Genomic DNA, 72,089 nt, shown 5'->3' with positions numbered 1-72,089 from the left:
ACTTAAGAACACAGGGGAAAGCTTTAGAGCTCTTGGAATGATCAGAGGAGTGAGTTTTGATGTTGTGAATGTTATGAGCACAATGGTGCTATTTATAGCCAAGAACAAGGCCTAAAATCATTACACAACATGCTACTACTGATCATGATGATGGGTAGATGTCCCCTGAGTGATATGGGTCAATTGTAGGGTGCCCATGCCTCTTTGATTAAGGTTTGATCGTTCAAATGGTCCAAAAGCCAAGTAGTTACTACAATTCTGCATCTGGGCACTTTACGCGGCCCGCATGGGAGTTCCCATGCTTTTTAATGCGGGTCGCCTAAAGGTGAAGAAATCAGGCGAATTAGTGAGGAGGCTCGCGGCCCGCCTCAACTAATCCTTAAGCTTCACGCGGGTCGCCTAAGGTTAAGAATTCAGGATTTTTAAATCTTTTTTGTAATGATTACAGAATCTGGCCATTAATAACGAAATCTTTCGTAATAATTTACCTGACCTTTCGGTTTTGAAGGGGTACTTTGCGGTTTGGCCCTCGGTTATTTACCGATAGGGGCCTCGTGTTAATTACCCGCATTATTAAGTCCCCGGTTTATTTATTAATTATATTGGAAAGCCTTAACTTTCACTGTTGACGCTTTTAACCCTTCTTCTACGAATTCGATCGTAACTTTTTCGTTTCATATCGAAACTTCGCGAAATTCATATATATTATTTTAGTGAGGGTATAATACCGTTACAAAGTCTTTGGGACGTTAAAGGGTCACTCAGAGGTATTATTAAACATGTTGACACAGTTAACCCCTGTAGTTTGTAATCTCTCACTTTCTTCCGCGTTTTGTTTTTGTACGATCTATAATTTATTCGTTTGAAGGTTTAAGCATTATTTAGGGATACTATACAGTATATTTACCCTTGTTGACATTTATAACCCTCGAATTTATATACTTTCAAGGTTTGTCAAAATTAGTCCTTTATTTATTATAGATGCCACGTGTAAACAAATGACACGTGTTAACACATCATTGGACACAAAAATTCGAGGTGTTACACCGGTCCATTTGAAATTCTTTTTGTCGAGGCAATCTTTTAGCGTTTTTATGAATGGCAATGATTTTTCAGCGTGCCTTGCTAGGAACCTGTTGATTGCTACCAGTCGTCCATTTAGGGCTTGAGCTTCCTTCAGCGTTCGGGGGGAAGGCATTCGCGATATGGCGGTTATTTTTTCTGGGTTAGCTTTAAAGCCGTCGCGGGTAACTACTACCCCCAGAAACTTCCCCTCTTCCACCCCAAAAGAACACTTCTTTGGGTTTAACTTTATGTTGTACTCTCTGAGCCGCTGGAAAGTTTCCTCTATATCTGCCAACATTTGCTTTTCTTCACTGCTCTTTATTACCAAGTCGTCTACATAGACTTCCAGGTTTCGCCCGATCTGTGTTTCGAACACTTTGTCCATGAGCCTCTGGTAGGTAGCTCCTGCATTCCGTAGCCCAAATGGCATTTTGGTGTAACAAAAGATGCCAACGTCGGTGTGGAAGGCTGTTTTCTCTTCATCTTCTTTGGACATTTTGATCTGGTGGTATCCCTTATACGCGTCCAAAAAACACTTATATCGATACGGCACCAGGGAGTCAACCTTTAAGTCGATTTCGGGCAACGGGTATGCGTCTTTTGGACACGCCTTGTTCAAATCTTTGAAGTCGATGCACATCCGCCATGTGCCGTCTGGTTTCTTAACCATGACCGGGTTAGACACCCAAGTATGGTACTGTGTTTCTCTGAGGATTCCAGCTTCCACTAACTTGCGTACTTCCTTAACGACCGCTGCCCGGCGATCCGGGGCCATGCTGCGTTTACCCTGGGCGACTGGCTTAATGCCTGGGAGCGTGGCGAGTTTATGTTCTGCTTTATCGCGAGGGACTCCCGTCATATCGGCGTGCTCGAAAGCGAAAATGTCTGCGTTTCTTTTTAGCAATTGTTTCAAATCGCTCTTTACTTCTAGGGACAGAGTGTCGCCGATGGTGACCATTTGGTCCGGGTGGCGTGTGCTCAGTACCCACCTTTCTGGTCCTGTGGCCCCCGCGGGCCCTTGGCGACATCGTTTGGTATCCAATATCTCTCCAATTCTATCGCGAAATACGGTAGCGATACCTTGCGGTGTTGGAAACTTCATAAAACCTCTCGCCGTGGAGACTATGGCGTCTAACTTTCCCAAGGTGAACCTTCCGATGATCACATTGTGGTACGATTCGGCGCGGACCACGAGGAAGGTAAGTAGTATCGTTCTTTCTTTGGGTGCTTGCCCGAAAGTTACCGGGAAGGTGATTTGGCCGATAGGATCCACCTTCTCTCCTGTGAAACCCTTAATAGGAGCATGTACTGATTCGAGCAGCTTTTTATCCTCTGGTTGCATTCTATCAAAACAATGCTCGTAGATGATATCCTCCGAGCTTCCGGTGTCGACCAGGATTCGCCTCATACGGTAATCTCCTACCGCCGCCGAAATGATCAGGGCGTCCGTGGTAAGATGTAAATCTTCCATTCGTGGTTCAATCGTCATAGTTGCCAACATCCAAGGTTCGAGTGTGGAGAAACTCCGCTTCGCCCCTTTTCTTGTACCGGCATGAACCATGTTCAACTCGCGCGGCCTTTTTCCTGCCGCCTTATCGCTTTCCTCCTTAACCACGGGCGGGCCCTGCTTTATATCTCGCACTAGGTGTGCCAATTTTCCTGACTTCACGAAATATTCGATCTGTTTCTTAAGCTGGAAACAATCGTTAGTGTCGTGCCCGCTCCCCTTGTGATACTCGCAGTATTTGCTCGTATCTTTGTTCGGGTTGTCTTTTAGCGGTTTTGGTGGATTGAGCATGAGGTTTTCCGAGGCAAGAATTTCTGCCGGGGTCTTGCTCAAATTGGGATATTCGGACCGAGGTTTTGACGTCTCATTCCTTGAGTAGGAGCTCCGGTGTCTATCATACCGCGAGTCTTTGTCGTTTCGCTGGTATCGGTCTCCCTTGTGCTTACTCTTGGACCCTCGACTATCTTTTTCCTCCTGGTTCTTCTGGGCTTCTTTCTTTCTGTTGGCCGCGTGGCTTGCCGATACTGCTTTCTCCTGTATAACGTATACTTTGGCGATCCGCAGTATCTCGTCTATGGTCGGGGGTACCCCATCCCTTCCGTGCAATGTTCTCAGTAACTCATCATCATTGACCCCTTGGAGGAAAGCTCCACATGCCAAATCGTTGGTGACACCTGGTATCGCCAGGCTTTCTTTGTTGAATCTGATGATGAAATTTTCCACCGTCTCATTGTCTCGACGACGGATATGGAGTAGTTCGTTCCTATCTTTTGTATGTCGGCGCTGTTGACTGAACTGTAGGATGAACTTTGATTCCAAATCTTCAAAACTGTCTATCTCACCCGTGGGTAAGCTGTCCCACCATACTCGTGCTGCTCCCACTAAAGTTTGTACGAAGATTTTGCACCATAGGGGCATGGGCCAGCAAGCCACTTCACCCGCGCTCTTAAATAAATTAAGATGATCATCCGGGTCAGTGAGGCCATCGTACTTACCGACGGTTTGGGGCATCTTCGGTTTTTCTTTGATAGGGGCTTCAGCGATCCTACGCGTGAATTTGGATCGGAATGTTGCATCCACTGGCTTGTACGGCTTGGTTAACTCGTCATCTTCTACATTCACTGGCTGTGTAGGTGGGATGTTCACACCCGGGGCGGGACCTGTTCCTGGACCGGAGTTTTCTAAAGGAGTCAATCGGGGTCTGACCGCATTTTCTCTGTTGTGCACAGGCTCCGTTGGCGCTTGGGTATACATTGGCTGTGGCGTCGGAAAGTTCCACCACGGCGGCATGTAAGCCGCGTATGACGATTGAGAGCTCCCTTGCGCTGTTCCCTGAGGCGGATAAACTGCTCCCCCGTACGAGGGTAAATACCCAAAAGGGGGCGTATAGCAATATCCCGGGAAATACATTTGGTTTCCTGGTGTAACAGGGGCATTCATTACTCCGGTTGGCATGATGACAGGCTGATGAGGTGGGGTGGATAACGCCGCCGTAAGCGCGGCTGAATACAACGGTGGCATTGGATTGGAGACCAACGGTTGGTAGTATTGGGGAGTGTTGGTTCCAGATACTAAGATACTGGGGCTCGCCGAGGTGATGACTGGAGTGGAGTAAAGGCGTGAAGTCTGCGAGAAAACGGCAGCTCCTGGAGCAGAGGCGCCACCGCCTGTCCCCTCCATCCTTCCAGGTGGTGTTTGTGAGGGCATATAGAGGAAAGAGTTTGTAACCACGGCCTGGGAGGAGACGGTGGTGATATTATCAAACCCCGGTGGTGGCCCTTCCGCCTCGAACTCTGGATCTAACGATCTGGTAACGGCCGGGGACGATAGTGGGGTGGTCCCGCTTCCCGCCCCCAATGCCAAGTTATTATCTGTCAACCTTTGACCAGCCATGTTCTGATCACTTGCCATGAAGTTCTTTGTTGCTCTTATGGTCCCACGGATGGCGCCAATGAAGAAACACTGACCTTAACAACACCAATAGCTTCAATGATTAGTGACTTGAACGAGTGGCTGCAAAACAGAAACACCGTTAGGACTCGTTACAGGAATGGGGTTATTCCTGTAACCACCCTCCGGCGTGAGAATAAGTATTTGTTCTTGGGAGAAGTATAAGATAGGAAAACGTAGGGGAATTAGATGATCATACCTTACACATTTGTCTCTATTTATAGGTTTTCCATTAGGGTTTCCTTTATTTCAGGATACGTTCCGATAAGTTGGAGATTTATGCGATCTTCCCAAAAAGTGGGAGATTCAGTTGTGCACCTTCCATGTAGATATGGAAGGTTCTAGAATAAATCTTTGTATTTATATTAATATAAAAGGTTGTAACCGGGTCGGGTGACCGATGCGGGTCACACCTCGTCAGGGCTGTTTGGTAGCCTCTGAATGGAACTATTAAGAATTTTACCAATGAGAAGGTAGAAGAATGTGACATGTGATGATTTACTATTCAGAGATTACCTCTTAACCATTCAGACTTGAGGTTATCTCTTATTCATTCAGAGGTTTTAAACCATTAAGAGGTAACATCTGAATGGTCATTAAGAGGCTACCAAGCAGCCTCTAAGAGCATTCACATCCAAGGAATCATATTATATGTGTGGTGTTTTTAAAATATGAAGAGTATAAAAAATGGTTGTGAGTGGAGGAGAGAGAAAATGTTACTGTTCATCTGTATATTTGGGGGGACACTGTTCCGCCCCTATAATTTTTTAATATATTTTGAAAGTGGTTGTGAGTGGAGGAGAGAGAAAATGTAATGATAAAGGTATAAAAATATTATTTAATTGAAAAGGAGAGAGAAAATGTAGTGTTTTTTAATGTAATTTAGGGTGAGAATATAGTGGGATGGATGTGAATGCTCTAATTTTTTAGAACCGCTGCCTTAATAGCAAACAATGGTTCATCCGAGGAAGTCACAAAAGGTTTAGAAAAAGGTAACCTTCTACAAGTTTCAGATTTTAGATTTACACAAAACTCAGTTTGCTCAGTTGATTGGCTACCACATAGACATGGTGCTGAAAGTTGGTTAATTTAAATGGTAATAAAAAATAGATCTTTGTCATCAGATCTTTGACAATTCAATTACCTTATATATTAGTGTGAGTCAATCTACTCTATGTCACCCAACGGGCTACAAGGTTTTGTTATCAACCGAGTAAGTTGTAAAGCAAGAACTCAAAACACACATGAAAATAGTTCAAAGAAACAAACACATCAAATTGTTTATAAAACGTTGTCAATGTCAAAAACAAATCCAACCATAAATAAAACTAAGAAAAGTGTTCAAGCCTACGACCCATTAGAAAGTCACCTAGTCGCTCATGCCTTGAGCCATGCACAGCTGCCTTACCTTCCGTTCGTCCCCTCTGTTGCGTCCTAAACCTCTCAAAAACAGCCGTCTACGAACCCTTTAAATTGTTGTTCTACGTTACTTTTTAAAACCCAAACAATGTTGTCAAAAGTCGGTTCTTTTTGGACCAGCAAAAGCCCACTTGTAAACCATCTTTTTGATCCATCTTTTTGTGTTAATTATTCTTGGCCCAACTGATCATATTTTGTTGTCATACTACAAACCTCAAGCCATTCAATTCTTTCTTTTCCACATTCCTCTCGTGATATGCTATTTTTAATCCTAGCAATAAATTCCAAGTACACATAATTTTCAATAAGCATATCCAACAAAAGCCTTTTATACTTTGAAATTTTAATAATTCTCAAAACCATTTTAATTTTAATAATTTAGCTTATCATTTATAATGCTTAAATATGGTATGAAATTTGACTCGATGATTGTTTTAGCTCGTTTAATCTATAACCCACACGATAATAGCACATCAAACAATCATATTTTATTATAAATATCGATGCATTTTTAGTATGATTAATACAAAGTAAAGTGTACCCAAAATGCTCCGATCATAAATCGGGTTTGACTTGGCTAAATGCATTATACTTGGGTTGCGAATTAGATTTAATGGTTGGTTTATTGTGTTTTACGTTACATCGAGGCATAAACTCACGTTTTTTTGTTTTATGATATTTTTTCGGTTATGTCTATTGCTTGCTTACTACTTAATATGATTTTACAACCCCCGCCCCATAATGTGGGGTTAAACACTAGCTCCCAATGATGCGGATGTATATGTTAATTGGGTTATTTGTCCGGTCCCTAATCATTTAGAATTTTTATTACATGTTCATAGTTTTTTTTTTTTTTTTTTGTCGTCAAAGGAGTGAATTTCACAATATTAGACCATTCATGCATTTGCATGTAACATGAAGTAGTCACTTTACTAGGAATTTGATCTGTATTTTTAACAATGTATAAATTCCTAGTGGAATCGTTATTCTTGGTCGTTTCCATCAAGTTCTTTCTCTATCAAAATAACTAGGAGTTATACTCGCGTTTTGCGGCTAGATAACGCTTTTTTTAGTTGCGTGTTACGGCTGTTTTTTTTATAAAATTTTAAAGTAGAAACGCACTTAACAACTATCTATTGGAAAAGCACGAAAATGTATGTCGTGCTAAAAGTGTATGCACAAAATAATTCAACGGAAGAATGGTAGAGCACGTTGCGGCAGTGTCGAAACGTAAAATGGCTCGAATTTATACCGTCTAATGAATGTGTATTTCATTTGAGATGATTTGTTTCCGTAACATAATTTACGTCAAAACATAAACCAATTGAAAACGTACATAAAACTGTGCACGAAAACGTATTATATTTTACTCGACTCATTTCCAGAAAAAATATATAATTTACGTTAAAACGTAGACCAACAGAAAACATACATAATAATAAGCATAAGAACATATTATATTTGACTAAACTTATTTTCCAGGGAAAACTTACATCGAAATGTAAATTAACCTAAATTTATACTGACACGTACAAGAAAATAAACACGTAAAACTCAATTACAAAGTTTTGAAAAAGTTAAAGAGTTATAAGTGTCAATGCTAAAAGTTAGAGGATAAAAGTATAAAAAATAAATAAAAATAAAAAAGAAAGTCAATAACAATTAGCAAACACTATTCACCTCAAGTTGATAAATGTATTATAGTTAATTAATAATTAATAATAATAATAATTAATTAATTAATGTTGAATATATATGCCAATTTGAAACATATAACGATGTGGCTGTTGATATATGACCTTAGAGGGTCAAACACTAAGCAATTTGATCAAATATGTGTTCAATACAAACTTGGATCTAAAACCCTCTGTACTATTATATGGTGAACTAATTAGAACAAACAACATACATTAATCATATCGCTCATTATTGTCAACGTGTGGCTAGCCCACTTGATAGAGACTTAGGTCATATAGAAGGTAGGTGTTAGGCTCAAACTTGAGTAAGGATCCCGTTTAGTTTTATTGGTCTAATGTAGTAGAAGTAACATTTGGTCTAATGTAGTAGAAGTAACATTTATCATTCAAAAAAAAAAATGGGGCTCGTTATTATTTAATGAGAAAAATAAATTAGTATAAAGCTTAAAAATATATTTATATTTTACTACAGGTATCTTATAAATTAAATATTTTGTACATTAATAAGTTAACTAATCAAGGTTAATTAAATTATTTAATATGGTCTTGACGTAACTAGGTTGAAGTGGTTACTTGGTTTATGACCAAATGTATGTGTAATGATATGTAAAAGACGGCTAGGCGAGTTGGATAATCTTGGTTATCGGGATTTGAAGCAAAAGACCCGGTGTAACTGGGCGATTCATGGAGATGAAAATTCTCGATATTTTCATGGTTTCATTAATAAACGAAAAGCTTCAAATTATTTCCCGGGGTTGGATGTGAATGGTGTGTGGGAAACAAACCCGGTGCTTATAAAGAAGGAGGTGTTAAGTTTCTTTTCTGGTAAGTTTAAAGAATCTATCACATGTCGGCCTCGGTTGGTTGGATATGGATTCTCGGTGTTGTCTTTGGCGGAGGCGGATTCTTTGATTAGTGAATTTTCCACGTGTGAGATCAAGAAAGCGGTTTTCGAATGCGGTAGCGACAAAGCGCCTGGGCCGGATGGATTCAATTTTAGGTTCATTCGGTTTTTCTGGGAGTTGCTTGAGAAGGATTTTGTGGATATTCTTGGTCATTTTCATAGTTTTAAAAGATTTTGCCCGGGGGTTGGGTCTGCTTTTATCACTTTGATTCCTAAGGTAAATAATCCGTCTTCTCTGGGGGAGTTTAGGCCGATTAGTCTCATTGGTTGTATTTTAAAGACTGTGTCGAAGGTGTTAGTGAATCGGTTGAAAACTGTTATGAACAAGATTGTGTCAGAACATCAGTCGGCTTTCTTATCCGGGAGATATATTCTTGATGTCCCTTTGGTGGCTAATGAGGTTATTGCTTGGGCTAAGAAGAGGGAGAGAAGAATTTTCGTGTTTAAGATTGACTTCGACAAAGCCTATGATAACGTGAATTGGGAGTTCTTGTTGTCGGTTCTCATTCAGATGGGGTTTCCTTCGGAATGGTGTGATTGGATTCGTGGTATTTTGTTAGCAACTAGATCATCAGTTCTGGTTAATGGTTCTCCTACTTTCGAGTTTGGGTGTCAAAAGGGCATTTGTCAAGGTGACCCGCTTTCCCCATTTCTTTTTATTATTCTGATGGAGGCATTTTCAGGTATGTTGAAACAAGCTTGTGAAATAGGAGTGTTTCATGGCATCACTCTTCCTAATGAAGGTCCTACGCTATCCCATCTTCTATATGCGGATGATGCTATGATTATGGGAGAGTGGTCTTCTTTTAATTTTGATAACTTGAAACGTATTCTTCGCATATTTTACTTGTGTTCGGGGCTTAAGATTAATCTTCATAAATCAGTGTTATTTGGTGTTGGTGTAGAAGATGGTGAGATCGATATTCAAGCTGGGAGTATGGGTTGTAAGGCGGGTAGAATTCCATTTTCTTTTCTTGGGATTATGGTTGGCGCTAACATGAATAGGGTGGCTAATTGGGAACCGGTTGTGTCCAAGTTCAAGAAGAGACTTTCTAAATGGAAAGCTAATTCATTATCTATTGCCGGCCGGTTAACTCTTATTAAATCGGTGTTGGATAGTCTACCCACATATTATTTTTCGCTTTTTAAGGCTCCAAAGAAGATTATTAATGATTTAGAAGCCTTGATGAGAAGATTTTTATGGGGTGGTTCGGATGAAGTGAGGAAGATGTCATGGGTGGCGTGGGAGATTGTTACAAAACCTATAAAAGAAGGGGGGTTAGGTATCGCCCGTCTAGAGATTAATAATCAAGCGTTGATCACTAAATGGCTTGGGAGATATTTAAACGATCATCAAGCGATGTGGAGGCGTGTAGTGTTATCTATTCACGGGTCTTCGCGCTGTTGGGGCCTTGCTCCGGTTAGTAACGGGGTTCCCGGGGTTTGGAAGAATTGTGTGATGTTTTGGAACAAGTACAAGGTCGACGGTGTGGGCTTCAATAGAGTGATCCGGGCCACAGTTGGGAACGGTCGCCAAATTCGGTTTTGGTTGGATTTGTGGGTAGGTTCGGAGTTGCTGTTGGATAAGTTCTCGTCATTATATGCGTTAGATAAACATAAAAATATCTTGTTAGCGGATCGCTTGGTGGTAACTGGCTCTTTACGTCGCATTGTATGGGATTGGCTTAGAGCTCCTTGTACTCAACAGGAGTTGATCGAGAAGCAAGAGCTGGAAGATCTTCTTGAAGGGGTGGTGATGGTTGACCGTGAAGATTCGTGGTCTTGGGCGGTTGGTAGTAGCAAAGAGTTCGAGGTTTCGTCGATTAAAAGATGGATGCTGCGGTCTGATGTTGGCGCTGGGGATTTTGGTTTTCAATGGAGCGATTGGGTTCCAAAAAAATGTAATATATTTATGTGGAGGGCGGTTTTGGATCGACTTCCAACCAAGGAGGCTTTGGCTAGACGTCATATTCAGTGTGGCGACCATACTTGCGTTTTATGTGAGAGTAACGAAGAAACGCTTGAGCACTTGTTAACCGGGTGCATCATTTCGATGGGCGTTTGGAATGCGATAGCTTATTGGTGCAATATCCCTAGACCTTTTGTTTTCCACGTTAACGATTTGGTGGAAGTGCATAAGGTGAGTGGCGTGACGGGGAACAAAAGATCGATTATTCATGGCATTGTTATCATTACTTGTTGGAGGATTTGGCGTGCTAGGAATGAAAAAATATTTTCTGGAAAGGATACGAAGGTGGTGGAGATGGTTGTGGATATAAAATCTTTGGGTTTTCTTTGGTACAAAAATAGATCTAAGCTAGGGGTAGTGGATTGGAATAGATGGTGTCTGTTTGATGTAACGTGATTGTTGTTTTTTGTTTGGTGTTCGACGTCTGTCTCCGTCTTGGTGATAGTCGTCGGTGGCGTTTTTTGTTTAATGAAAGTCAATTTTCAAAAAAAAAATCCATTTTTGGTATGCATGATAAGGTGGTGAGGTGGATGGGAATCTCAGTTCTTATTTTTTCTTTTGAGATTACATTTGTGACATAGCACCCTATCTCTTGTTTTTATCTCACATTTGGCCAAAAATTAACATGTAATAAGAAGGGGTTCTCATTCGAGTTCGTGGTTTGTAGCTAGAACACATGTCTTAAAAGAACTACACCAAAGTCATTAACATATAGAGTTTATTTGGTATATGCTCTTGGCGTTCTTGAAGTTCACTTGCAATAACGAATTTCATACTAGTTTGTTTAAGAAAGGTTCTTTCTTCTACTAGTTCATGGGTTTTTGGCTAGCACATTTACTTGAGCTCCTTCTTTGGTGTGGATATATTTGGACGAAGCTTTTCATTCAATGGATCCATGGTGAGATGATTTGTTGTTTTCTTTCAATGGATCCATGGTGAGAGTTTTAATAATGTTTTAATATGTTGTATATCATTAAATCTTATGTTGCTAAGTAAATTAAAAAAACATACAAATCTCAACAGAAAACATGTAGTACAACTGAGCTTTGTAAGATGGAATGTTGCATAATATTGTTAACATTAACCGCGAAACTATTAAGGTTTGAACAATGTGTAAATACTCTCAACTTACCATAAGGCAAAAACATATACAACATAATGTTAACAAGGTACATATCGTTAGAAATGTATGTTGGTTGGATTAGAAGCATTTAGGTGATGTCTTATAGTATGTCAAGAACGTGGTAACTAAGGGTATTTGTGAGTCGTCAATGCGGATTGAATCACCTAAGAAAGCACTCAAGTTTGTTTTAAATTTATAAAGTTAAGTTCATGGGTTTGGTCAGTTTTAGATTTACACGGTTCAACTCATGATTTGGTTTCGGTTGTTTGATGACTTATAGGTCCGGTCGACGGTTTGGATATTGGAACTTCTCGGTAAACCAAAATGATTGTTTAAACCTATAACTATTAAACTAGCTAGTTTACTTTATCATTTCAAGCAATCATAGTTAGCAGATCGTTAGATTCACCCAGGGTTTTGTCAACGTCGGCATAGTTAGACCATGGGCTCCTCTAGCTGTAACGAACAAGAAGATGAGGGTCATCTGATACAAGCGTGACGACAATAATAATATATGAGTTAGGAAAACAAGGTAACATGATTGCATGTGAGTGGTTAATGTGGGCCATGATGATTATTCATGGTGATAAATTACAATTTGAGGTAGAGCGTAACTTGGGCATGGGCGGACCTAGCCTTTGGCCAGAGTGGGCGGCCGCACCCCTTGAAAAAAAAATTAGTGTATATTTTAGACAAAAAATCCGACCGCACCCCTTGAAAATATGGCTGAACACCTTATCCGCACCCCCAACAAATAATTTCTGGGTCCGCCACTGAACTTGGGGCCAACACATAAGCCATCGTCTGGTCACACTCTTCATCGTATGATAAGTTAGAAATATGTGGCCAATGCATGATAGTTCTTCTCCTGGCAAACTAACGACGCGCGTTAGGCAATACAACCTTTCTAACAAGTCTTCAACAACACCAATTAGGTGTGTATATTGTTGGTTGTAATTAGGAGTTTGCGCCTAAAATGAACGACGTATCCATCTTTAACCAATTTACTAAAAAATATTACATCATTTGAGGTCACTAGAATATGTAAATTATATCTCAAAACTATAATGTAACAAGTAGAACAACCAAGTTATACCAATCTCACACCAACAATTGATGTTTGGTCATCATTAATAAGTGCAACCCCTCCCTCAACGTGTGATACTCATAACATCTTTCCTATCATCATTCACTAGAGAAGCGAATTAAGACATTAAGTACTAACCACAAACAACGATCAATCTTGTGATCCTAAAAACCTAGGATATTGATTTAGTGTTGAATATTACCCAACTTATAGAAACTAAAACTTGCAGAGATCTTCTTCACAGAAAACACTTGGATTCATCTTGGAATCGTATACAATGTCAGATCAAACGTTTGTTGGTACACGCAAAAGTTTAATTCGATTAGACCAAGAGGCTTGAAGAACGAATTTGTTGTTTGGTTTGAAGTCATTGTCCTGTTTTTGTGTTCCTATTTTTTATTTTTTCAACAGAAAGAAGAGAAAACTATATCATGCGTCGACAAGTTTTGTTTGTATGTGACACATCATTGGCTTTAGTTTTCAACAAAAAGAAGAAAAAAACTAGATCATTCGTCGACAAGTTTTGTTTGTATATGACACATCATCGGGTTTAGGTATTTTGAAAAACTTAGATCAATGTATGATATATTGATCTATAACTAAAACCCAAAGTATTATACTAATTTATTATATATATATATATAAATTCGTAACATTCATATTCATATTCATATTCATAATAAGAATGAATAGTACCTTATTTTGTCTTTTGTGGTTATTATTATTTTTTATTTTCTCATAACAAACTTGAAAGAGTTTAGATTATTTTAATTAAATTTTGTTTTACCTATTTTTTCGAATTTTGTTGTCTTCCTTATATTTCTACTTAGCAAGGTGTTTGCTAATCACATTTGGTCCCTCATTTTTTTTTTACCCTCTCAACTTTCTAATACGTGTCGATATAAATTTGACTTTATTTATGTTTTACGTCATGTGAGTCACTTAGTGCTAAAAATTTGTGCTTTTGTTTTACGTTGTATTCTGGTTTTAGTTGTCGTTCGGTTGTTACTTAGTACAATTTTAATCCCCCGGCCCTGTAACGTTGGTAGCACGGTTTCACGGCCCCCGCCCCACAACGCAAAGGTTAAGACTAGTTTAAATTACGAGAAAAGGAAAAGCCCAATACGTCTTGTGATTTGATTCATAACCAAGGCCCAAATTAGTGTACTAATTAATTTAATCCATTACAAAAGGAAAGCCCAATATGTAAGAATTAACCGGCCCAAATTATAAATACAAAAACGATGAATACGCGATCTTATTAAATTAAAACGAGTCTGCACTACCATATCTCCTAACTTGTTTATTAACAAGATCCACTTAGTCGACAAGTTTATTCAATAACACCAAAACATGTTGATAATACTAAATTCCCATTATTTGGATCACTGCCCTTATAAACTCTTTCAAACATTACATTCCCTCTTTATATATGTGTGCTTACATGAGCATTTTTTTTGTCATACTCATTGTCACAGTTTCATGTCCATAAAAAAGCAAATGTTGCTTTTTGGTGATACACGACTTATGTAGTTATGTTTGGAATTGTCCTTAAATACATATTTACAACTATATTTTGATAGCCCAAGTTTCTTGTTGTCGTTTCCATATTTAATATGTGAAAAAAATGCATGAAATGCGACTTGCTCTCACATAAACATTGTTTTTTGCCAACCAAAATTGACTATTATTTATGTTATGTGAAGGTAAAATTAATATGCAATGTAATGTCCCGTAACATGTGGCTTATGCCAATAATAATTGGAAAACTCTACATTTGTAAAACTAAGGGGCTGTTTGGCAACATCTAAATGGTTAAGTGCTGAACTGGTAAGAGGTCTTAACCATTCAGACTCTGTATAAATCTTAACCATTCAGAGGCAAATGTCTGACCAATTCAGATTAGATGTCTTAACCATTCAGACTCTGTATAAATCTTAACCATTCAGAGGCAAATGTCTGAACCAATCAGACATTTAGTCGTGAAACAAACAGTCTGAACCATTAAGTGCTGAACCAATAAAAGGTCTGAACCATTAAGAGTCTCATTAAGAGGTAAACAAACAGTCCCTAAATACACGACTTATATATAACCTAACATATTTCATACTATGGGAATAATTTGTTTTGGATATAGCAGGCAAATGATTATTTTCGTAATTTTCTCTTTTTATCTACCTTTAAAAAAAAAATAAAGTAAATTACAGGAACATTAATAGTAAATAAACTGTAAATTTGCTAGCTAAGCATTAATCATCCCTTTTTTTTTTTATCATGACTTTTAGTTCTTGTAGTGGTCTAGTGGATCAGTGGATCTTTAAAATGAACAAGTTGAACACTAAAGAGTTAAACTTGAAACCAATAAAATTTAAACAAAATCTTATACATAATATATTCTTCTTGAAGGGTGAGGTTTGTTACAAAGTCTAAATTTCTTAAAAAGTGTAAAATGTCATAAAATACTATCAGTGGCGGACCCAGAAAAATTTTCATGGGGGTGCGGAACATTTTTAAAAATTTTAGGCCCGAGGTATATAAGTAAAAAAATTGATTCGTATCGGGTCGGTTCGAGTCGGGTCGGGTCGGGTCGGGTCGGGTCATGTAAAACAAAAGAACATCAAACTAAATGGTTGATATGGTCCTCTTAGTAGATATGCCCTTCTAATCTCATCTCGTTGATTCACGTTATATGATTCAATCGGCTTGCGATTATAAGCATCCGAAGGAAGAGTATCCACATCAACGAATTCGGAAGATGTATCAACTTTCCTCTTGAGAAATCGCGTCATAACGTCCCTACTCATAGTTCCTATCGGCTATCACAAACAAATTGCTCTATAAGTTCATGGCTCCATAACATGTTACATAATGTATCAAGTATTCAAACTCTAGAAATCATAATGTAAATCACACTAAAAATCATCTAAACATCATATACACCATTAAAAGACAAAATTTCACCATCATCACTAACAAAATATAAATATATAACCCACCACAAAATAAAATATCATCACTAACAAGAAGCACATGTCTCCTGCTATCTAAAAATCACTTCCGGTGGCTACCGGTTCCGTCCCACCCCACCAAAAAATCAACCAAAAATCATCAAAAATAACAAAGAAAATTACCCGTGTTCGATCGGCGGTGGTATGATGGCTGATTACGGTGGTATGCGGCTGCTGTTGTCGTTGATGTTCTGATCGCTGGCGTGCGTGCAGGGATGATAGAGAGCGGGAGAGAATATGTAAGGGTTTTGGACTTGTTTATTTTATTTTAGTATGAAATATTGTTGATTTGTTAGGTTTGTTTATTGGGCTAAGACTTAGTAGTGGGCTAGTTAAAGGTATTGGGTATTTGAGTTTAGTTATTTAGGTTTTAAAAGTTATATAATTTAGGTAGTGTTTTTTAAAAAATATGAGTTTACTAAAAAAATTTTAAAATATAAATGGATAACACTTTTTACCTAAGGGGTGCGGACAAAAAAATTCCAAGGGGTGCGGATGGAAAATTTCAAGGGGTGTGGACGCAAAATTTCAAGGGGTGCGGACGGGATTTTCGACGGAATTTAACACTAATTTTTTTTTTCCCGGGGGTGCGCCCGCCCACCTTGGGCAACACTTCAGTCCGCCCCTGAATACTATAATTTAAGTCATACAACACGCCTAAAACTCACAAATAATAGAGTGAAGACTACTAAAACACCATATTCAAACCATAAATGTCCATAAAAACTTCAAACACACAATCGTAAAGTTATGAATATAAAACACAACATGCTAATCAACATAAAACACACTAATGTTTGTCATTCGATAATCAGAGCCTTATCATCCAAAATACAAAATACAAAACACGAGCCACATATATGACGTTCTACTAATCTTCATTTTGTTATTTGTGGGTTTTAAGTGTATTTTATGATTAACATTTTGATGTTTTATGACTTTTTACACTTTTTAAAAAATTTAGACTTTAAACTCTCATCCTTTCTTGAATAACCATCATGTATTTTTATTTTTTTTTTAGTTTTTCAATCTCTTCATGTAGCATCACCTACCACATGTTTTTTTTTTTTGAAGTTTTTCAATCTCTTCATGTAGCATCACCAACCACTACCACCCAATTATCCAAGCACCACCAAATACAGCACAAAACACTAAACTAAACTCCAGTCCAATCAAGTCAAACTTATTTGACCTCATGTACAAAATATACAAAGAGTCATACTCAAATTTATAAAAACTCAACTTCAATTTTATTATTGTTTTTCAATACTTAAGTATGTACATTTTACTTTGCTTAATTATGACCAATCTATATCAATATACAATATAATAAATAAAAAATCCAAGGAGTATATGTCACAATTTTAGGCCGCCTAAATTTTTGTTTTCCTGTATCTTTCTCCTATTAAATAATAATATTTAAATGTTTTATTTTAGATATTTAATATAAACTTAATTATTGGATACTTATTATCTATATGCCTATATCTAGAGTATTATTCAACTTGTATAATGCACGTGTTTATTCAACCGTGGGGTTTTTTTTTAAATTCTACTTTTTAATAATGTTACATTTACCTGTGTAATACACGAGATTGTAACCTAGTCAATACGAATGTAAAACATGTATGTTTACTCATGTCAAACGTGGCTTATCAAACAAAAAAAATAAACATTATATGTATCATTGAGCGAACTCAAGCTACTTAGCTAAACTTGTTTGGCCCGTTTATTGATCATACAGCAAAAAAAAAAAAAAAAAAAAAGAAACATTATATTGGTGAACTTTTTCAAAACAAGTAACATTACACAACATGCTTCATTTTTCATATACACTATGACATACACTAAAACCGCCCATGAAGGTTAAAGGGTAAGCTCGAAAATGTATTGACGACGAAAAAAGTAGTTTGAAAAACAGTATGCATCTTAACTCGAAACGCTAGGTGTTCACTTATCAGCAATCAGAGTCAAAGTTGTTCTCTCAGACAAAACCTCGGGTGCCATCTGCAACGGTTCCAATGAATCTACTATATCGCGCATAAGTGGTCTAGCTTTTGGGTTACGGTTCAAGCAATGGTAAGCTAGCATGGCTGCCTTTTGGAACCCTTTAACCGGATAGTCACCTAGCCTAGGATCTGCAATGTCTAGTAACTTCTTCTTTTCTTTAAGCAATGGGAGAGCCCAATCCGCAAGGTTTTGTTCTCGGGGTGGTCTTGATTTGTCCAATGATTTTCGACCCGTTAGAAGCTCAAGAAGAACGACACCGTAGCTATAAACATCACTTCTTGGAGTCAAATGGCCTAAAATGAGACAATTCACATTAGTAAGTCATCTTTACCAATATCTCTAAATATTTCACATAATATGTCCATTTTTCATCTTTTTTGGTAAAATTTAATTATAGTAGTATTGTAAATATTTAGAGTTTTCTGAACACTAAAAAAAATAAGGATGGCAAAAGAACCTGAACCGAAACAATTGGGTATGGGATTAATTTTAAAAAAATTCACAGGTTGTTTATTAGATGATACCCATCTGATTATTCATACCATTTTACCCGCATCAAAATTGAACGTATTAATAATAATATATATTTAATATTAAAAATAGGGAAAATGTCACAGAAGAGTAACCAAGTTTAAAAAGTGTTCTAATTAGGTCATTCGTATCGTATTTGTCCCAATTAGATAACTAAACGTTCAAATCGAGCCATGTTCTTTTTTCCATGTGTCATAGAAAAAAATAGAGCATAAGATGTTGGGGTCCGATTATTTTAATATATGAAATTGTATTTATTAAAAATAAAAAAACTTTATTTACATTAAAGATTAAAAAAAGTTAAAATCCACGTCATCACTCGACGTTAGCATCAAATAAAAGGGAAAAAAGAACAAAAATCCACATCATCATGGTTACCTATGAAATGGATGAAGAAACCCTTAATTTTAATGAAAAATGAATGTTGAGTGACCTGATTGGAACACTTTTGAAACTTGAGTGACCTAATTGGAACACTTCTAAAACTTGGTTACTATTTTACAAAGTTACGCCTAAAAATATAATAAATAGTATGTTCAGAGTTATTTAAATTGAAAAAAAAATATATATAGGAAGGTCAATAGTGCAATTGAATATTTTTATATTTCTAGTCGTCTTTTAAGATCGGGCTTGGGCTTGGGCAATGGGCATCACATTAGGTGATTTTTAACCGCATAAAAATGGGTATACCTGATACCCATGAGTATACCCATGAAGTTGATGGGTAACTTGTAATGGATGCCCGACAGGTATGAGACATGATTTTATAACCGGGTACGAGACTCGCGGCCAGGCCCATGGCCCATCCCTACTGACATCTAGTTATTATTTCAAGCAATAGAAGGTCATTCAAAAATCAGCCCATTAGTATTAACTATTAAGTTGTAGTGTTACGATTTATGAAGATAAAATGAAGTGGGGAGTGTTAACAAACCTGTCATAATATACTCAGGTGCTGCGTAACCGTATGTTCCCATTATGCGAGTAGAAACGTGAGATTTATCACCAACCGGGCCATCTTTTGCTAGGCCAAAATCGGAGAGTTTTGCATTGTAGTCCTGTTCGTTAATCAAAACGTTAAAGGGGCATTGGATCAACAAATTTTGAACTGTTAAACTATCAACAAAAGGGAGAATGATGATGTGATATGTGTTTGAGTTTGTGAACTAACCGGGTCTAGTAAAATATTTGAAGTCTTGAAATCGCGATATATGACTGGCTTTTCTGCATCATGGAGGAAGGCAAGTCCTTTCGCAGCACCAAAAGCGATCTTCATTCGAGTTGACCATGGAAGAGGAAGTAGCACTCCTGCAAAAAAATAACAATTTGCATCTAACATATTTGTCATGGAGTCGAATGTAGGGGCTTGGTTTTAAAAAGCGCGAGGCGCACACTCTGGGGCTTTTTCGCTCAATGCCTAGAGTAATTATAAGAAGCGCCAAAAAAGCGCGCTTTTTTGGGATTTTTCTGGGACCTAAGGCGTTTTTATGCATCTAACTGTTGTACCTTGGGTTTTTTGGCTTGTACATGCAACTAAAATCATATAAAAACCTTACTTATAGCTATATTTTGGGTAGGGAAAGCTAAACCTATGGGATATATAGAAAAACATATAATTAGCTTGCGCCTCGGGTACGAAAAGACCACCACTTTTGCGCTTTGCGCATCGGTTTTAGACCTCGTCGCTTTTGTGCACCTCTCGCTTTTTAAAACCAAGATTAGGGGTGTCCATCGAATCGAATAACGAATTTTCGAATTACTCGAATCAAAATTTTCGGATAAATTTTTTTTGTTTGCTGGAATTCAAATTCGATTAAAAACTGGTCAATTCGATTCGAATTCGTATTCGAATTAAAACGCCAAATCGAAATCTATTAAAAATTCGAATTCGAATTCATTTTGATTCAAATTCATTTAAAATATGTAAACTTGTTACGGGCTATTTGGGCTTGGTAATGGACTATTTTAGGACTTCGATTAAATTTATAGATTAGTTTATACTTTAACCCAAATTAAAGTTATATTGTGTGTATTATATATAAAAATAATAAATAAATATGTATAGTTTGAATTCGAATTTTGAATCCAATCAAATTTAAACTTATAAATTCGTATTCGATCTAATGGACTCAAATTCGAATTGAATCGATTACGAATACTTGATAATGATCAGGGAAATACTGAATGAAAGAAGTATTTAAAATAGGATCACTCACTTGAAAATAAGTTATTTTCCACACTACCGCGTGCCATATACTCGTATATGAGAACTCTGTGCTCATCTTCACAACAATATCCAATAAGTTTAACTAAATTTGGATGAGAAAGCTGCCCCAAAAATATGACCTCGGCCTATAACGAATGGAAGAGCTATGATTAATTGAAATCCGACTAAAAATGAGATACCTAAAGTTGAGGTAGTAGTTTCAACCTATTTACGTATGAACGTGTTGATTTGGGTTGTATTTTACCTCAAACCGGTCAGAACAAGTTGAAAATCGCCCAAAGTCTATTCTTAATGCATACAACGTCCTAAGTCACTATTTTCAAAGATTTAGATTATTATATTTAGTTACATTTGTAATATACTTAAAGCATAAATTTTGTTAAAAGAAATATCAAAAAGTGTTTGCAGGTCAACCCAACCCACCCTGTTTCAACCAATCATCCTTTATTTATAATGATGTGTTTCAACTTGAACATGTTTTGCCCTGTTACCCAACCCACTTGTCATGCCACCTGTAACTTAAAGCATGCATACATATCTACATGTATATATGAGAGAGGGGTTGTGTTCACCAGCCATTCTCGATGGCCTTGATGACTATTATCTCCATCGTGAACTTTAACAGCTACCGGAACAGGGGGAATCCTTTCTTCTAAATCATCATAAAGGAAGCCTTTGTAAACACTACCGAATCCCCCTCCACCTAACATGTGATCTTGTCTAAAATTATCGGTCATTTTTCTAAGTTCATCAAACGTGAACACGATTAATGGATTAGTAGCAGAACTACGTCGCAGATCTTCTACTTCTTTGGGATTTGATGGCAGCTTATTTAATTCCTCCTTTCTTTTAGCTATTGAACTTTCATCCTTGGCCAACTCTGAAACCAAAATATATGCAAAATAAATAAATAAATAAATGAAGCAAAATAGCAAATAGTGAAATAAATTTCTACTTCACATTCCATGTGATTTCTCACTAGATTTGTACATACAAAGAAATAGAAAGAATTTAATTAAAGTAAAGTAAAGATCCATATGCCAAAAAGGAAAACTTAAAAACTAAAAAGGTGATATTGCATTATTTGTGTTCAACAGTTACTTATTAGTACAAACTAGCAATATTCAAACCAACATAAAAGAGGAGAATATACTTGCAAGGAAATCAACAAAGGAGGGTAAAAGGCAAAACTGCCGAAACGCGCATAAACACTTATACCAATATTTTTTTAACCTTGATACGTGTATCACCAGGGGCGCAACTTTGTAGGGGCCGGGGGGACCCCGAACTTTTCGCTCAGTATTGTCCAGTATATAGTTTTCGTATAGAATTTTTAGATATATACGTTTTCGACCCTCCAGTTTTATATTTTCTTAGGTATATACGTTTTCGACCCCTGGTCGAAAATCTCAAGATTCACCACCGTGTGTCACGGTTATGGAATTGTATAACCACCTCTATCGCGCGCTCTCTTTCTCTCCGTATATATATATATCCTAGGCGTTCAATACCTAACTAATTCTGGGTAGATATATGCTGATTCTAGTTATATAACTGTCTTATGTATCATATAGTTGATAGATATCTAGAAGTGTTTATGCGGTTTTCGTAGTTATCGATTAGTTCATAAATTTTGTACTTTAGCATATTCACAAAGGCCACCTTTTCTCTTTCTTTTCATTAGAACCCAAATCAGGAGCATACCTAGAAAGATGCATCTTGAAGCAACAAAGTAAAACAAAAAAAAAAAAAAAAAAACAGAAAAACAGAGTATGATGATCCCTAGGTGCTATTTTACTCAACCTCTTCACTAAAAGCAACAACTTTAGCCACAAAAATATATAAAAAAAAGCTGTTCTTCTGGCAAGTGGTTCCAAATTCTAATTATAAAACACACATTCAAAAAAAAAAAAAAAAACCCAAACTGACAATCTGTTTCAAACTGCATATTATCCAATACCCAGATGCAGAATGTAAAACTAAACAACATAAATGAGATCAAAATCAAGAATTTGAAAAAGAAAAAAAAAAAGACTCACCTGATTTTGTGTTGGATGAGACTCTGTAAATAGAGGGTTTCCATTTACACCAGCAGCTACCCATCATACACCAAGAACACCTCAAAACTTTCTTTTTTTCACACACCCACAAAAAAAGAAGAAGACCCAAGTAAAAGAAAGAGAAAAAGATTATTAAAGTTTGAATCTTTTAGAAAGGCCAAGAAAGATTATTGATTAAAATTGTTTGAAGAGGTTTGTGGGTGAATATGAATTTGATGTGGGAACCAACCATTTTTCTTGATTGTAATGATGAGGTGGAGTGTAGAAGTGGGAGGGGCTGTTTTCCATAGGCATGCTGCTTTGTTTTGATTTCTATATTTTGTGATGTATGTGCTCTTTTTTTAATAGTTTGGACTTGTATGTTAATGCGCCCCTGGTGCATGTTAGCACTCATCAGTCTTTATCTATCCTCTTCAAGACTCCCTTTTGTTAAGCTGAGCTTTACTCTTCTTTTTTTCATTCTTTTTTACATAGATTCCTTTAATAGTGCATCAATGGGCCTCTTGTATCTATAGTGCTTATTTTTCCAAAGTCTTTTTTGACTAGATTAGCATGTGCATTTAATTTTATGCCCAACAGAAAGCAGCATTAAATGACAGTACTTAAGTTGGTGGTAATTCACTATCATACGGTTCTCGCGTAAGTAGTCGAAGGCGCTAGGCGCACTCAAGGAGCGATGGGTGAGTCTGTCGCCTAAACACATGACGCTTAAAAAGCAAGGGCCCCAGATAAGTAAGGCGCACAGTATAAACATGGCGTTTTTAGTTGTTTTAGGCTAGTTTAGGCCGGTTCCAAGCCATTTTTAGATGTTTCAGACCTTTCATACCGTTTTTTTTTTTTTTTTTTGCAGAATTTGGTGGGCGTGTGTGCGCTTTTGCTGCACTGGGTGCGTTTGGTGCCTTTGACTACTATGGTTCTGACCGGGTTGATTTTTTTTGGAATTTAACTGGATTATATCAAACCGCGTGTAGTAGTGTGTTGAGATGCAAGTTTCGTCGCATTTCTATTATATTTTAAATGTCTAGGTAGTTTTGTGATATAATTTAAAGTGTGTGACAAGTTAAACTTTTATAAATCTGAGAGGAAAAGAAGAAATCATTTGCCCCTGAAAGTCATCATATCCATCTAAAAGTGGCAGCATTACAAAAATAACAATGATAATCTACATGGAAAGGCACATGCTATCATCAAATTTGTTCATTTTGAAGTGGTCCTTAAGGCATCTACAACTTTATACGACCCGTGCAGATACAAGTATGAACCGAGTGCAATGTGAACATAATGAAAGTGCGCCGAGCACTTGGCACCATTTCCTGAATATGTCAACAGTGACAAGATAATTGACCGGCATTAAACACGATTCATGATAATGCAAATTCCAAATTTATGTCAACAACATTGACAAGATAATTGACAAGCATAAAACAAGGTTATATCATGGTAATGCAAATTTGTGTTTGGTTTTTTCACTTGTATGGTGTGTGGTTGACATAAGAAAAACTATGATTATGTTATATGGTGACGATCACTCTCAAGTTTGATGAGAAGAAAGTAAGTTATGACACGTTTTCGTTTAATTTTTTTTTTCAACCGATAAATTATACCATACAATTAGGCATGATCATCCAGGGACATGATAATTTACTTTAAGTGGTTTGTGTTGAAAATATAAAGTAGCAGACAAGATTTAGTGCCCTTTTTGGTAGCTTTTAATCTAGGAAATGCATAAAAGAAATTAGGTTGTACATTGTTTGTAGATTTGAATAGTACTAGTACATGTTTTTGTCTCTTTAGATATTCTAGTACAGAAAACTACAAGTTCTACTAGTGGGCTATCTCAATATAAGAGACATGACACATTTTCGGTTAGTAGTTTTCTTAATCGTGGTTAGCTTCCTTAAAGGCCCGTTAAGGAGCATCTCGGGTTCAACTTAAAGTTTGTTAGAGCTAGATTATATGTCCATTGGGCCATGGGCCTAAGTCTGTTTAGCTTTTGCTAATATGTTTTCTTGATTAGACAGATTAGTATCATGATTCATAACTATCATCTATTATTTCTGGACCACATAGAGAACAACATGATCAACAGTTTTATATTATGTTGCTTGGTGGATGCAAGGGCATATATGTAAATGCAGAATATCCAAAGTATTAACAATCATATTCAGTTCTATCATGTAATCATTGTAACTAGTAAATTAAAGTTCCAAAAATTATCATGATACTTAATCACTGAATAACCGATTAAACTGCTTGCAAACATTATAGTTAAATTATAGGATTTATCATGATACCATTTAGAAGTTGTCAAACGGCCCCTAAGTGTATACATGATATATCCAAGTTTTTTTGGATGTTGCATGGTTAATAATAAATATGCATACCATTTCTCCATAACTCCATAACTAAATGAACCTAGTGTAGACTCTCTACATACAACTTCACCGGTATGTACTTGAATGGGTACATAAAGTTTCGGTTTATCGAAGCAAATAAATTCCTTTACTTCAGTATCCAAGTATAATTTATGGAAGTGCAATTATACTAGCTATGACAGATATTAGACACCTACATAATAAGCATGTTTACAATAGATCATCATTCAATCTTTAACTTTGTTTATTAATTTTGTGCATTCCGAAAGCTGCAAGGCACGTCTAATAATCCTACAATTTTACGCAAGACAATGACCGCACGTTACGCAACTTTTGTTGAGCATGAGTCTGCCTAGCTAAGAAATGATTCTGTTCATAACATAATCATTCTCAAGTGTCCATGTCTAGCTACTAGATACCCACATATACATTGAGCACTAGCTCTTTAAAAAGAATGGTGCACAATAAGCCTTTGAAGTTTAAGGAATCAACAGTTCCTTAAGTAGACTTATGTTAGCCGTATATGTTATAATGCAGTCTACGCTAACAAAGTTCCCTGAATGGTGGTTAAGAGAGTATAGATCCTTGAAGAGTATTATATGTAAAATATAGCCATCTTAGTGTATCAATCAAAGCTAGGAATACTAAGAAGGACTAATAAAGTGACCTACTTTATTAACTCTGGAATGATGAAGAGCACATGCACTAGAGTTTGGTGGTATCCATAGTGTCTATGAACTCAGGAATGCTTCAACATGAGGGCTTATACAGCTTTGATATCTTCGACTACAAGCAATCCGTTCACCGTTGACCTTTGGCTTTCCTAAGCAGCCATCTTCTTGTTCATCCTTTTATTTCGGTATTTAAGGCTGCCTTGTGTTTATCGTTTGTTCATATCAGGAGCAATGACCAGTGGTTACCACTCCTTTTTGGGCTTGGCCTTTATGTCACTTTGTTATATTCAATTAGTATCATCCACTTCAGATGTAACTTTACCAGCAAAAGTGCTAACTTTTTTCATACATTGGTCCCCTCTTTGATGACATTCTCATATCTTCTATCTTGTTCTGTTGTTTGTCGTTGTCGTTTTATGCAGGTTTACATTGTCTATTTAGGGCTTAAAGATGTTCAAGATCCTATTCTCACTTCAGATTACCATCTCGACCTCCTTTCCGGTGTCTTTCAAAGGTTTTGTATTATGTTTTTTCATCTCAAGACTGATCTACATGCAATAAATAATTCTCATTATTGATCACATTTTTTAATATTCGTTCCTCGTAGAAAAGAAGATGCAACGCGATCCATGGTTTATAGCTACAAACATAGTTTCTCGGGCTTTTCTGCAAAGATAAATTCAACACAAGCAGCCACCTTAGCCGGTATGTGATAAGAGTACTTTATCTAAAATATATATTTTTATTTTTTTAATCCTAATTAACATAAAAAAATATATTTCAGGAATGGAACAAGTTATATCAGTGTTCAAGAGCCGCACATTGCGGTTACACACAACTAGAAGCTGGGATTTCATGGGTCTCAACTTGAACCCTACTGCCGATAATTCAAATCCATTGCAACTAACTCATGGGGACAACACAATTGTTGGCTTGTTCGATACGGGTACAGTATATAAATATATATATATATATAAAGTATATCGTACATTACGGCTTAACGTACTTCACGTACGACAACGTGCGTGATTTGTTCTATAACATGCGTGATTAATGTTTTCAATATGCGTGATTATTGTGTTTCAACATGCGTTATTTTGGATTTTTGAGTTATAACGTGCGTGATTTTAAAATGAACGTGCGTAATTACCTGTCGTACGTGATGTACGTTAAGCCGTAATGTACGTTAACCTTCCTCTCTCTATATATATATGTATGTAGCATAGAAAATACAACAATAGTGATTAGATAATCTTTGTGATTTATATAATTACTATTATTAATGAATCAGGCATCTGGCCAGAATCTAAGAGTTTCCATGAAGAGCCTAACATGCATCCAATTCCAAGAACTTGGAAAGGCAAATGTGTTAGCGGACAGAATTTCAATCCCAAAACAGCCTGTAATCTAAAGCTCGTTGGGGCCCGTTATTACCTCAAAGGATACGAGCTAGAACATGGCCCTCTAAATGCTAGTGAGACCTCAGAATATCGATCACCACGTGATGCAAACGGACACGGGACCCATACTGCTTCGACAGCGGTAGGGTCCACTGTTAAAACAGCTAGCTTTTTTGGGTTTGGGCAGGGTATGGCTAGAGGAGGTGCGCCTAGAGCATGGTTAGCAGTGTATAAAGTGTGTTGGGGGGATGGGAGGTGTAGTGAAGCGGATATTTTAGCAGCTTTTGATGAAGCAATTAATGATGGAGTTAATTTGATATCAGCTTCTTTTGGTTTACCGCCACCACTGCTTCCGTTCTACTACTCGAGTAACGATATTGGGTCGTTCCATGCTATGGAGAAGGGTATTAGTGTCATTTTCTCAGCAGGAAATAGTGGACCGAATCCATCTTTGGTCCAAAATGTTGCTCCTTGGAGTACATGTGTTGGTGCTTCATCTATTGATCGGAATTTTCCAACACGCATAGTATTGGATAATTGTCTTTCTTTCTTGGTAACTAACTGAATTACATTCTTTTACAATTATTTGCGGCAAAGATAAAGTTTTCATCGAATATAATGCATTTTAAACATGCTTCTTAACTTTTCCTGTGCAGGGTGAAAGCTTTAATACTAAACATATAGACGCAAATCTTGTTGGAGCTCGCAGATATTTCCGTGGAGGGTACTCTCTCTCTCTGTATAAACACGCACCCATACATACGTACATATATACACACAAATATGCATAGAGATATATCTATATATACTTATCGTGTCGTTCAACATGGCCACATGAAGACTATTGGAATTCTAGTAATGAACTGAAAGAATGCATTATAGCGTATGTAGGATTATGTAATGCTACAAACTTATCCTAAATCGAAATGAATGAACATACAGGATATGCAATATGGATATGTGGAGAAACAGGAGTGCAGTCGGGGCGGTGATCCTGTGCTTCTCAACCCAAGGACCGGTTGCGATTGAAGATGCAGAAGTAGCAGCCTGGATTGCAAACGCCGCAGGATTGATCTTTGTAGACTCGCCTACTCGTCAATATGTTGATGTGGATATAATCCCCACCATCCGTATTGATATGATTCAAGGCAGTAAACTTTACAGTTATCTATCTCAAAGCATGTAAGAGTTTGTACTTCATTGTTTCAACCGTTTCACCTTTGCATTAGTAATGAGTTAATTTTAAAGTAACAAATTAGTTTTTTTTTTTTTTTTGAAAAATGAAGAACGAACCATACTAAGGTGCGCATATTTCCAAGTAAGACGGTAATCAAACAATCACCAGCACCTGTTGTCGCAGATTTTTCATCAAGAGGCCCAAGCGCGATCTCACCCGATATTCTCAAGGTAACTAAATTCACTTCAAATATGTAACCATATATATAAACTTATAAACTACAACATAGGTAACAGATTTTTTTTTTTTAAATTTACCAGCCGGATATAAGTGCTCCAGGAATCAGCATATTAGCAGCATGGCCTCCTGGAATATCTCCAACTAGAACAGATGTTGATCAAAGATCTACAGAATGGAATTTCCAGTCAGGAACATCAATGTCATGCCCTCATGTATCAGGTGTAGTCGCCCTCCTCAAATCAGCGCATCCCGATTGGTCTCCAGCGGCCATTAAATCTGCCTTGATGACAACAGGTAATTAACAAAGGGCCAGACTATATGGTCGTATAGCCCTATACCATCCGTATGATTAGGCGAACATGTATATACAAGCGTATAAAAAAAGGTATTATACTGGCGTATAACTTTTATTGAAACCGGCTGATGTGTTGTGTCATAAGTTATACGGCCCATATGATGTTTTAAAGATTACTTTATACGGCATGTATGATGTGACATATATGTCGTATGCAAAAGTTATACGGGCCGCGTAACCTCATACGGCCCGTATGATGTGACAGGCATGCTGGTGTGCATGTTGAGGGTGGTGTGCCTGTAGCATCACCCTTAAACGACATAAAAATCAACAATAGCACTAATTCGACAAGTATGTTTCAAACTTTGACATATATATAAACAGCCTACAACAAGGACAAGAATTATGATACCATATTATCTGGTGGAACAAATGAAGAATCTAGTCCATTTGACATAGGAGCCGGCCACCTTAACCCGTTAAAAGCCATGGATCCCGGTCTAGTTTACGACATGAATGCTGACGATTACATCCTCTTCCTCTGCAACAACGGCTACACAAAAGATCAAATCAAGAGAATAGTAAGCCTCCATCCGGGGACTAATGTAAACTGCCCACAAGAACACACGACCAACGCGAATCTAAATTATCCATCCATCACAGTTTCTAATCTCCAATCTACCATGACTATCAAACGGACGGTTCGAAATGTCAGTTACAAGAAAACATCCATTTACTTTGCTAGCATTGTTAGTCCTCATGGGGTGGAGGTTACAGTTTGGCCAAGAATCTTGTTTTTCTCGTATTTTTCAGATGAAAGTTCATACTATGTGACTCTTAAACCACAAAAGTTGTCACAAGGGAGATATGATTATGGTGAGATTGTTTGGTCTGATGGGTTCCATACAGTTAGGAGTCCAGTAGTTGTGTGTGTTAATACTGCAACTGATCTTGCTTTCGCTATTGATGAATCTTCTCAACCTCTTGATCAATCTGTGGCTGGTGCTTAGATAAATACAGTGTCAATTACTTGAACCAGTTTTTAGTGTTTTCTTTGATCAGTTGAATTTGACCCCTAAAAGTTGAATAATAAATAGTGTTAATTGCAGTCTCGCCTGTTACATTGCCAGATTTTCATTGCAATATTTTACATCCTTCAAGTTAGTTACTTAATCTTTGATTGTGGTTTGTAAAAGTGAATGATATTTTAACTAAATTAATTACAATGGAGGGACCCCCAACATAAAAGAATAAAAAAAAACCCTAGAGAAATCTAACGTCGCTGGAATGAGTTCAATTGGAATTCGTTTGACCTGCTTTCCTACGTTTCTTAGGTTATGGACATTGTGTACCAGAACCACCCTCATATACAATATTAATAATTATATTTAACACACCTCCTCAAGTTGGATGATATGTTATTGTGCCCAACTTGTTACAAATAAAAACCTAGATACATGATCACACCACTTCAACTAGAACATCATTCTTAGAACTTTGATACTTGGGTATTTCACCAAATGATAAACAATATTGGAACGAAACACGCGTTGTTGCATCGAATCTTGAAAACCAATCAACACCAGCTGAGATAAGAGCGGAAAACAGGAAAGCTCAATGAACAATGACACAGGAACAATAAACTAAGGGAACATGTGTGATTTTGGGAGTAGTCACTACTAGAAATTTGGCATTTTCTAACAAGCTTTTCCGTTACAATTGCGTAGCAAATTCAAGTTTGTTACACATTTGCAACAAAACCTTGATGTTGGAAAAAACCATGTTGAAAACTATTTACTACGCAATCTTTAACGCATTTATGACAAAAAATATGGTGTCGGAATTTTGTGACGAATTTTCAACGCAATTTCAGTTTAGAGCTTTAAAGTTTTGCAACACACTTGTGACGCATTTTTTTCCGTCAAAAATGCGTTGCAAATATGTCCGAATTTGTAACGCATTTTTTTGCGTTGGAAATTTTCGTAAAAAATTGACATTTTTCTAGTAGTGAGTGGTGAATGGGTACGAAGGTTTTGGAAGTGATATTCTGATAGGGTCTGGAACAGTAAGTAATCAGCTCTAACAATTACTCGTGGGTGAAGTGGTGAACAATAATCCTTTGAACAATACTGGATGAATAGTTATCTCGGCGATGAAAAGTGTTTCTGTTGTAAATCACGTGTTGTCTTGTTCGTGCCTACTGCCTCGCCAAGAGTCTTTTGATATCCACGATTGCCGCCCAAGATAATTTACAATTATGTTTTATTATTTTTATTTTTGAAATCAAATTAGTATTGGGTCAAATAAAACTAATGTTAAGTGGGCTAAATTCTAAACAAAAAAAAAAAAAAGATTTGTAAATAGGCTTATATTAGAATTGGTTTGTGTTTACTCTTTAAAAAAATAACATATATATCGGATTCTTTTAAAATCACGGGCCTTATGCGAAGGTCCTCCCCGCACACCATCATAGCTGCCTCTGTTACAACAGAAACACTTTTCATCGCCAAGATAACTATTCATCCAGTATTATTCACATGATTAATAACTTGAGGAGAGGAGAGAGGTGTGGTGGCAACTCTAGTCTAAATACTTCTTACACTGCTTGATTTGGTATCATGAATATTGAAACTTTTAGTTTGTAGATTGATATATCAAAGGTTGTTACAAAAAGATTTACTTCCTTCCCGTTATTGTTATTAGATATTATTCATGACCTAAGTGGATGGACATTGTACACATAAGTTGATAGATACATGCATATATGTAAGTCTTTTACAATATTAATAAAGTGATTTATCCATATTAAATAAAAATAAAAAATAAAAAATATTGAAACTAGTACGTGGTTAAATTAACTTCACAGACAGTATTGTTGATGAATTAATCTTATGTAAATAAAACTATAAAGTCTTTATATTAGTTGTGATATTCAGATAATTTTTTTTTTTTGAATGACTAACGTTACTCTTTCAAACTCCTATATTTACAAATAACTCACCCTTGTTTGGGATTGAACCCAAGACCTCCCACTAAGAGGCAAGAGCCTCTACCAAGTGAGCTAGCCCCACTTGGCTGATATTCACATATAGAATATTAATTTTATGAATTACATCTTAGTATAAATAAATGAGATAGTAAATAAAATAAAAACTCTAGAAGTTACAGTCTTTTTGCTTGATGATTACCTTTTGTATATACGGCTTCCTTAATCAATGATGAATTATAATAATTTGCTTAGAATTTATATTAAATTAATTTGAGATGTTGTTAAACATGGAACAATATTGTTTTCATACTAAAAAAATTGACAAAATCTTAATTACTATACCAACCACCATGATTGACATTGAACAATCCACGTTCTATTTTAATAAGTTGAATTTGCAGGTTTCTACAATCTGAGTGAGTTAGGTGAAAGGCACATTGTATCACCACTTTCGAATTCACATCCTGGCTAAGTTGGTGAGGAATTTAAGATTGTGAAATATTTCCTAGGTTTACGTAGATTAAGCAAAAAAGTTTTAATTAAATATTTTTGGTTCTCACTCTTCAATATTTATATATATTATTAACTAGGTTAGAGTCCCGTGTAATACACGGGTTAAATAACAAAAACGATGAAATTAACTCTAAAGTGTATCTACAATATAAATTTGAAATATCCATGAAATTTCTTGAAAATGCCATTAATAATAAAAGGAAACTGATATATCATTCTATTGAATCAAGTATGTATATATTTGGATTAACGATGGTTTAGATAAGAGTGACAAATCACATGACTAACACAGGGTGGAAAACCTCATGACTAACTAACGATTAGAATCATTCATCCTTGACGACGAGGATCCCCGCTTGGGCTCCTCGTCCGGGCTCATCGCCCTAGATTGGTGGCTGGGCTTGAGCCCACTTGTGCCGTTCTCGGTATGTTTAGTTTGTTTGAGTGGGTCATGTCCTGATAAGCCCACTCTTGGATCGGCCCATTAGGGCTATGGCCCAAGTGTCTCACTATATAAAGAAGACTCCATTCTCCAGGAAGGGACAGATTACATTTTCCCCACAAAATAAGAAGGTTACTTCTCTTCCTTCTCTCATACATCTGCTCCCTCTCCCTAGATTATATATTTTACTTGCACTTACAACATCTTTACCACACAAGATACTGACTTGAGCGTCGGAGTGCCTTCGGGGTGAACCTCCTCGGGCCCTCTAACTAGCTTTTCATGTGGCTGCAGTTCAAGACCCGACACCCCACAAGAGGAATCGTCACCGTGACAACGAGAGGACGAACCTGAACCGGAGCTCACCGAATCTAAGGTTAGTACCGCCAAACTCTCTGAACGACTTCAGGGATTTGAGGATTCGACATTGGCGCCATCCGTGGGACCGAGTACAAGCGTGTCTCGGTCTCTTCATATGAACGACCAGATCTGCTCTCCTCGTGTAGTTTACACGATATTTAGGTCTGCCTACACATCTCCGGTGAACACAGGTTCCAAATCTCGCACCCCCTTTTTACATCATAATGTGTTCTACGGATATCAACACACTTTTTAGATCTATACTACTCCTGGTCATATTATGAACTCAAAACACAGATCCATGTCTGTATTAATTATTTGCTAAGTAAATAAAAAGCAACTCTTTTTTACTAATATGAAAACACATACGGGACTAAAAGGAAAGCAGAAACGATGTTTTACAGCAAATATCTCTCTTAAAAATTGAGGTTTAAAATGCTTATGCATGGGATACAGGCATATCCTACCCATTGAAATGTGATACATAAATCTCGATATAACATCATGGATCTTTGTTTTTGGGGCAGCTGTATGCGTCCTCCAAACTTTATCATTTCCATGAATAAGGTTATGGATCTAAGAGATAAAGTCCCGCTCATGAAGAATTTAAAAATCAAAGCCTTGCTCATGAAATAATGAAGTAGTGCTCCAGGAGAGTATCAATTTGGTTTTTACTTTATTTCCTCCAAATAGTATATGGTGACTTGACCAATGTACAAAGTCAGAATGCTTTTGCTTTCCTTGGGAACAGGACACAGGCATAACTTTTATGTCATATGCATTACAAAAGGTTAAAAGACATACACTTGTTAATGCATAAGTTACAACTATGTAAAGCATGGTGAAGTACAAGTCTCTAAGGCATATCCACATAGTAACTAAGGTTTAACCCCTTTTATTTAATTTGTGAACATGGAATACTGACATTAAGTGAAAGATGGTGAAAAGGTAATTTACCTTTTCAAAGTTTTCAAGTACAACACAGGGGCATAACCCCCTTTTCTTCTAAAAGAAAGATAAATTAATAAACAGGAGGTATTTTCTGTTAATAAATCTAAATGTGTTAAAGTGACACACGTGTATTTCCGGCAAAAGCATGTTACTCCCATAATTGAAACACATCCTTAAGGTCAAATCCTACATTAAAACACCTATATGGTTTATTTTTCTAGAGCTCTCCATATAGTTGTTTCATAATCACATATATTCAAAAAGTTTACACATATTTGGGTACGTGGACACCCATATTTGTTTCTATTATAAAAAAAGGGTGATGGAAAGAGAGTAAAAATTTAGTTCAAATACAACTAGATAAGATGTGGTCCAACTACTATCATTTACCTTTAAAGTACAAGCGCACATCAGCCTTCCTAAACGTGCTTTGGTATGTACATACGTATACACCAACTTACAGTACTTTTGTACTTTCGCACAAGACCTATCTTTTTGTTAAAAAAATGATAAAAGATATTAACTATCTTTTTATTGTGAAAACAAAAAATATGAACGAATCATTAATCTGAAGCACAAATCCTTATGAGAAAGTTACAAGGATTTGTTACTTATGGCAAAAGAAAATAGTACAAACTAGTAATGCACAGGGCACATGTACAAAGTAAGTTTATCTCTCTGTGGATGACTTTCTTATGAAAAATAATAATATCTTGCTAGTACCAGGTCCTTCCAACAGGTCCTTTCGCGGGGCCTCTTCCCCTGGCCCCTTCCTCAAGCCCTTCGGCCAAGGTCCTTCCCCAGGACCTTTCTCAGGCCCTTCGGCCAATGTCCTTCCCCAGGACCTTTCTCAGGCCCTTCGGCCAAGGTCCTTCCCCAGGACCTTTCTCAGGCCCTTCGGCCAAGGTCCTTCCCCAGGACCTTTCTCAGGCCCTTCGGCCAAGGTCCTTCCCCAGGACCTTTTTCAAGCCTTTCGGCCAAGGTCCTTCCCCAAGACCTTTCTCAGGCCCTTAGGTCCTTCCCCAGGACCTTTCTCAGGCCCTTCGGCCAAGGTCCTTCCCCAGGACCTTTCTCAGGCCCTTCGGCCAAGGTCCTTCCCCACGACCTTTCTCAGGCCCTTTGGCCAAGGTCCTTCCCCAGGACCTTTCTCAGGCCCTTTGGCCAATGTCCCTCCCCAGGACCTTTCTCAAGCCCTTCGGCCAAGGTCCTTCCTCAGGACCTTTCACCAGGCCCCTTGCCTTGGCCCTTTATTCAGGTTCTTCCACCAGGTCCTTCCTCAACTTCTTTCACAGGGTACCTCCTTATTGTTCCCATTACAACATTGTTAGGGTACGTAGGCTACCCCCCTTTATGATATGATGGAAACACGTCTTCACAAAATAAAACAGGAGGCACAGGTACTTGTACACACAACACAACATGTTTAACACATGAGTAAATTGATCTTTGGTATGGCTTACCTCTTTAAAAGTGTTTTCGTGGCAAGTGTCGAAGCATGAACATGAACAACACAAGAAGCTATTAGTCACGACCTACGGGATAGGTCGACGAAGGCTAATATTGGACTGGATGATGTGCACCAGATAAACAAGGCATGATCTTTAAAAAGGCACTGAAGAATAGCGATCACCTTAAACATCCTTAAACAAGGATATAGCTTCGGGTAGGAGGAAAGTGACACAACATTAGTAAAAGCAAGAAATACCTTTGGGCAACATTGAAGTGGGGGACTAGTATGTCTAGGGGGATATTGTGGGACAGAGTTTTTGCTAACCTCGGGCTACCCTCATTCAACAAAGAATCATATGCTAATCTGCCGGATACATCTACTAGTTATATCCTTGTGTGCTATCGTGTCTCGGATAAAGACATCACTCATTAGAAGTGATTATGATTTAGAAGACTTTTGATGCTCATCAAAAGTAACCATGTTCTTTATTCACAACCGAGGGTCTAGACAGACGGGCTCAAGGATAGCCTATTTCATAAGTTCAGTATTACCAACTACGCTTGACAACACTGAACTGGGGAGCTAGCATGGTATAACACCATTGGGTCCTACATTGAAGACTTCTCGAAAGGATCTTTATTTTTGTATTACCTCCTCCGAAAAGGATTAAGCACTTCCATAAGTTCTCATGTTCGAAGATCTCAAAAACAAAAAAAAAAAGAGGGAGGGGGAATGGGCATGGACTGCCTTACTAATGCCTCCACTGGAAGAAAAGAAAAGCCTGGGTTGTGTACTTAGCTCCTTCCCTGAAAAAAAAGGAATCAGAGGATCACGTTATCAATCCTCCATTTGAAGAAACGAGGAGTCTGGGCTACGCAGCTGACTCCCTTCCTGAAGTGGAAAGAATCGTCGGACTATGTTATTAGTCCTTAAGGAGAATCCAGACGCTCTCCTTGAAGACAAAAGACTCCTTGGACTACGTTGTTAGTCCTCGAGGAAACCCTGGACGGTCCTTCCTTGAAAAAGGAAGAACCCTTGAGCTGCATTATTAGTCCCTCTCTTGAAGAAGGAAAGAACCTGAGCAGGACAATACGAGAGATTCTACAGGGAAAAATAAAGAAAGGAAAACCTTAATAAGAGCATTTTCGCTTTAAGGGAAAAGTGAAATCCTCCTACGGACTGTCGTGCTCAAGAAACCCTTATCCGCCGAAACAAAACGATATTCCCTCCTAAAGGCTAAAGCATTTCGGAGGTCCCTTCCATCAACAAGAAAATCCCTTCTCTCGTGGATAAGGTGCCTCAGCAGTCGCTTGCAAGAACAGGAACGTATGCTTTCCATGAAATTACGTCCAGCAAAAGTTCCTTTCAAGAATATGAAGAATAACCCATTATCTGGGATCAAGTATTTTAGAAGTCCCTTTCGTAAACAGGAACATACCCCTTCCTCGGGACTAGGTCTTGAAGAAACCCCTTCCAAGAATAGGAACGAACATATCCCTCCAGCGGGATCCAATCTTAAAAAAAAAACTCCTTCCAAGAATAGGAAGGAACATATCCCTCCAGCGGGACCCAGTCTTAAAGAAACTCCTTCCAAGAATAGGAAGGAACATATCCCTCACTCGAGATTCAGCCTTGAAGAAACTCCTTCCAAGAATATGAAGTGAGGAAGTACAGGGGCCTTTCGGTCATTAATCAAAAGTTGAATTGAATGAAAATACAAGAGGAATGTGAGAGGTAATTAAAGTGGGAGTAAATGAGTTGGGGATCCAATGTGTCATTATTTGAAACTTAAATGTGGGAGATAATTAAAGTGGGAGTTTCACGATGGGGATTAGTATCTCTGAGGATTAAGTCTTGAAGGAGCCACCTCCGAAAAAATGAGGATGTCCCCCTATGTGATTAGGGGTCTCGTAAGTCTCTTCAACGAACAGGAACAAGTTTCTCCCAAGAAAAGGAGGGTATCTCCTCCCGTGGGATTAAGTATCGCAAAAGTCTATTCAACGAACAGAAGTGCACCCGGCTACGGGATCAAGTATTGGCAAAGTTCCTTCTAAGGACGGGAAAGTACTCCTGTCCCTGGGATTTGATATCTGAGAAAAATCATTATTGAGATCTCGCACCCGAACAACTTATTTCAAAAAGGTAGGGGGGAGAGCCCCCTTGACAAGGGACTTCGAATCTGAAGTATCCCTTCCTTGAAAAGAAAAGATCTTTGCCACAGGTCTGTGTTTTAGAAAGTATCTCTCCAAAGAAAAGGAGCCCCATCTCGGGGTCACATACGCTTGAAGAAGTCTCTCCAAGAGGAGAGGGTTGCACATTCCATGGGCACCCATTCTTAGAGAATTACAACATCGCTCCAGGGTAGGAAAGAGCCCTTAATAAGGACTCACATAGGAGGGTTCCTTTTACATAATAAGTGTTTTTAAAGGCCTCATAAAACCCCTCCAAAAGGAGAAGATGCCACCCCGTCTTGAAGAACAAAAACCTGAACGGTTTGAGGACCTTGCTAACGGGTCAAACAGGATCATCTAGGCAGACGTGCCGAACGATCCTACAAAAAAATGAACATGTACATAGGCATACAGACATGCCGCCTTAATCAAAACAAGGCAAAGCCCGGCCGTGGGGCTAGGACTAAGTCGACTACCTTCAAAAAACGCCAAACCAGGCATATGAAAGTCCAAGTGGCCCAAACGCCATTGGACAACAGGCCCAACAGAAGCTTTAACAACTTAAACAAGTTACAAAGCGGGCCTAGGCAAAGCCTTTACAACTTGAGCAAGTTACAAAGCAAACTATAGAAAGCTTTAACAACCCAAGCAGGTTATGAAGCAAACTTGTACAAAGATTTAACAACTCAAACGAGTGACAAAGCAAACTTATATAAAGCTTTAACAACTTAAACGAGTGACAAAGCAAACTATAGAAAGCTTTAACAACCCAAGCAGGTTACGAAGCAAACTTTTACAAAGCTTTAACAACTCAAACCAGCGACAAAGCAAACTATAGAAAGCTTTAGCAACCCAAACACGTTACAAGGCAAACTCATAGGAAAGTTTTAACAACTCAAGCAAGCTACGAAGTAAACTTATACAAAGTTTCAAACGAGTCACAAAATGGGTCCATACAAATGTCACACCCCGATTTCCACGTGTCTCACCGGTGGGCCCGGTGGGGGATTATCGTGACGTAGTTGGCAACAATATAGTCAAACCACACAATTATATGAATGCACAGCGGAAGCATAAAGATAAATATATTTCAACATTAATTGTAATATCAAAGTATCACCATTGTTGAAAATAAAATCCACAGGGGATCAATAATAATAACGAAAGTATTGTTCAACAGACTTCAGGCATCTTAAGCTTGCGAGACTTCTAATGATGCTAAGGAGAAATCCCAGCCAATTACGCATAGTACCTGCATTTAGTCTTTTTGGGAAAATACGTCAGTTTACACTGGTAAATACATTCAACCGACACTTTTGTAAAATGTTTAATAAATTGGTTTAAATGCACAAGGCACAAACTCTTTATAACTTGGGATAATTTATAATTAAATCTTGTAAAGAATTACATGTTTACTATGCGTTCGGTCACCCGGGTCGTGCCGGGTTAAAGTTTAATAGACACACCACATAGTATAAAACCATGGCGGGAAAACCAACGGCTATACCTTTATGGTCATGGACATAATGCCGGGTGTACGCCTACACCCGGATGTCAAGGTCGTGGCCATTTCGTAAAATGCTGCCAAGGATATCCGGGAGATGGTCATTAAGCCCCGAAAGGCGTAAAGCCAAACAAAACAAATTTTTAAACGGGTCACATTGATAATACCCAACTACTAATGAGTTGGGGTCAATTGCCCGACCAAGCGGTATTTTAAATACCGTAACCCAAGCCCGTATAACGGAAAATAAGTTAAAAGTATTTACCTTTGCAAGTATAAATCCTTAATCGAAATAAATTGCAGATAGCTTTTACTGGTCCCCTATTCTGGAACGAAGAATTAACCTATTAGAATCCTAACGGATCTTTAATTTAGCCGTAGCTTAGACCGGTTAGTTTCAACGGATAGATACGGTTTAATCGCGTGAAAGGCGAAAACCGGGAATGGAATGTGATTTTGACCCAACAAGTTTGAAGACTTGTTTTATAGGGGTATAATAATCACACTCTGTATTTTGGGGTCAAAATAATATGGTTTGACCCGTTTCGGCTAATTTATGTAAACTAGTTACATAAGCCGAACCGTGCGCGCATAAGGCGCAACGGGTAACCGTAAAGAGCCCTACACTGTTTTCCTAAGTCAATATGCTTTAAAGAGGTTGGGGTATCAGTAGGATACCTTCCATAATGCCCGTAACGAGTTTAAGTTCATATTATGCCCCATAGGGGTATTTCGGTCTTTTTAAAGATTATAAAAGAGGTTTCTGAGTTCTACAGGAAATCTGAGTTTCCCGAACAGTTTATAAAGTCTAAAATACTTAATTTATTATTTAAAATCAGTAGCAACTGGAATCGGGTAAAAAGACCTTGTAGAACTCAAGTTATGGCCGAAAAGGGTATATTCGGTATTTACCAAACCGTTGCCATAACCGCAGGTTATGAGCAGGTTAAAAATAATTAAAAATCTTTAAAAACCCCAAAATATTATTTTTACATCAGTGAGTAAAAGGTTTGGTGTCGAAATCCGGGTTTAGATAGGCGTTATGCTAATTGCACTATTAAATTACTAAAGTTTCCGTAATTTGCGCTATTTAGCATAACTCCTATTCTGGACCTCGGATTGACGTGAAATTTTAGGGATATGCTTAGAAATCAGTAACTAAGGTTATGATTCTTTCACATGTCTGAAATTCTCGTTTTAAATCAAAAAGGCGTTACGGTCAACTTTTAAGCATTTAACGGAAAGGTGTAAAAGACTCGGACAAACAACGAACCGGTCACAGAGGGTTATACCATCATGTAACCTGGTCCTAAGAGAGTCCTAAGGCTCATCTAAATCAAACTTTTACGGGTCAGAACTGAAGTCAATGCAAAAGTCAAAGCTTTGCGACTTTCGGCCCCGAACCGGGTCAAAACAATAAATGGTCGGATCAAACAAGCTTAGACTAGTTAATATACTTACTATCATGTTTTATGAGTGTTTAAACAGGTTACATATCACCTACATTACAGATTATGCATGAAATCGCAAAATAGCATTTCTGTTGACTTTTTCTAAGCACGTTTGACTCGACATTCGGACTAGTTAGAGTGGGAATCAGAGGGTGCCCTTTTAGGGGTTTAAAGCCCACATGATTACCAACATATAACTATCTTTGATTCGACAAACCACTAGACCATTTGTGATTTATCGTAAAGTCAATCGTTAATTACGACGGATTGACTTTTAAGCTAAACTAAGCAAAAACTAAGCCACAAAAGGGTAGACACACTTACTGAAGCTTGGTGCACGACTTAGGATGTTAGAAGAGTGCTTGAGAGCTCCAGAGATGATCTAGAATGCAGATTTGAGGTGTGTTTCATTATGTGCAATGTGGTGCCTTTAATAGTGAAAGATTGGGCTTAAGATCATTACAACTCACCCTAGATTGGATCATGGATGATCAGCAGGTGGCCCTGGGTGCTAAGGGTCATGTAGAGGGCGCCCATGCTTCAATTAATGCTCAAATGATCGTTCACTAGCTCAAACAATGCATCTGTCCAAAGTTTCTGCATCTGGGGTCCTTACGCGGCCCGCATTGGAGATTATGCAACATGGACGCGGGCCGCCTGAATCTTCATGTTAGTAAACGGATCTTCAACTGGCGCGTGGCCCGCATTGGCTTGCCGGTTTCACTCACGCGGCCCGCCTGAGGGTTGATTTCAAAGATTTTCAAATCTTTTGTAATGATTAACCTGTCCTTTCGGTTTCGAAGGGGTAACTTTACGATTTGGCCCTCGATTATTTACAATTAAGGGCCTCGTAACTTTTACCCGCATTGTTAAGTCCCCGGTTAGTTTAATTACTATCCGAAAAGCCTTAACTTTTATTGTTGACGCTTTTAACCCCTCTCATACGAATTTGATCATAACTTTCTCGTTTTAAAACGGAACTTCGCGAAATTAATATAGTATATTCTAGTGAGCGTATTTTACTGTTACAAAGCCTCGGGTTCGTCAAAGGGTCACTCAGAGGTATAAATTAAACATGTTGACACAATTAACCCCTGTAGCTTGTAATCTCTCACTTTCTTCCGCGTTTCGCTCCGTACGATCCATGATTTATTCGTTTGAAGGTACGAGCATCATTTAGGATTACTATACAGTATATTTACCCTTCGTTGACATTTATAACCCTCGAATTTACATACTTTCAAGGTTTGTCAACTTTAGTCCTTTATTTAATATTTAATGCCACGTGTAAACTCATGACACATGTTAACACATTATTGGACACAAAATTTCGAGGTGTTACATCCTCACCCCCTTAAAATAAATCTCGACCCGAGATTTACTGAAATAAATAAGGGTATTTCTCTTTCATCGTGGCTTCAACCTCCCACGTGAATTCAGGACCTCTTCGGGCATCCCATTTGACCTTAACAATAGGTACATGCTTCACTCGAAGCTTCTTCACCTGTCGATCTTCAATCGACAAAGGTTTTTCCACAAATTTCAAGCTCTCATCTATATGCACATCTGTATGAGGTATCACCAATGATTCATCAGCGAAGCACTTCTTTAAATTGCAGATGTGGAACACATTGTGAATTCCATCGAGCTCTTCCGGTAAGTTTAACTTATAGGCAACGGACCCTTCACGTTCGATAACCTCGAAAGGTCCTATGTATCTCGGGCTTAGTTTGCCTTTCTTACCAAAACGCATCACCCCCTTCCAGGGTGATACCTTAAGTAACACTTTTTCACCTACTTCGAAGTGAAAATCTTTACGCTTCAGATCTGCGTAACTCTTCTGCCTATCTCGGGCAGCTTTAAGACGGTCTCGAATCTGGACAATCTTGTCCGTCGTTTCGAAGACTATCTCTTGTCCTGATAATAGGACATCTCCAACTTCCGCCCAACAAACAGGCGATCTACACTTTCTACCGTATAATGCCTCGAAAGGCGTAGCCTTTATGCTGGTATGGTAGCTATTGTTGTAGGAGAATTCGATTAATGGTAGGTTCTTATCCCAACTACCACCCAAATCGATAGCACATGCACGTAGCATGTCTTCCAACGTTTGAAAAGTACGCTCACTCTGACCGTCTGTCTGAGGATGGTAAGCCGTACTAAAATTCAAACGTGTGCCCAAAGATTGCTGGAAGCTTTTCCAGAAATGAGACGTGTATCTAGTATCTCTGTCGGAGATAATATACACAGGTATGCCATGTAGGGCTACAATCTTATCAACATATAACTGGGCCAACATGTCGGAGCTATAAGTCTCCTTGATGGGTAAGAAATGAGCTGACTTAGTCAGTCTATCGACTATAACCCATATTGTGTCATTTCCTTTCCTCGTTTTGGGTAACTTGGTAATAAAATCCATAGTTACACATTCCCACTTCCATTCGGGAAGTTCAGGCTGTTGTAGCAAGCCAGACGGCTTTTGATGCTCAGCTTTGACTTGCGCACAAGTCAAGCATTTGGCTACATAAGCGGCTACAGACTTTTTCAAGCCTATCCACCAATAATTTGCCTTTAGATCCTGATACATCTTATCAGCTCCCGGGTGAACAGAATATTTGGAACTATGGGCTTCCTGGAGGATAACATCTCGTAGTCCTCCATGAATCGGAACCCATATTCGTCCATTTAATCGTAAAATTCCGTCCTTGCTAAGAGTTAACTGCTCCTCAGTTACTCCCAGCTTCTCTTTAGGATAGTTAGTTTCCAACACAGCTTCTCTCTGTGCAGCTAACAACCTTTCAATCAGATTATTCTTTACTTCAATGCTCTTGGCATTGATTCGGATGGGTTTCACCCTTTCCTTTCTACTCAGGGCATCAGCGACTACATTCGCCTTGCCGGGATGATATCTGATTTCACAATCATAATCATTTAAAGTCTCCATCCAACGGCGTTGCCTCATGTTTAATTCCTTCTGATTAAACAGATGTTGAAGGCTCTTGTGATCCGAATAGATCACAAACTTGATACCATACAGATAATGCCTCCACAGTTTTAGTGCGAATACAACGGCACCCAGCTCCAAGTCATGGGTGGTGTAATTCTTCTCATGCACCTTTAACTGTCTCGAAGCATAGGCAATAACTTTGCCTTTCTGCATGAGTACACATCCCATGCCAGTGTGTGACGCGTCGCAGTAAACTACGAACTCTTCGGTACCTTCAGGTAATGTCAGCACAGGAGCGTTGCTCAGCTTTTGCTTTAGAATATCAAAGGACTCTTGCTGCTTAGGGCCCCAAACGAACTTTACCTTCTTCTTGGTCAAGGAAGTTAAGGGCGCAGCAATCCTTGAAAAATTTTCGATGAAACGCCTGTAGTATCCTGCTAACCCCAGGAAACTACGAATCTCTGTAGGCGTCTTTGGCTCTTACCAATTCATGATCGCCTCTACTTTAGCGGGATCCACCTGGATACCACGCTCGCTGACGACATGTCCAAGAAATTGGACTTCTCGAAGCCAGAATTCGCACTTAGAGAATTTGGCATAGAGTTTCTCATTATGCAGGAGTTTGAGAATACAGCGAAGGTGTTTCCCATGGTCAGCTCGGTTCTTCGAGTAGATAAGAATATCGTCGATGAAAACGATGACGAATTTGTCTAAGTACAGCTTGCAGACGCGATTCATGAGATCCATGAACGCAGCCGGTGCATTAGTGAGCCCAAAAGGCATCACCAGGAACTTGTAGTGACCGTAACGAGTCCTAAATGCGGTTTTAGGTACGTCTTCATCTCTGACTTTCAGTTGATGGTAGCCTGACCTCAAGTCAATCTTCGAGAAGTAACTTGCCCCTTGTAATTGATCGAACAAATCGTCGATCCTCGGCAAGGGATATCTATTCTTTATCGTGACCTTATTAAGCTCGCGATAATCGATGCACAGACGCATCGATCCGTCCTTTTTCTTAACAAACAGGACAGGTGCTCCCCAGGGAGACGAACTAGGTTTGATGAAACCCTTAGCTAGCAGTTCATCCAGCTGGGTCCTCAACTCCTTCATTTCGGTTGGTGCTAGCCTGTAAGGTGCTCTAGCAATAGGTGCTGCTCCAGGGATGATATCGATCCTGAATTCCACTTGCCTATCTGGTGGCAAACCAGGTAGATCTTCAGGGAAAACTTCTGGATATTCCGAAATGACGGGAATGTCTTCTATCTTCGGTTTAGGCTCTTCAATAATCACCTGTGCCATGTAGATGACACAACCCTTCTTTAGACATTTTGAAGCCTTGAGCATAGTCACTTGCTCAGGCAATCCGTACTGGGTATCTCCCCGAATGGTAAGCGATTCACCAGACGGAGTCTTTATCACCACTTGCTTTCTGTTGCAGACGATTTGGGCCTGGTTGTGAGATAACCAGTCCATACCCAATACTAGGTCAAAACCGGCCAATTTAAAGGGAAGCAGAGATAGAGGAAAAGAGTGGTTCTTAATGGATATCACACATCCATCTAACACAGTGGAGACGATTTCTATGGTGCCATCTGCTAGCTCTACCTCGTAATTCACATTTAAGGTTTTGACAGGCATGTTCATCAATTTGCAAAATTTATGATCTACGAAGGACTTATCAGCGCCCGAATCAAAAAGTACTCTTGCAAAGATATCATTTACGAGAAAAGTACATGTGATCACGTTATCATCTAGCACTGCTTCTTTCGCCTCCATCCTGAAGACTCTTGCATTGGTCTTCTTGGCCTCTTCAGGCTTCTTGGCATATTTAGGGCAGTTGGTTTTAATGTGCCCCTTCTCGTTGCAGTTATAGCAAGTTGCATCTTTTATCTTTTTGCAATCCACGGTCTTGTGGTCCTTGGACTTGCATAACCCGCAAGCAGATGACTTCGATTGAGTCTGCGAGTTTGATTCGAGTCTACACTTTCCAAAGTGATGTCTCTTGCAATTCTTGCACTTGGGCTTCTCACCAGACTGTTGCCCATCCTTCCTTGACTCAGACCCTCTCTTGTTGTCACCGTTTCCACGGTCCTTCTTGCCCGACCTTTGTGAAGTATCATATTCACGCTTTCTCTTCTCAGCCTCTTTGTTCCTCAGCGATCTTTGCCGGGCCGCATCAAGAGTAAGGGACAAAGATATGTCGGCTACAGATCTAAAGGTCGCTGGCCGAGAGGCCTTTACGCTTGCCTTTATTTCGGGGGCTAACCCACCGATAAAACGAGCTATCCTCTTTGGCTCCGGGGTTACCAGATACGGAACCAACCGGGACATCGTGTTGAAGCTCGTGAGGTAAGCTTGACAGTCAAGGTTCGTCATAACCAACGATAGAAAGTCGGTCTCGATCTTTTCAACCTCATGTTGAGGGCAGTAATTCTCCTTGATGAGAGAAATGAATTCCTCCCATGTCATGTTGTATAGAACAGCCTTCCCCGAGGCCTGAACCAAAGCTCTCCACCAAGCCAGGGCCTCGCCCTTGAATGATTGTGAAACAAACTTTGCCACATCTTTCTCTGCGTACCCACTGATGTCCACCACGGTGTCCATCTCGTCTAGCCACGTCATGCAATCAACCGCGCCTTTCTCTCCAGTGAAGTCTCGGGGTTTGCATGATACGAAATACTTGTAGGTGCAGCCCCTGGCGCAAGATGCATCAGTATAAACTTTTTCTGGTCGGACACTGTTTTCATTGGACAAGTGATTATCATCGTCCTTTTTTGGCTTAGACGGTGGTTTGCTGTGAGATTTTGAGTGGGTTTTCGGCTTTGAGTGTGGTTTAGATATGGTTCTGCTCCGGGATTCAGTATACTCCTCGTATTGTCGATCCAGGGCTGCCTTAACAGCATTGTCGACAAGAGCTCTTAATTCAGCGCCCGTTAAATGAACCTGGGCGTTATTGTATTCGTCTTCTTTCGAATGACTATTCTCCCCACTTGGATCAGCCATGGTAACTTGAATCTGCTACAGAAGATAGCGAAAAATTTTATTTAGGAGTTTATTATGGAATTGCCTTTTATGGCAATTCATTAACCATGGTAACAGAGACCATATCTGGTTAATTTGTTACTCACTTTTATTTAGGATTTGAACATACTTATCCTAATTTCAAACAATATTGTTATTGGCATAAAAGCCTAGTCACGAGGACGTTTTTATAATATTAGCCGGGATTACAGAGAATCAAGGCATGAAGGTTTGAACCATAGTTCTTTTACCTTTTCCGACAGGGAGTCATAGACTACCACTGCCTTTTGTCGTATATGACAATAATTATGGCCCGTAGGCACTACACCACTAACGGATGTTTAATAAGTTTGGCCCGTAGGCACTACATCGCTAATGGATGTTTAATAAGTTTGGCCAGTAGGCACTACATCGCTAATGGATGTTTTATAAATGATCATCTTTATTGACGATTTAACCCACGATTTATAAATCATTAATTTGGGCTTTGGAATCCTTAGAAGGATTCTTATACAAGAATGACGTGTGCGATTTTTAACGAATCGCATTTGCCATAAACGTTAACATGATTACAGAGGTTAACAGGGAATCTGAATCTTTTAATCAGGTCTTACCATCTTGGCCGGATCTTATAAAGACACCTGGCTAGGTTTCACTCTTAAGATTCTTTATTTAGGCAGATTTAAATTTAAGGGAAATGTATTTTGATTTATTTCATATATAATAATAACAAAAATGAAATTTATAACATAACATTCCATAAACTTCAAATATGATTACACGCTGCCCTAAACGGGACTTTTTAAATAATTAATTACCTACGCAGTGGTCTATAGAAGATCAAGTCCACGCAGGGACCAAATACAAGATAGATGTCCACACAGGGACTAAAAAGATAAGTCCTCGCAGGGACTGAAATGCAATTGTCCACGCAGGGACTAAACACTATAAATGTCCACACAGGGACTAAAATACTCTAAGCAAATGTCCTCACAGGGATTTTGCTCGTTATAATAAATACTGTAATACATAAAGAGATTAATGATCTCGTTTCTTCCTCCCTTTCAGTAGGTTTGCTAAGCCTTTGAGAAATCCACGATTACTCTTACGTTCTTGTTCGAAGTCTCGTTCCACACGGTTAGACGGTGGAGTATTTCTTCTTGCTCCGGTGGGGAAAATCATGGCTGCTGCGACGATTGCTGAACCGGAGGTCTAGGAGGTATTGGATACCCATGAGCTGAGTAATCTGGTCTCCAAGAGGTTCCATGGAGGGCATTATAATTAGCCGCTACCACATATGGATCGGCATCATAGTTATAGTTGTAGTGCGTGTGAGTCGGCTGCTCAAACGGATTGTACGCCGTGGAAGCGCCGTACGCTGGTATCGGATTGTCATATCCGAAAGGTGGCAGAGATGGTGCAACTGGTGCAGAATTCACCTCTGCAGGGTGACCCGAAGGTTCACCTAATTGTGGTTCTTCTTCAGGCACTGACGGAAAGTGACTAGCACTCGAGTGGCGAGGGGTGCTGAAATGGAATTCCCCTCCTCAGGTAGACATCCGTGCGCCTGATCTTCTACGCCTTGGCGGATCTGGAATTACTGGTTGAACCGGTGGCGGTGGTGGTGGCGTAACTGCCACAAACCGCGAATCCTCAGAAGGATCCTGTTGTTGCTGTTGATCATGAGGCGAGAAATGATGTGAAGGTGTAAAGTACCAATTACATTGGTCAAACCTCGCCTGGTAGCTGTCGGGACCTTGATAGGGTGTTCCATGGAAGGATGACCCATCAGAGATCTCGATTGGATGATTGGGAGTACCCCTTACAGGCTCGACAGGGTCTGTATCCTCGTCCATATCCACTGTATTGTCTTCAGAAAAGTGATCCTCTGGTCCTAAAGGGTTATACCCTATTGGCTCTTGGACATAGTCTGCCGGGTTAAACTGTCCTATGAAGAAAGGTGAAGGATCGCCATAAGAACGGTGCGAAGCAGATCGCTGGAGAGGTATAAATGATGGTTGAGGGTTATTGGGGTCATTTTCTGAGTTTGGTCCGAAAGAATGGCGGTACGAAGGTGTTGAGCTATGCGAGGTAGAATGTCTCGCAGGTTCAAAGAGGTTTCTTCTTCGTCTCTGTGGTTCTTCACTCCTTGTACTGGAAGGAGCTAGCATGTTCGAAGGACCAGCCTCGTGATCATTGTGAGTAATGATCTGTCCCTTGCCTCTTCCTCCTCTTCCTCGTCTGATTGCTAGTGGCATATTTCCTGCTTTCAAAACTTTAAATAACAATAAACAATAAAAGACAAACCGGAATAACAATTCGAATTTGTCCTATGTTCTTGTCTAGACTCAAGTATGTGCAATTGTGTAACTGAGATTAAACACAAGGCTAGTGTTTAATTCACTCAGTGTTGGCTCTGATACCAACCTGTCACACCCCGATTTCCACGTGTCTCACCGGTGGGCCTGGTGGGGGATTATCGTGACGTAGTTGGCAACAATATAGTCAAACCACACAATTATATGACTGCACAGCGGAAGCATAAAGATAAATATATTTCAACATTAATTGTAATATCAAAGTATCACCATTGTTGAAAATAAAATCCACAGGGGATCAATAATAATAACGAAAGTATTGTTCAACAAACTTCAGGCATCTTAAGCTTGCGAGACTTCTAATGATGCTAAGGAGAAATCCCAGCCAATTACGCATAGTACCTGCATTTAGTCTTTTTGGGAAAATACGTCAGTTTACACTGGTAAATACATTCAACCGACACTTTTGTAAAATGTTTAATAAATTGGTTTAAATGCACAAGGCACAAACTCTTTATAACTTGGGATAATTTATAATTAAATCTTGTAAAGAATTACATGTTTACTATGCGTTCGGTCGCCCGGGTCGTGCCGGGTTAAAGTTTAATAGACACACCACATAGTATAAAACCGTGGCGGGAAAACCAACGGCTATACCTTTATAGTCATGGACATAATGCCGGGTGTACGCCTACACCCGGATGTCAAGGTCGTGGCCATTTCGTAAAATGCTGCCAAGGATATCCGGGACATGGTCATTAAGCCCCCAAATGCGTAAAGCCAAACAAAACAAATTTTTAAACGGGTCACATTGATAATACCCAACTACTAATGAGTTGGGGTCAATTGCCCGACCAAGCGGTATTTTAAATACCGTAACCCAAGCCCGTATAACGGAAAATAAGTTAAAAGTATTTACCTTTGCAAGTATAAATCCTTAATCGAAATAAATTGCAGATAGCTTTTATCGGTCCCCTATTCTGGAACGAAGGTTTAAATTAACCTATTAGACTCCTAACGGGTCTTTAATTTAGCCGTAGCTTAGACCGGTTAGTTTCAACGGATAGATACGGTTTAATCGCGTGAAAGGCGAAAACCGGGAATGGAATGTGATTTTGACCCAACAAGTTTGAAGACTTGTTTTATAGGGGTATAATAATCACACTCTGTATTTTGGGGTCAAAATAATATGGTTTGACCCGTTTCGGCTAATTTATGTAAACTAGTTACATAAGCCGAACCGTGCGCGCATAAGGCGCAACGGGTAACCGTAAGAGCCCTACACTGTTTTCCTAAGTCAATATGCTTTAAAGAGGTTGTGGTATCAGTAGGATACCTTCCATAATGCCCGTAACGAGTTTAAGTTCATATTATGCCCCATAGAGGTATTTCGGTCTTTTTAAAGATTATAAAAGAGGTTTCTGAGTTCTACAAGAAATCTGAGTTTCCCGAACAGTTTACAAAGTCTAAAATACTTTATTTATTATTTAAAATCAGTAACAACTGGAATCGGGTCAAAAGACCTTGTAGAACTCAAGTTATGGCCGAAAAGGGTATATTCGGTATTTACCGAACCGTTGCCATAACCGCAGGTTATGAGCAGGTTAAAAATAATTAAAAATCTTTAAAAACCCCAAAATATTATTTTACATCAGTGAGTAAAAGGTTTGGTGTCGAAATCCGGGTTTAGATAGGCGTTATGCTAATTGCACTATTAAATTACTAAAGTTTCCGTAATTTGCGCTATTTAGCATAACTCCTATTCTGGACCTCGGATTGACGTGAAATTTTAGGGATATGCTTAGAAATCAGTAACTAAGGTTATGATTCTTTCACATGTCTGAAATTCTCGTTTTAAATCAAAAAGGCGTTACGGTCAACTTTTAAGCATTTAACGGAAAGGTGTAAAAGACTCGGACAAACAACGAACCGGTCACAGAGGGTTATACCATCATGTAACCTGGTCCTAAGAGAGTCCTAAGGCTCATCTAAATCAAACTTTTACGGGTCAGAACTGAAGTCAATGCAAAAGTCAAAGCTTTGCGACTTTCGGCCCCGAACCGGGTCAAAACAATAAATGGTCGGATCAAACAAGCTTAGACTAGTTAATATACTTACTATCATGTTTTATGAGTGTTTAAACAGGTTACATATCACCTACATTACAGATTATGCATGAAATCGCAAAATAGCATTTCTGTTGACTTTTTCTAAGCACGTTTGACTCGACATTCGGACTAGTTAGAGTGGGAATCAGAGGATGCCCTTTTAGGGGTTTAAAGCCCACATGATTACCAACATATAACTATCTTTGATTCGACAAACCACTGGACCATTTGTGATTTATCGTAAAGTCAATTTTAATTACGACGGATTGACTTTTAAGCTAAACTAAGCAAAAACTAAGCCACAAAAGGGTAGACACACTTACTGAAGCTTGGTGCACGACTTAGGATGTTAGAAGAGTGCTTGAGAGCTCCAGAGATGATCTAGAATGCCGATTTGAGGTGTGATTCATTATGTGCAATGTGGTGCCTTTTATAGTGAAAGATTGGGCTTAAGATCATTACAACTCACCCTACATTGGATCATGGACGATCAGCAGGTGGCCCTGGGTGCTAGGGGTCATGTAGAGGGCGCCCATGCTTCAATTAATGCTCAAATGATCGTTCACTAGCTCAAACAATGCATCTGTCCAAAGTTTCTGCATCTGGGATCCTTACGCGGCCCGCATTGGAGATTATGCAACATGGACGCGGGCCGCCTGAATCTCCATGTCAGTAAACGGATCTTTAACTGGCGCGCGACCCGCATTGGCTTGCCGGTTTCACTCACGCGGCCCGCCTGAGGGTTGATTTCAAGGATTTTCAAATCTTTTGTAATGATTAACCTGTCCTTTCGGTTTCGAAGGGGTAACTTTGCGATTTGGCCCTCGATTATTTACAATTAAGGGCCTCGTAACTTTTACCTGCATTGTTAAGTCCCCAGTTAGTTTAATTACTATCCGAAAAGCCTTAACTTTTATCGTTGACGCTTTTAACCCCTCTCATACGAATTTGATCATAACTTTCTCGTTTTAAAACGGAACTTCGCGAAATTTATATAGTATATTCTAGTGAGCGTATTTTACTGTTACAAAGCCTCGGGTTCGTCAAAGGGTCACTCAGAGGTATAAATTAAAATGTTGACACAATTAACCCCTGTAGCTTGTAATCTCTCACTTTCTTCCGCGTTTCGCTCCGTACGATCCATGATTTATTCGTTTGAAGGTACGAGCATCATTTAGGATTACTATACAGTATATTTACCCTTCGTTGACATTTATAACCCTCGAATTTACATACTTTCAAGGTTTGTCAACTTTAGTCCTTTATTTAATATTTAATGCCACGTGTAAACTCATGACACGTGTTAACACATTATTGGACACAAAATTTTGAGGTGTTACAACAAAGCTTTAACAACTCAAAAAGTTACAAAGCGACCCATAGAAAGTCTTAACGGCTTAAAAGGGTACAAAGAAAACTCATAAGTTTTAACAGTTCAAGCAATACAAAAACCCTCATTAGAGGAACACAGCACAAAGAGTACAACACGGTAAATAAGGCATCCCGGTCGATGCCCTTTGGGAAATTACTCTCGAACGAGTACTTTGATTGAAATGCATCTAAGAAGTATATGCAAAGATGATCTAAATAGCATAAACGCTACAAAAAAGCACTATCGAACAAGTGCATTGGAAAGAATGCCTTCAAGGAGGCATAAATTGAAGTAAGGTATTGGGCTACCCTACTTAAGGGGTCACCTGGCTATTTTAAGTACTAAATGCAAGGTCACCCCAAGGACAACAAAGTAGATTGGTTTGGCATGACGTGCCTTAGGCTATGCTTACCCGACGGATAGAGGGAACGGCTGAAGGGCGGATAACAACCCGCCTAGATTGTCAGGGACTGGAACAAGTCCTGCGCCCATTCATGAGTAAATAGACTTGGACTAAGGATGACTTGACGACGAGGATCCCCGCTTGGGCTCCTCGTCCGGGCTCATCGCCCTAGATTGGTGGCTGGGCTTGAGCCCACTTGTGCCGTTCTCGGTATGTTTAGTTGGTTTGAGTGGGCCATGTCCTGATAACCCACTCTTGGATCGGCCCATTAGGGCTATGGCCCAAGTGTCTCACTATATAAAGAAGACTCCCTTCTCCAGGAAGGGACAGATTACATTTTCCCCACAAAATAAGAAGGTTACTTCTCTTCCTTCTCTCATACATCTGCTCCCTCTCCCTAGATTATATATTTTACTTGCACTTACGACATCTTTACCACACAAGATACTGACTTGAGCCTCGGAGTGCCCTCGGGGTGAACCCCCTCGGGCCCTCTAACTAGCTTTTCATGTGGCTGCAGTTCAAGACCCGACACCCCACAAGAGGAATCGTCACCGTGACAACGAGAGGACGAACCTGAACCGAAGCTCACCGAATCTAAGGTTAGTACCGCCAAACTCTCTGAACGGCTTCAGGGATTTGAGGATTCGACAATCCTCATCTTCAAGATCCTCATCTTCATCGTAGTCATCATAATCATCTTCATAATTCGTCATCTTCACCTTGCACATTGCATAAAAGACCCGATTAAGTTGTTTATTCAAACATTCCGAAGTGGTTGTTATGACTACATTCCAAAAATCAAGATACATTTACATTGTCCTAATAAAAAAGACAAACCTGACTCTGACTGGATTCCAAGACAAGATCATGTGGCTCTATTTCATCTGAGTTCGTGTCCTTAATATCCCAAAAACCAACCTACATACATCAAAAAGTTGTATATAACTATTGTAAGATTAAATATATTATGTATTAATATTTAATCTATAGCCATTATAATCATTTACATTATATAAATCAAAATATATAACAACCTATTAAATAATTAGTTGGTAATTGTTGATGGACCATATTACCCTTATTAACTAATTAGGTTTCCTCCTGGGTGCTTATATAAGGAGACTTATGTGGAGGTTAAGGGGTTAGACAGTTACACAATTAAAGATACCCCATAAGCATAACATCATCACGTTCGACCTCCCTCTCCTACGGCCGATACCCTTTTCGGTTTTCTTAGTCACCATCATCAGTCAGCACCCTAAGGAGGAACCATATCACCTTGACAAAGATGTCGAACTCCATGTCGTCTTCTCTCACTGGATTCTCCACTGCACTGTCTGCGGTGACAGGTATGTTTTTATGTTTTCCATTGTGTTTAGAACAGAACTGAACCAATATGTGGTATCAGAGCATATGTTGATTAGTCAGTTCTGTTTTCGTATCCATAATTCTGGGATTAAAACTTGGAAAACGGAATTTTGAAAGCCTCATTTAATTCACAGCCGGTTTCGAGTCGGTCATGTCCACTCGAGATCACTGTTTTCAGAAAAAGGTTAATTATATGTTCACTCAAATTCAACTGGGTTATGTTTTAACCGAAATCTGTTTTGGAAAACTATTAAAATTCAGGTTTCGGGTTCCAGAATTTATGTTTTATGTTTTTTAGGGTTCATCATGTTCTTAGGAAAATTCGAAAATTCTATTATGTTTTGGAATATGATTTGGATTATTAAGTGTTTTTTCATGTTTTGATCTGATTTTGTCCTCTAAAGAATTTCAAAACTGTTATTAGATAAACAGTTATAATTTTCAAAATATTTTGATAAAATTAGATCATCTTAAAACAGGAAACACTATCACAAAATCCCTTAGAATTCGAATTTTCAGTTATGCTTTCACATTCACAGCTGTTAACAGGAAGCTTCGAGATCATCAGATTACGACTCGAGACCATCAGTCTCGATTCGAGACCATAAGGTCTCGACTCGAAATCATCAGGTCCTTAAACCTTCACAACTCGAGACCAACAGATCTCGACTCGAGACCATAAGGTCTCGACTCGAAATTATAAGGCCTCAAAAGTCTACAACTCGAGACCATAAGGTTGCGACTCGAGACCGTGGTTGCGACTCGAGACCTCATCATGACTCGAGATCTCATAAGATATAGTAGTCGAGACCATGGTTCCGACTCGAGACAACAAGGTTGCGACTCGAGACCTCATAACTGACTCGAGATCTCATAACTCAGTTCGATCCGCGCTAACGGGTGGTTTGCTATTAAATGATTGGTTTTGTAATTATTTAGTTAATTAATCAGAATCAGATAATGTTTTGCAAAACCAAAATAGCTTAACTTGAATGAGCTTCTGATGTATCATTTCTGGCCAAAGCTGACTTGATACATCTACTTATCATTCAAGTATTACGAAAGCTATGTTAAGTGTGCATCATAAACATGAATGTCTTAATTTCTGGCCAAAGCTGATTTAATTCCTTCATAGATGGCATACTTAACAAGTGCATAACTAAAGTGATTGTCTCAATTTCTGGCCAAAGCTGATTTGTTACAACCACTTTGCACATATGCTTAAATGATTACACTTCTGGCCAAAGCTGTTTTGTCTTCGTTTAAGTATAATTTTAACTAAGTCTATTATTTTGATGTTAGTAATAGACAATATCACAGCTTCATAACGTAAAATGGTCATTATTTATGCCTGCCTTAGTTTAACGTGCCCTTAGATCAGATTAGGACTTCTTCCTTAGTATCATAATTTGCTCATCTTATTTCCACTATCAGCGCCCAATTACGGGATTCCACCTTTGACCGGAGATAACTATGCTGCATGGAAGGATGCTCTCATGCTTACACTTGGATTGCTGGATTTTGATTATGCTCTAAGAGAGAATAAGCCAGCGGACCTTACCACTCAAAGTACTGTTGCTGAGCAGTTAACTCATGAAAAGTGGACTAGATGTAACCGCATGTCTCTCATGTTTATGAAGCAGTCCATAAGCAATGCAATCAGGGGAGCTATTCCTGATTCTGAAGATGCTAAAACCTACTTGGAACATGTGGAGGCGCAGTTCAAAGGGACGTCTAAAGCACACGCTAGTACCCTTATCCTCAAGCTGGTGACAACTAAGTATGATGGGAGGAGCGGCATTCGCGAGCACATCATGATGATGTGTCATTCAGCAATCCCAAAGTGGCTTTTTTATTTGATCAAATAAACTAAGGAAAAAAGAATTTTTTTTTCGCTCGACATGGTCAATAAGCTGAAGGGGCTAGAAATGGAAATCAGTGATGGTTTCCTCGTTCATTTTATCATCACTTCGCTTCCTTCGTCCTTTGAAGAATTTAAGATCAATTACAACACTCAGAAGGAAAAATGGACGATGAGTGAGCTGGTCGCCATGTGCGTACAGGAGGAAGAGCTTATGAGGATGGATCGCATTACCGATGTTGCCAACTTCACCACCTCCAACTCTAAGAAAAGGAAGAACAATCATCAGAGGAAGGATGCTTCAAAAGTCCAAAGGCCTAATCCTAATACAAGTACACCTTCCAGCTCTAAGAACTTCTTAGGCAGTATCCGCTGCAAGTTCTGTAAAAAGACAGGACACATGCAGTAGGAATGCCCTGACTTTAAGGAGTGGGTGGCTAAGAAAGGTAACGATTATTTTATGATACTTGAGTACTATAATTTAAGTGTTCCTGCTAATTCTTGGTGGTTTGATTCTGGTTCTATGGTTCATGTTACCAATTCAACTCAGGGATTCCTTTCAATCCGGAAGCTGGAAAGAAACCAAAGAACGCTTAAGGTTGGGGATGATCGAGAATTAGAAGTGAAGGCCATTGGAACATTACAATTAGTTATGAAAATTGGTTTATGTATTAAACTTTATGATACCTTATATGTTCCTGAGGTAACTCGGAACCTTGTATCAGGACCAAAGTTAGACATGGACGGTTTTATTGTTTCCCATGGTCATCGCAAACTCTTTATCCTCTATGATTCTGTTCTTTATGGTACTGGTGTTCTGGATGGTAGTCTCTACAGATTAGAACTAGATGATGGCTTTTCCAAATCTTTGTTGTCATATAACATTAATGAATCACTCACAAAGATGGAAGAGAAACGAGACTTAGAGACTTCATCCATGTTGTGGCATCAGCGTTTAGGCCACATTTCAAAAGAACGATTAAATCGTCTAGTAAAGGATGAAGTCTTACCTCCTCTCGATTTCTCTGATTTTGGAACATGTGTCAAATGTCTTAAAGGTAAAATGACATTAGCGAATAAGAAAGGTGCCACTAGGAGCTCTAATTTATTAGAACTCATTCACACTGACATTAGTGGTCCCTACCAAATCGCTGGCATAACAGGACATACTTCATTTATCACTTTCATTGATGATTATTCTCGTTACATGTACTTGTATCTTATTAAGGAGAAATCTGAATCTCTAACAACTTTTAAAGATTATAAGGCTGAAGTTGAAAAGCAATTAGATCGTCAGATTAAAGTTGTGAGATCAGATAGAGGCGGTGAATATTATGGAAGACATACTGATGTGGGTCAAGCTCCTGGTCCATTTTATGAGTTTTGTAAGGGCCAGGGGATTGTGAACCAATACACCATGCCTGGTACACCTCAGCAGAACGGTGTCGCTGAAAGAAGAAACCGTACCCTTATGAACATGGTGCGCAGTATGTTAGCCAACACTAATTTACCATTATCCCTCTAGACTGAAGCGTTAAAGGCAGTTGTTCATATACTTAATAGATTTCCTTCTAAGTCTGTCCGTAAAACTCCTTATGAACTTTGGACAGGAAGGAAACCGAGTCTTAAATATATGAAAGTATGGGGCTGCATTGCTGAAGCAAAACTTTACAATCCTTTCCTAAGGAAACTTGACCCTAAAACAGTTACCTGTTTCTTTATCGGGTATCCTGATAACTCAAAGGGTTATCGTTTCTATTGTCCTTCCCATGTCACCCGTATTGTTGAAACCAAGCGTGCCGCGTTCCTGGAGGATTTCAAGGTCAGTGGGAGCAGTACCAACCCTTACGAAGAATTGCAAGAAGTACAAGACGCGGGGGGGAGAGATTCGTCGCTTACCATTACTCCGATTACTCCTCTTGTACCCAATGCAACTACTGCACCTGAAGCTACTGCACCAACTCCAAATTCACCTCCACAATCAGAACCCATTATACCTCATGACGAAGGCACATCAAACGCTCAAAACCAAGACAACACTGAACCCGATAATCCACTCAGGAGGTCATCTAGGCAAAGAAGGCCTACTAATTGGGATGATTATGTTACCTACCTGACTGAAATGGATCCCGGAAAGCTCAATGATCCTATCTCTTACAATGAAGCCATTAGCAGTGATCAGTCTTCTGAATGGAATAAAGCAATGATTGATGAGCTTGATTCCATGAAGAAAAATGACGTTTGGGATTTGGTAGAATTACCCAACGGAGTCAAACCCGTAGGATGCAAATGGGTGTTCAAAACAAAACTGGATCCGAATGGGAACGTTGAACGCTACAAAGCGAGATTGGTTGCAAAGGGCTACACTCAGAAAGAGGGAATTGATTATCAAGAGACATTTTCACCTGTCTCTCGTAAAGATTCATTAAGGATCGTCATGGCCCTAGTAGCTCATTTCGATTTAGAGCTGCATCAGATGGACGTTAAAACCGCTTTCCTTAACGGAGACTTGGACGAAGATGTTTACATGAAACAACCTGAAGGCTTTAAACCTGAAGGTCAGGAGCATCTAGTCTGTAAGTTGAAGAAATCCATTTACGGGTTAAAACAAGCATCACGTCAGTGGTACCTCAAGTTTGATGAAGTCATAAAGAAACAAGGTTTTATGAAGAATCAAGTGGATCAATGCACCTACCTTAAGATGAGTGGGAGCGACTTTACTATACTTGTTCTTTACGTAGATGATATTCTATTGGCAAGTAATAGTTTAGACATGTTGCATGAGTCGAAGCGGTTACTCTCGGATAACTTCGACATGAAGGATCTCGGAGATGCTTCTTACGTCATTGGCATCGAAATTCACCGAGATAGACACAAAGGGATCTTAGGATTGTCCCAGAAGGCTTACATAGATCGTGTCCTTACACGTTACAACATGCAACAGTGCAAACCCTCCGTCGCTCCAGTAGTTAAAGGAGATGTTTTCGGTTCATTCTAGTGTCCGACAACAGAGGTTGAGAAGGAGCAAATGAGCCAGATACCTTACGCGTCAGTAGTCGGGAGCTTGATGTATGCTCAAGTCTGTACTCGCCCAGATATCGCTTATATTGCTGGAATGCTAGGCCGTTATCAGACTAATCCTGGCCTAGATCACTGGAAAGCAGCTAAGAAGGTACTTCGATATCTGCAAGGGACAAAAGGCTATAAACTGACTTATAGAAGAAGTGATCATTTAGAAGTTGTGGGCTATTCTGATTCTGACTTTGCAAAATGCAAAGATGACAAGAAATCCACTTCGGGCTATATCTTTATGTTAGCAGGCGGCCCTATCTCATGGAAGAGTCATAAACAACAGTTGACCACAACTTCCACAATGATGGCAGAGTATATTGCTGTTTATAACGCAACCTATCATGGAATGTTGCTTAGAAATCTGATCACTGGACTCAAAATTGTTAATTCCATTTCTAGACCATTGAAGCTTTACTGTGATAATTCAGCTGCCGTTAGTTTCTCGAACAGTAACAGTTCGACTGGAGCTGGTTTATATCTCGATACAAAATATCTGTTCGTACGTGAACGAGTTGAGGAAAATAATCTTTGTATCGAGTATATTAGTACTAAAGATATGCTTGCGGATCCGATAACTAAAGGTCTCCCTCCTAAGGTTTACGAAGAACATGTTCGGAATATGGGATTTAGTAAAGACCTTATTTAAGCATATTGTACTAGCTTATGTTTTATGTTAATGAAATTTCCTCAGTTTGATTTTGTATGTCTCTTAGAATATGTTTAACCGGTATAATGGCATATAGACAAATAAAGTTACAAATCAAACAAAGGGCTTATGCGTATTTTGATTATAACGATTAGGTTTTAAATTAAGGCTATAGTATGATTAATGGGGGTCCTGAGTCGCATAATGATTCAACGGCTGTATTTCTCTGCTATAGTACTTGTTTAAGGCTAAAATGAGTGTTAAATCCTGATCAGGCTTATCTAATACTCATAGTAAATGATTACTCGGCTAAGTGGAGAATGTAAGATTAAATATATTATGTATTAATATTTAATCTATAGCCATTATAATCATTTACATTATATAGATCAAAATATATAACAACCTATTAAATAATTAGTTGGTAATTGTTGATGGACCATATTACCCTTATTAACTAATTAGGTTTCCTCCTGGGTGCTTATATAAGGAGACTTATGTGGAGGTTAAGGGGATAGACAGTTACACAATTAAAGATACCCCATAAGCATAACATCATCACGTTCGACCTCCCTCTCCTACGGCCGATATCCTTTTCGGTTTTCTTAGTCACCATCATCAGTCAGCACCCTAAGGAGGAACCAGATCACCTTGACAAAGATGTCGAACTCCATGTCGTCTTCTCTCACTAGATTCTCCACTGCACGGTCTGCGGTGACAGGTATGTTTTCATGTTTTCCATTGTGTTTAGAACAGAACTGAGCCAACAACTATCAATCTAAAAACTTAGAAAATAAATACAAATCTAAAGATAAAATTTATACTTCATATTTTGTGCTTTCAATTGCTTTATGGTGTTTTCCTAGTCAGTCACATGTTCGTAAGAGCCTACATAGTTTACATTAAAATAAAATATAAGTTCTAACTACTTACATGTACAGTGATAAATAAATAGATAATTACACAAGTTAACTTCACTATAGATCAAACCAAGTTAACCCGCTAACACTCATTGCCTTTATAAACTGTTGATGTATTTAGAGGTGTATCAATGCTAATTTTAGATATGCTTAAGTGACACTAAAACAATTATAATTACATGTAAATAAATACATCAATATTTTATATATAAAATATAAAGTACAGAATTGCCCCTTCAATAATTAGCTACTACATCAAGATTATACATATAAAGTATAAAGTACAGAATTCCCCTTCAATAATAAGAAAACTATTATTCAATATTTTGTATGGATAATGGAATTAGCTACGGGCAAGGTACCCAATGCTGCAACATGTCCTTAGTTTGAATTCTTCCAAACTCGAAATCTTTAGTTAAAAAAATCCAATTAAGTTGTAATTTACCTTAACATAACAATCGGGCTTAAACTACCTGAGGCGATTTTTCTGCAACCCGCTTGATATCTACAACAGCTCCCTTCCATTCTTCTACCAACAACATGGCTTCACCCCTATATGAGTAAATGAACTTAATAAGCTATAATAAACATTCAAATTATGTTTTTTATAATCAAGAAATTGAGTGTGACATTAAAGGCCTGGACCAAAGCTTCAATGTGTTCTTCATCAATTTTAAGAATTCCCGTGCAAGCATTTAGGGCATCTATTCTTGTTGAACACAATTAACCTAATTTAATAACCACCAATTTAACCAAAACAAAACAAATTTAAAGTTGTTAAAGAAACCCAAAATAAACAGAGCATAGTATGAAACGACATAGCATTAGAAAAACATATTGTGTTTACTGAAGTGAGAAAGAAAAAAAGTAGGGTTTGAACCAAAAATGAAAGCAGGCAAGAAAGAAAGAAAGGAAGACATTCACCATCACTTCGCGTGTCCTGACTCTGTTTAGCATAAAGAACCGATTTAGAGTTGGTGATAAAGTAAAACAATGATGAAATCGCAAATCAATTGAGAAATTTGTAATTTACCATGAATATAAGAACCCAATATCTATGAGAAATCTTCTGTCGCTACCACCTAACGAAAACAATTAAGCAAACGTTGAAGATAAAATCAAACGGATAATGTTAAAATAGGGTACGAAAGTGTAAGATAAATTCACCTACCGTAAACCCCAAGATTAAATGAAGATGGAGCGGCTGCTTTCTCTGATGTGGGGCATGTAGAAATTAGGGTTTGAAAGAATCATACGGGGAGAAAGAAAACACTGGTAGTCATTGAATAAAAAAACGGGTCGGACCCTAAAGAAGGTTTTGGAGTCCGCGTGTTAACCCAAAGGTAGATGAGAATGAGTGAGAAAACAAATCCCAGATGTCTTGAGGGAAGGACACGTGTCCCATAAAAAGTTTCTTTTATTATATAGAAGATTTCTAACATTCTGAACAATAGTATATTTTTGGAGTTTTAGGTTTTTACCACTAAAGTTTTCATCTCTCCTTTTAAAATGTTTAGTTTGTCACGCGTAGGGATGGGCATGGTATTGGTACCATATCGAACCAATACCAGTAGTGAAAATCGTTAATACTGTGTACTGGTACCGAAATATTTGGTACGGAACCGGTAGTTGAAGTTAAAATTTGGTATTTACCGGTAACGAAAAATTCAGTATGAGAAATTCTGTACCGGTTGATACCATTACCCAGTACGAAATGTTCATCCCTATTCACGCATCTCCAAACCTGATTCTTCATTTAACTTTTAAGAGTTTTTTATTATTAAAATATAGAAGATGGACTTTTTATAGTACTTTTCTCAATAGTAAATAACATAACAACAAATGAAGAAATTAATTGTTAATATTGTCTTAAGGGTTTAGAGTTTTGTAAACAAAATCTTTAACTGTTTATATTTCTAACAAATTAGTTTAAAACTACAGATGGTTATTGGCTTTGCAAATTCGTAATTAATGTGAGGGTAAATTTCTTCCCATATCTGTAAAAATAATCTCACGTTTCTTTTTATAAGTATGTTATTTTTTACATTGAAATAGATATTATCATCATAACTTTTGAAGTTTGAGATTGACTTGGGTAATAACGTTTTGTTGCATTTTAACTTGTAGTTTGGGTTAGGTTTTCATATCTACATTAATATATAGATTTTGCTTAAAATTAGACGTGTTGAATCTGTAGCAGTTCTGTAAATATACAGTATTCCGGCGCAATGCGCGGACATCCAAACACTAGTTATTTATAAATTTAGTAGTTACGTTCAATATTCGTTATTAAATTGTTAAATATTCGTTTACCATTTCTCTCTTTTTAGAACACCACCACACCACCATGGATCCACCATGCGTGTGGGTTTTATTTATATATTTTTGGAGTTTGCTAATTAAAATAATTTAAGACATAAAATAACCATTATACCATTCATTTAAATGAGGAAAAAAATAAAAAAGGGGAGTGGTTAACAGAAATTCTAACCTAGTTTGCCATTTGGATGAAAATAACAACAAAAACGAAACCTCACCCGTATACAAAATGCTTAATTTTGGACTGAAATCGCAAAAAAAAAAAAAAAAAACTTAGGGACTATTTTCGCATTTTACTTTCAAAAAATAATGGGTAAATTACATTTTCCATCCTTTATGTTTGTATAGGATTGCAATGGATACACTTTAACTTTAATAATTATAGTCACAATCCTTTATTTGTAAATCTCATTACACAGTACGTCCTTTAGCACCAACAAGGTTAAATTAAAAAGCTAAGCCAGATCATATGATTATCATGTGAGGTTATTTATGACATTTTACTTACTGATTCCTTCCTAGATTATAAAACCCCTCTTTCAACTCAGTTATAATTTAGGGTTCAAACCTGTTAGTGTAAGTTCTCTGTATAGAAAATTATATCACCACGTCATCTTCAAAGGATCATGAAATCAATGCAACTAAAGTTTATCAACATCTTGTATGCATATACATCAACTGCAAGATAAAGCGACTCGTTTAACTTCAAAATTGCATATGTTCCAATCTGATTTACGGCTGGAGTAGAATCATTAAGAGATTACTTAAGAGTAGCCGGCTGTAACAACCCGACGTTTCGGATCGTTACCTGTTTGTTTTGCTTCGACTTGTAACCGTCTCGTATTCCGAGATTCGATATAAACAAAGGGTTATGTTATACTAAATACTTTTTTATCACACCGCACCGCTACACATTTAAACGTTTTATATTCACAACGCTTACGCAACACGAATTACAGAGATTTATGTTATTGAAATTGTCGAGTGTGTTTGTTTGCTTACCATACGCCTCCGCGTTCGCTTATCCCGACTAACACGCTAAATCGCAAACACAGTTATTAGTAGTAGTAATGTGATAACGTGTGTTCTTATGTGCCTTACTTGTGTGTGCTTATTATGTGTATTGTTACCCGCAAACGCTATCGCAGTGCAAACTCAACGCTACTCGCACAACTCGATTTATCACTCTAAAACGCGACGCAACTCGAAACTCAGTGCTACGCTAAAATACTTATGGTACCAATACTAACTAAGGCAACAAAACGCATTAAACGATTATCCTACACGTGAAACGAGGATTTTGTTGCACAAAACAGCACCTTTGTTCGAAGCTAGGCAGCCTGTTCGAACTAGGCCCTTCTGTGTTAACCCACTCTCCCTATAAATACCCAAGCCCCTTCTCATTCATTCCCACTTGCTGATTTTAAGCCGAAACTCTGTCGAACTGCTGTCCGGCCGTTTTCAAGTAAGATTTAACAGTTTCTTCAATTATACATCGTTTTCCACTTCGAATTTCACAAGAATAACTACGTTTTCATCTAAAATCTTAAGTCTCCACTTAAAAACAGTCATATTTTCACTTAACTCTTTCTTTTCTTCATAAATTCCTGTTTTACACAAAACTCTTCTTCCTTTTCATCTAAAGTCAGTCCTATTCAAGCAAATCTTCATCTTTTTCATCAAAATCTTTCTATTTCACTTCTAATCTACACTTAACCGGGTGTATTGGGACTAGCTACGGCTTCCCAAGTTAGAAATCAGTTGATTTCGCACCCACCAAGTGTTAGATCTGGGTGAAAACTCTTTAAAACCTTCTAAACTCGATTTTTACACCAAACCGGACCAAAAACGACATGTATTTCGTTCACTGAATAGTGGAACAAGGTAATGTCGAAACTGTCTCGAATTGGACTCGGAAACACATCCGATTCAGGCGAAAACACAGCCCAATTTCCATTCGTGACACAATCAAAGACCTCTCCGACTCTAAGCTCGATCAATAGCTTAAGGTTGGAGGGACGAACACTCGATTTTCCGAAGACGACGCGAAGACACTCGATCTTCGACAACGGAAGCAGCGCGTGTACGAAGACCCACCTTCGTACGAAGGCACCAGCTTCGTACGAAACTTCTGTTTCCCCACCGACACTTTGATTTCCGACCGTTTCAGCACTTTGGAGGACTTATGCTTCTGTTCCCGTACGCAGGCTGACCCGGCGCTCCATTCAATCCATTGAGGATCGTGTTTCTTGATTGGTACACGCTCAGTGAGTATGCTCGAACCCATTTACGATTAACGCACTTTTGGGTGTTACATACATTCTCTATCAAAACACAAAACACAACGCAAACACTCTATGAACGCTAACCGCTCCCGCATGCTATACGTGATTTGTTGAATGCATGTTACTATGCTTACACAGTGTTACACTAGACCGCCTTTAGCAATGATAGTACTATAGTTTGGACTCAGCACCTGTTGTGAACAGGGGTTGCTAAGGATCACATTACTTTACTTCACGTGTTCGCTTCGGTGAACATGTGTCGTGCATACTCTACATCGCAGTCACGTGGTTAGGTGGTATCATTGTTGATAGTTACATGCTTCGCCCATTACGTGTTACATGTTAGTTATGCGTAAACGCTTTTTACTATATCTATGCAAACTTGTGTACTCACATTTACTTTATGTATTGACTTTTATTTTAACGTATGTGTGTAACACCTCGAAAATTCATGTCCAATAAAATAAAGACACGTGTCATGTGAGTCAAACGTGTCAGGAACCCGGATCAAATAAGGATGTATGGTAGGATTTGAAAAGGGCGTCATGTTATTAAAATACCTCTGAATGACCCAAGGGCGACATGTTATTAAAACACCTCTGAGCGACCCAAATTATAAATCCCAAGATCCTTAAATCGTTTTGATAAACATCCGATATACTAGCCGGTTGTTTCTAAATAAATAAAATTCCATTTTTATGGAAATTGAATTCTTAAAATATTACTACAACATCCAGGAAATTAGATTCTTGATTTAAAAGAATTAAACTTAAATTATTCAAGTCCATGGTGAGTTCTTGTTATTCCCGTCAAATTCAAACCTCCCACAAGATGCCAAAGGAGTGTAAGTACATGCAAAGCATGCAAGGTCTAAATATTTGGTCCCACAACTGAAAAGCATTGCATGAGATTCGGATTGGAAAGAAGTGCATGGTCAAAGCTTAAAGTTTACAAAATTTTGTCCTCAGACCATCGGTTGCGGACCGTATGGCATAAAACTTACGGTCCGCAAGGATCGGTTACGGACCGCAACCAGTTAGGCATACGGTCCGCAAGGAACATATCTGGGTGCATCAGACCAGGGTCGGTTATGGACCGCAACCACCTAAGCTTACGGTCCGTAAGAGATGGATACGGACCGCAAGGAGCTTGACTTACGGTCCGTAAGTCTGTCGCTGGCAGCAGGTTTTGGACAGCTGCTTGTTCAGCCTGTTGCACCGCCTTAGTAGTGTGGTTTTCGAAATCAGGGGCATGATAGGCAGTATATAGCATCTTAGGGACACCTGGGATGATCTTGTAACAATCATAGACTACTTTGGCATGATCATGAGCAATGGGGTTCACTATATAAGGAGTTGAAGTTGTGAACATTGGACTTGCTCACTTGCAAAATATTTCAAGCATGCTCTGGAGCTTCTCTGGACAGCAATCAAGTTTCTCTTAAGTCCCTAATCTTATTTAGGACCATTGTAAGTGTTCCTAATCATTCTTAGTTCAGTTTAGCTTAGTAATTAGCTAAAAATCAAACCATCGTAATCAAGGTTTGACTTCGAGATTAAACAATAATTACTCAGTCAAATCTCGAATTAAAAATACCTATAAGTAGGTAATTATGTGGGTAATAAACCCTTATAAGGGTTTTCTCAGATTCCCACTCTAACTATGTCAATTGTCGGGTCAAAGCTTACCTTAAAAAGTCAACAGAATGCTTAATTCCAAATTAATACATAATTAGCAATGTAGGATTCATGCAACCTGTTTTGTCATTAAAATGACTTCGTAATTAATATAAGAACATGTCTAAACATGTTCAACTCGACAATTTTCAGTTTAGGCTCGGTTTGGAACTGAAAGTCGCATAGTTTGACTTATGTTTTGACTTTCAGTTCTGACCCGTTTAAGCCAAGTTTAGGATTGCCTTAGAGCTTCTTTTGGACCTATTTTCATGTTAGTGTAACCCTCTGTGATTATACAACTTGGTTCATTAGACATCTAATTCATATGCATGTTTCCGTTAATTGCTTAAATGTTGACTATTATGCCCTCTTCACCTTAAAATGTGATTTTTTAAAATATAAAAGAGTAGACACCTTGGTTACTGATATATAAACTTGTACCTAAAATTTTACATCAGTTTGAGGTCTAGATTAAGAGTTATGCTCATTAGCGTAATTAGAAGCATTCTTGATAATTAATTGGCATAATTAGCATATAGCCTATCTAAACCCAAACTTTAATATCGAACTTTTTACCTACTAATATAAAATAATATTTTGGGATTTTTGAAGATTTTTATTTCTAGGCTGAGCATAACTTAGAGTTTTAAGCTTATTTCGGTTATTGCCGGTTTTGCCCTTTTGGGCTATAAAATGAGTTTTATAAATCCTTTTGACCTCAAACCTTTTTCTACTGATTGATTATGTTAAATAAATTATTTTGAGCCTTCTGGAATAATAAAAATATCAGCTTTCTATACAAAACTCGAAAGTGGCTCCAAATCGCCTTTTTAGGCATTTTTACGACATAGTATGTATCAAAACTAGTTTATATATATAAGGGTTGATACCTACTAATATATTCAGTAAATTTTTATATTATAACAGTAAGCAAAAGTTTTAAACTCAGGTTTCCAGTTTTGATTTTTTTAGGCTTATGTGAAATTACCAAAATGCCCATACGGTGCATAATATGGTTATAATTAATAAATTTCACATATATATGATACCCTACTGTTATAACTTATTAAATTAAGTATATTTACTAAATGAATCAGACCTGTAACTTAGATTACAAATTAAACTCTTTTATACCCTTTAAAATGACCAAAATGCACTTATGAGGCATAGTTTGTGTTTAAAATCCTTTTGGGCATAATAGAAGATATCTTACTGATATCACAACATATTTAGTGCATATTAACTCAGGGAACTTGTATATGATTCATATGGTTACCCGTTACGCACTTTCGCGTTCGGATCGGCTTATGTAACTAGTTTACACATTTTAGTCGAAACGGGTCAAACCATATCCTTATTTTCTCAAAATCCAGAATGTGATTATGTTACCCATATTAAACAAGCATGCAAGCTTGTCGGGTCAAAACCACATTCTAAACCGGTCTTCGCCTTCCATGCGATTGAACCGCATTCTTTCTTTAAAACTAACCGGTCTAAGATTAGGCTAAATTAAAGACCCGTTAGGATTCTAATAGGTTATTATTAACCTTCGTTCTAGAATAGGAGATCCAGTAAAAGATATTGCACTTGCTTACTGTGATTTTACTTGCTCAGGTAAATACTTTTATACTATTTTCCCTATATGGGCTTGGGGTACGGTATATAAAAATACCGCTTGGTCGGGCATTGAATCTTTGATCCAATAGATTTTAAATCATTGAAATGTCCTGTTTAAATTGTTTTGTTTGCTTAAAGCCTTTGGGGGGTTAATGACCATGTCCCGGATATCCTTGGCATCATTTTACGAAATGGCCACGACCTAAGCATACGGGTGTAGGCGTACACCCGTTGTGCATAATTAATTATTAAGGTATAACCGCCGGTTTTGGGTTAAACCGTTGCGAGATTATATCATGTGGTGTGTCTATTGACCTTTAACCCGGTGTAGACCCGGGCTACTGGACGCATAAGAAACACGTAAATCTTCTACAAGTTTATATTCAAATAATTATCCCAAGTTATAAAAATCTTTTGTGCCATGTGCATTCAAATAAATTTTTAAACCTTTTCCAAATGAGTCAGTTAAATTGTATTTACCAGTGCAAACTAACGTATTTTCCCAAACGATTAAGTGCAGGTACTACGCGTAATAGGCTGGCCTCTCCTAGCATCAACTAGAAGTCTCGCAAGCTTAGATGTCAAAATCTGTTGAACTATATTTCCTCTTTATTTTAATCCGCCTGTGGATCTGTTTCAACTACATTGTGATACTTAAATATTACAATTTTATTTGGTTGAAATAAATCTATATTTTTGCTTCCGTTGTGCATTTTAAATTTGTGTTGTTTAACTATGATGATATCAACTACGTCACGATACTCCCCACCGGGCCCACCGGTGACACGTGGAAAAATAGGGGTGTGACAGGTTGGTATCAGAGCCAACACTGAGTGAATTAAACAGTAGCCTTTTAGTGTTTAATCTCAGTGCACAAATTGCACATTCCTCGAGTTCCGAGTCTAGACAAACAACATAGGACAAATTCCGTTTTTGTTTATTTTGTCTTTTATTTTATATACTTTGGTTGTTATCTTAATCATGTTTGCAGGTAAGAATGCCGCCAAGGTTTTGAGAGGTAGAGGCAAGGGCCCAATTACAGGCCATGACCATGAAGTCGGGCCTTCTCACCGGCATACACCATCTATCACCATGAGCGCTAGCCCCCAGGAGCCGTGGATGGTTTACGTTGAACCCAGGAGGCGATCAGTCTCCTTAAGTTCCTCCCCGTCCTACTTGCATTCTTTCGGGCCGCAATCCGAAAACGAGCCCGACAACCCTCCGCCTTTCTTCATACCGTTGCAGCGGTCAAACTCACACCATTCTTTTGGTGACCCTACCCCTGCTTTCCAAAGCCGGTTCAACCCGGCTAATTTCATTCAAGAACCTGTGGGTTTCAACCCACTAGGACCCGAAGATCATTTTTCGGGTGATAATGACATGGATGAAGATACGGATCCCGTGGAGCCTGCAACCGGGACCCCGAACCACCCCATCGAAATCTCTGATGGGTCATCTTTTCATGGATCACCTTACCGTGGTCCTGACAGCTACCAGGCGAGGTTCAACCAGTGGGACTGGTATTTTACCCCATCCGAGCACTCGTCTTCGTACCAGCAGCAGCAGCAGCAACAACAGCAGCAGGATCCTTCCGAGGATTCCCGATTTGGGGCAGTCACTCCGCCACCACCACCACCAGTGGAACAGCAACCGCCTCCGGAGCCATCGAGGCAGAGAAGGTCAAACACGCGGATGTCCGTGCGAGGAGGAGTCCGCATCAGCACTCCTCAGCCCTCGAGTGGCAGTCATTATCCGCCACTCCAAGAAGAAAAAGACCCGCAGATGGAGGGTCCATCAAACCCCATCCCAGAGATCAACTCTGTGCCTATGGCGCCACCATTGGGTTTTGATAACCCAATCCCTGCCTACGCCGGTTCAGCGGCGTATAACCCTTTTGAGCAGCCGGCTCATACCCATTACGACTATGCCAATGTGGACCCATATCAGGAGACATGGGACTACAATGCTCGTCACCCAGAGGGACCCTATGGTGGTCTTTGGACCACTGGTTACCCAACTTATGGGTACCAGCGTCCGCCACCTCCTCAACCTCTGTATCAGCCGCCGCAGCCGCAACTGATCCCGCCGGAGCACCAACAAGAGGTCCTTGAAAGATTGGACCGATGTGAACGGGAGATTCAAACCGAGCGTAGTAACACTCGAGGCTTCTTCAAGGGGTTGTCAGACTTGATCAAAGGGAAGTCCAAGAGAAGGGGTCATTGAAGACCTTTTGTTAATTATTTTATTTTGTTGTAATCAAGTCCCTGCATGGACTTTTGTTTCAGTACTCAGCCCCTGCGTGGGCTTGTCTTTTTGTACTCTGCCCCTGCGTGGGCATGTCTTTTGTTAACCCATGCGTGGGTTTGTTATTTGTTTCGCCCCTGTGTGGGCATGTTATTTAGTAGAAGTCCCGTTTAGGGCAAAGGTTGTACTTGTTGAATTATTAATGACATGTTTAATTTAAATTTTTATTTTGTTTATTATTAATTAGGTGCATAGAACATAAAAAAAATGAAAATAAATTTTCTTATTTAAAAGATCTACCATTATATTAAAATGGCAAAATCTAAAAAGGACAAGACCTAGCCATGTGTTACCTTAAGGCAGGGCCAAGATGGTAGTTCCATAATTAGATTCAGATCCACATTAACATCTCAATTTAGGATTGTTCTGCGTTAATTATTAAAAGAATCTTAAGGTAAAACCTAGCCCATGTGTCGTTGCAGACATGGCCAAGATGGTAGAACCTATGCAAAAGATTCCAATTCCTGTTAACATTTGGAAAAATGTTAACATTCATGACAAACTGTGAGGCGATAAAATCACATAGGTCATCTTTTAATTGGGTTATTTAAATTCCTTTAATTATATAACCATCCCTTAAGGATGAAGTGCCTACGGGCTAAAGAATAATGTCCTTGGGACTAAAGACAGTAGTAGCTTGTATCTCCCTGTCTAGAATAAGGCAATAAACTTTGATTAAAGCGTTAATACCTTGACTCCGTAGAAGTCTTGGTTTATATATTAAATTTGTCTTTATGACTGAGCTTTTGTGCTATTATTAAATTAAAATATAGGATTGTTATAAAAGTCCTAAACATATAATTAATTAACAAATTAACCAAAAGTGGCTATTAAAACCATGGTTAATAAATCGTAAAATATTGTGAAACCTCTAAATAAAACCTTGCCCATTATCTTCTATATGTAGCAATCGAAGCTACATGGCTGGGTCGGATGAAGCGAATAGTCATCTGGTGGAAAACCACAATAATGCTAGAATACAGCTAACTGGTGCGGAGCTGCAAGCACTAGTCGATAATGCTGTTACAAGGGCTTTGGATCGGCAAAACAGTGAGTTTTCTGGGACTCGAAGTAGGACCCTATCTACACCGCATTCCAAGCCTAAGACCCATTCTGAACCTCATAGCAAGCCACCCTCTGTCTAACCTAAGCCTAAGAAAGAGGAACCAAAGAAAGATGATGACCGACATTCCTCAAACGAAAACAACATTCCATCCAAAAGATTGTATTTGATGATAAGCCTCGTGCCAAAGGTTGCACATACAAGTACTTTGTTTCATGTAAGCCCCGAGATTTTACT

General features: G+C 38.6%; 2 protein-coding genes and 1 long non-coding RNA gene across 8 annotated transcripts; 1 reads left to right on the top strand and 2 right to left on the bottom strand.

Annotated features, from left to right (window-relative positions):
* Positions 1-17,481: 17,481 nt before the first annotated feature.
* Positions 17,482-22,884, bottom strand: LOC110908660 (probable serine/threonine-protein kinase PBL16). 2 transcript variants are annotated; one of them, XM_035982569.1, is made up of 6 exons: positions 22,537-22,884; positions 21,070-21,377; positions 20,487-20,622; positions 19,442-19,602; positions 19,205-19,328; positions 17,482-18,032 (listed from the first exon to the last, which is right to left on the bottom strand). In XM_035982569.1, exons 1-6 carry the CDS (start codon positions 22,601-22,603, stop codon positions 17,680-17,682), a joined length of 1,149 nt encoding a protein of 382 aa, XP_035838462.1. In that variant the 5' UTR covers positions 22,604-22,884; the 3' UTR covers positions 17,482-17,679. The 2 variants fall into 2 exon arrangements, with proteins under 2 accessions (XP_035838462.1, XP_022009309.1); XM_022153617.2 differs by having other exon boundaries at positions 19,442-19,578.
* Positions 22,885-25,386: 2,502 nt separating this feature from the next.
* Positions 25,387-29,887, top strand: LOC110908659 (subtilisin-like protease SBT3.18). 4 transcript variants are annotated; one of them, XM_035982567.1, is made up of 10 exons: positions 25,387-25,918; positions 26,029-26,120; positions 26,214-26,311; positions 26,391-26,552; positions 26,898-27,559; positions 27,663-27,730; positions 27,949-28,188; positions 28,293-28,413; positions 28,504-28,717; positions 29,178-29,828. In XM_035982567.1, the coding sequence occupies exons 1-10, from the start codon at positions 25,838-25,840 to the stop codon at positions 29,726-29,728; spliced, it is 2,289 nt and encodes a 762-aa protein (XP_035838460.1). In that variant the 5' UTR covers positions 25,387-25,837; the 3' UTR covers positions 29,729-29,828. The 4 variants fall into 4 exon arrangements, with proteins under 4 accessions (XP_035838460.1, XP_035838461.1, XP_022009308.1 ...); XM_035982568.1 differs by having other exon boundaries at positions 25,389-25,791; positions 29,178-29,827; XM_022153616.2 differs by having other exon boundaries at positions 25,393-25,791; positions 29,103-29,887.
* Positions 29,888-60,500: 30,613 nt separating this feature from the next.
* Positions 60,501-61,935, bottom strand: LOC110905589. 2 transcript variants are annotated; one of them, XR_004878152.1, is made up of 5 exons: positions 61,760-61,935; positions 61,622-61,670; positions 61,513-61,534; positions 61,034-61,140; positions 60,501-60,556 (listed from the first exon to the last, which is right to left on the bottom strand). It is a non-coding gene; the product is annotated as an uncharacterized LOC110905589 (long non-coding RNA). The 2 variants fall into 2 exon arrangements; XR_004878153.1 differs by having other exon boundaries at positions 60,502-60,556; positions 61,062-61,140.
* Between the last annotated feature and the right edge of the window lie 10,154 nt (positions 61,936-72,089).

This window comes from Helianthus annuus, chromosome 14, assembly GCF_002127325.2.
Source record: "Helianthus annuus cultivar XRQ/B chromosome 14, HanXRQr2.0-SUNRISE, whole genome shotgun sequence".
In the NCBI taxonomy this organism is placed as follows: domain Eukaryota; kingdom Viridiplantae; phylum Streptophyta; class Magnoliopsida; order Asterales; family Asteraceae; genus Helianthus; species Helianthus annuus.
This window is presented reverse-complemented; position numbering and strand designations above follow the sequence as displayed.

Excerpts from the sequence above, each read along its gene's own strand:
- LOC110908659 (XM_022153615.2), top strand. The coding sequence starts at position 25,838 with ATGACCAGTGGTTACCACTCCTTTTTGGGCTTGGCCTTTATGTCACTT. Across the intron at positions 25,919-26,028 it reads TAGTATCATCCACTTCAGAT|GTTTACATTGTCTATTTAGG; the intron begins GTAACTTTACCA and ends CGTTTTATGCAG. Across the intron at positions 28,189-28,292 it reads AGTTATCTATCTCAAAGCAT|AACGAACCATACTAAGGTGC; the intron begins GTAAGAGTTTGT and ends TGAAAAATGAAG.
- LOC110908660 (XM_035982569.1), bottom strand. The coding sequence starts at position 22,603 with ATGATGGGTAGCTGCTGGTGTAAATGGAAACCCTCTATTTACAGAGTC. Across the intron at positions 20,623-21,069 it reads AAGGCCATCGAGAATGGCTG|GCCGAGGTCATATTTTTGGG; the intron begins GTGAACACAACC and ends CATTCGTTATAG. Across the intron at positions 19,329-19,441 it reads CAAATATTTTACTAGACCCG|GACTACAATGCAAAACTCTC; the intron begins GTTAGTTCACAA and ends ATTAACGAACAG.